General features: G+C 36.5%; 5 protein-coding genes across 10 annotated transcripts in view; 3 read left to right on the forward strand and 2 right to left on the reverse strand.

The window, feature by feature from the left end:
* Positions 1-2,977, forward strand: part of LOC311281738 (G protein-coupled receptor kinase 5-like) — a 7,019-nt gene extending 4,042 nt beyond the window's left edge. For both annotated transcript variants that reach the window (XM_084394952.1, XM_084394953.1), the window contains exon 6: positions 292-2,977. Coding sequence is in view for 1 of the 2 variants with exons in the window: in XM_084394953.1 (XP_084251079.1) it covers positions 292-336 (45 nt within the window). In the remaining variant the exon portion in view is untranslated. The remainder of the gene's footprint in view (positions 1-291) is intronic.
* A 1,878-nt stretch (positions 2,978-4,855) lies between these two features.
* LOC311281729 (sorting nexin-8-like) lies at positions 4,856-12,760 on the reverse strand. The gene is made up of 10 exons (XM_084394938.1): positions 12,616-12,760; positions 11,703-11,823; positions 11,470-11,606; positions 11,261-11,341; positions 8,153-8,313; positions 7,329-7,458; positions 7,060-7,128; positions 6,702-6,833; positions 5,390-5,539; positions 4,856-5,290 (listed from the first exon to the last, which is right to left on the reverse strand). Exons 1-10 carry the CDS (start codon positions 12,751-12,753, stop codon positions 5,153-5,155), a joined length of 1,257 nt encoding a protein of 418 aa, XP_084251064.1. The 5' UTR covers positions 12,754-12,760; the 3' UTR covers positions 4,856-5,152.
* Positions 12,761-14,285: 1,525 nt separating this feature from the next.
* LOC311281749 (G protein-coupled receptor kinase 5-like) lies at positions 14,286-21,304 on the forward strand. 2 transcript variants are annotated; one of them, XM_084394972.1, is made up of 6 exons: positions 14,286-14,483; positions 14,568-14,776; positions 16,072-16,209; positions 16,327-16,464; positions 17,067-17,247; positions 18,619-21,304. In XM_084394972.1, the coding sequence occupies exons 1-5, from the start codon at positions 14,480-14,482 to the stop codon at positions 17,244-17,246; spliced, it is 669 nt and encodes a 222-aa protein (XP_084251098.1). In that variant the 5' UTR covers positions 14,286-14,479; the 3' UTR covers position 17,247; positions 18,619-21,304. The 2 variants fall into 2 exon arrangements, with proteins under 2 accessions (XP_084251098.1, XP_084251099.1); XM_084394973.1 differs by having other exon boundaries at positions 17,067-17,198.
* A 1,878-nt stretch (positions 21,305-23,182) lies between these two features.
* LOC311281711 (sorting nexin-8-like) lies at positions 23,183-33,198 on the reverse strand. Of its 2 annotated transcripts, XM_084394908.1 has the most exons (13): positions 33,067-33,168; positions 32,916-32,955; positions 32,471-32,525; positions 30,943-31,091; positions 30,030-30,150; positions 29,797-29,933; positions 29,588-29,668; positions 26,480-26,640; positions 25,656-25,785; positions 25,387-25,455; positions 25,029-25,160; positions 23,717-23,866; positions 23,183-23,617 (listed from the first exon to the last, which is right to left on the reverse strand). In XM_084394908.1, the coding sequence occupies exons 4-13, from the start codon at positions 31,078-31,080 to the stop codon at positions 23,480-23,482; spliced, it is 1,257 nt and encodes a 418-aa protein (XP_084251034.1). In that variant the 5' UTR covers positions 31,081-31,091; positions 32,471-32,525; positions 32,916-32,955; positions 33,067-33,168; the 3' UTR covers positions 23,183-23,479. The 2 variants fall into 2 exon arrangements, with proteins under 2 accessions (XP_084251034.1, XP_084251033.1); XM_084394907.1 differs by lacking the exon at positions 32,916-32,955 and having other exon boundaries at positions 33,067-33,198.
* Positions 33,199-34,252: 1,054 nt separating this feature from the next.
* Positions 34,253-56,089, forward strand: iqce (IQ motif containing E). 3 transcript variants are annotated; one of them, XM_084397613.1, is made up of 22 exons: positions 34,253-34,787; positions 35,045-35,089; positions 38,447-38,492; positions 38,649-38,801; positions 39,833-39,958; positions 40,059-40,129; positions 40,555-40,668; positions 41,329-41,379; positions 46,355-46,425; positions 46,902-46,974; positions 47,075-47,115; positions 47,223-47,392; positions 47,693-47,748; positions 48,431-48,651; positions 48,945-49,052; positions 49,509-49,602; positions 49,712-49,834; positions 49,923-50,024; positions 52,229-52,332; positions 54,217-54,347; positions 54,577-54,663; positions 55,221-56,089. In XM_084397613.1, the coding sequence occupies exons 1-22, from the start codon at positions 34,737-34,739 to the stop codon at positions 55,370-55,372; spliced, it is 2,190 nt and encodes a 729-aa protein (XP_084253739.1). In that variant the 5' UTR covers positions 34,253-34,736; the 3' UTR covers positions 55,373-56,089. The 3 variants fall into 3 exon arrangements, with proteins under 3 accessions (XP_084253739.1, XP_084253741.1, XP_084253740.1); XM_084397615.1 differs by having other exon boundaries at positions 55,224-56,083; XM_084397614.1 differs by having other exon boundaries at positions 34,269-34,787; positions 38,450-38,492.
* The last annotated feature ends 15,837 nt before the right edge of the window (positions 56,090-71,926 follow it).

Genomic DNA, 71,926 nt, shown 5'->3' on the forward strand with positions numbered 1-71,926 from the left:
GTGAAATTCAGTCATTTCGATAGGAATCCACAGTTGCTTATGGGTGAAAGATTTCCCCACGCAGATTTCGCAATGGGTTCAAGTTGGTAATAAGTATAATGAGAAAGAGAAAGCTGCTTGATGTGAAAGTGACTTCAGTGTGAGCGGTGCGTCATGCATCCGTATACTGTTGGAAATAGACAATTCATCTTTTTTGACTGTGACCATCAGAAACACTAATGTTTGCCATGTTAGTGTGTTTAAGCTTCACTGCATTTGATATATTGTCACTGTGTTCTTCATCATTTACAGGTTTGTTTTAGGAGTGCTAGCAATGAGGAGGAGGAGCCATCTTGACTTAAAACCACTCCCACTTCCCATCAGCTGCCAATCAGAATGCTAAACGTATGAATGTTCAACTGTATTTATGAACTGTATTAAACTGTATCATAATTAAAGAAAAGGGTATGAGTTTAAAGAATTTTGTACATTTGTACTTGAATTATGTGTAGATGTATATTTTCACTAAAGGTTGTATTGTACAAAAAGCCATAGAAATACCACTTGAATGCATATATAATGTTTTTATTGTTATTATTTTTCATCTGTACTGAATATGAAATGTGTATTTCTTTTTAAGCACAATTTAAACACTCACTTTTATTTTTTAATGCTAACATCCTGTTAGCACAGCCTTTGTTTGTATGTTAGATGGCTGAACAGATTTGGTGCACTTGTTTTGCACAGTGGGGTAAGATAAACCAAGTTAAAAGAGCAGTACAAATTATCTATTCATCGTATCTTTTCTAGTGGTCAATGGAATGGGGGTTTTCTGATTGCCGATCTAGAAAGCAAGGTGGCTGATGGTCGAATGTAGATGTAGATGGTATAGCCTACGTATGGGGTCCAAAAGTCCGAGAACACCAAGTAACATACTTACATATTTCTAATTCAATTCAACTTTTTAATTTCAAATTATCATCTTAAAAGGGGCTATATGTAGAATTCAGAAACCTTTGTTATTAGCGACACCGGTGGCCATTAAGTGAACTGCAGCAAGCAACTTATTGCTTATTGTTGAAGCACTCAATCTGCATGAACTCCACATGTTTGTGTAAAACCTGATGATTTTAGAATGACGAGTCTCTTGTGCTTTAACAAGATATTTCATATCAGTTTTATGTAATAACTTTTCTTTGTTTTACATGTTTTTTTGCTAAGCAATGTTTCTTTTGTCTCCTCGGACTTTTGAATCCATTGTATTGTTTGTTTTTTTAAACACGAAATGGGCACAGATCTTGGACAAATCTGTCAATGGATTTTTACTGACACAAGGAATTAAAGGTATAGTGGAGGATCTTTCCGAATTTTAGGTAAGACCCGCCCTCTCCACTTTTTGAATAAGTTTGATTGATTCACCAGAATGATTGACAATTAGGAGGACCAATAGTATAGGTGATCCACCCGGAAGTAAAAAATCCTCCGCTATACCTTTAACATTTATGTTCATGATAAACAGTGTGCCAAATAGCTAGTGCCAATAGCCTCAAAATGACCAAATATTGGAGGATTAATTAGCCTGATCGTTATAAACATCAGTCAATCACTAGTCATGATAATTCCCCCATGCTATTCATTGAATTCATGCAGATGTTATGAACTGCATGAAACAAGTAATCATTTTGTATCTCTGTGCATCAGGTGATTAATTCCTGTTTTGGCCATGTGCATAAACAAGACATAAACCCACATTTTTTTCTTGTTTCTAAACTGCTCTGTGTATGTTAAATACTGTGACCTCCACATAGCTTTCAGACGACAGGGATACAGTTGGGCATGTTAAGCAATTTTCAACTGAAATGGGTTTTTCAGTCAGTGGCAGATAACTTGTGTCGATATCTGGAAAGCAGGGTGGCTGATGTAATGTGGATATATACATAAATGACTTAATGATGGCATATTACACTATATTTACTCAAAATCCACATACCATTGAAAATAGGAAATGTTTATTATTATGTTGTTAGAATTTGGACCTGAAACAAGGGAATGATAGCAAGTGGCTGGTACTGATAATCTCAAAATTAGCCAAATATTGACAGATTAATCAATTTTGTTTGACTGTTTGCGAATCTCCATTCAGTTCAGCTTTCTGCCTCCGTTCTCATTGTTACCTTTAGTGCCATCAGGTATCTTTACAGTGGTTTTAACCAGGCCAATGTAAAATACCTAAATAAGCTTCATCTTTAAATTTGCTCAAATGACGGCTCTTAAATGAGCTGTTGATTTTGCCTTAGGTGTCATAGGTTCAGTTAATATTCCAAAAGGAGTATTGATCGATCGGTTACTGATAATCATTTAATGTAACTAATGAGTGTGCACTATCAGAACTGTGCAATTTGTTTATCATACACGTGCACATGTCTTTGTTGCTCATTGTTTATTATTTAGTTGAACTTTTTGTATGCATATGGCATATATCACAATTCAGAGATGGGAATTAGTCACGAATACATTATACTTAAATATGTAGAGAAAAAGCCTTTATTCTTACTATTTCCCCCAAAATGTCTTTATATACGACATTGTATTTTGTGTCATTTTTTTTATCTTGAAAATATTTTCTCCTTCCCCATCTTAACATGCATACTCAGACAAAATAAACCATCCGTACGTTGATTCCGTATCTGGCACTGCTCTGATTGTTGGAGAATCCCAACCATGTCTCAACCAATAGCGTAAAGTCTTGGGCAGGGCTACAACATAATTCAGCACTGACAGTAAACCTCAAACAGGAACCATTGTTTTACCTTGCACCATTGCCCATATTTGTTTCTCTCTTTATGAGGATCTTTATGGTCCCTTTTGCAAAGCTGTGAACTTAAACTCTTAAACTTCTGTCATTCCCATATGTGTGCATGTTCTACTGATTTCACGAGAGGAAGAGCACTCACTTTAGTTGACAATAAAATTATGAGTTGACATATGGCCATTAAAATGTACTTTTCATTCTCTTGTAAAAACTTGTCTCTTGCAAACTCTTGTTATTAAAATGCAAGTTTGATTTAACTTGTGAAGATTACACTGCCTTTTCCCCCATGTGATAATTGATTACAATATTCTATATATATTATAATAATAATAATAATAATATTGAAAAATAATTCAATAAGAAATTAACTAAACATTTTGTGGCTGAACCAAACAGGCCAATTTCTGTGTATTTGATGTGTTTGGCACCCTGCTAAGTTTAGAGACTATAATGTGTGTCTAAAGAGTTTAATTTTTAGACAGGAGGTTCAAAATGTAAAGACTGAATCTAATGTACACACAAACATAACTGTAGAGACTGTTCAGATTAACACCACTGGTAAAAATGATGAACATGACATGATTTCATCTTAACCTGTTTCTTCTCATTATTTTTAGCAAATTCTCTTACACTGTTTTGTTTATCTCTTTTTGGTGGAGAGTAATCCAGTGCAATTGACTGGATTGACTTATATTTGAAATATTTTAGATATTTTTCAAAAATCATCAATTTATTCACTGATACCTTTTAGCATAAATGCTTTAGTTGACAAAGCATCTACTAGCTGCAAGCTTAAATTTCATGCTAACTGCCTGGTGTGAAAATGTCAGATCAAAACAATGACAATAGACTTCCTGTGCTGTACCATACCTGACATCTGGAATTATTAAATGATACTCTGCCATTTGTAAAAAAAAACGTATCGGTCTTGTCCTTTGTGTGTGATGGTCAGTGTTGGGGAAAGTTACTTTTAAAAGTAATGCGTTACAATATTGCATTACTCCCTAATAAAGTAACTAATTGCATTACTTAGTTACCTTTTGCATTACTTTTTCTCCACTGGGCTGGGCTTGCTTGTTTGAAATGAATATGCCTCAGGCTGAAGGATATGCAATTGAATGCCTGTACAGTAGAGATCAATAAATGGGAAAGCAAAGTAAATTGCGTTACATAATTGAAAATGTAACTTGTTTTGTTGTAAATGTAAAAGTAATGTGTTACTTGTTACCTTAAAAAGTAATCTGATTACATAACTGAAGTTATTTGTAATGCATTACCCCCCAACACTGCTGATGGCTGTGGGTCGTTTTTCGAGGACAGGTGCTTTCTCGACATTACATCAGCTGGTCTTGCTTAAAAAATATTTTTCCAGAATAACGTTAAGTCTTTCTTTGAATTTCTGCAAAGGGCAGTTTCTGATTAACCTTTTCATCCATACTCAAAATGTGGCCTTATCTTATGGACAACACATGTAATCTTTGAATATTATGTAAGTTCCTGCCTAAATGAAATATTATGTTGGGTTACCTGAAAAAAATATGAGATGAGCAGGTTTTGGAAGATGTGGGATTATTTATTTGAATGTGTAACCCCGTACTGCATCAAACATGTGGTTCAAGTATTAAAAGAAAAAGGGAAATTGGGAATTCAATGAAAAAGTCAAAAGTAAAGACATCATCTTAGTCTCAAAAAGTGTTTAAAAAAAAAAAATTCAATAAATATTTTCTATATTCTCTGATTATATAGTGGCCTCAAAAAGTATTTGGATACTTAAGGCGCAATTAAAAATGTTTGACATTCCTTCAGATAACAAAATTTCAAACCAAAAGTAAAACAAATTCACCAATTCAACTTAAAAACTTAAGTTCAGTTGCTGCCTTACATTTTTTAAGTATAAACAAATTTGTGCTTTCATTTCAACTTAAATTATATTTCCATAAAAAATAATTGAATCTCATAACTCTAAAAAAGTTGAAATTGCTTAAATTATTTTTATGATCTTAAGTAATGTAAAACCATATGTTGCCATGACCTAATGATCAATGATACTTTTTTTTTTTTTTTACAGTGAACATTATTATAAATGGTTAACAAAAATAAAGTTACTTTTGATAGCACATTTGGTTAGCAGACAGTTTTATATTTTGTCTCTAATGACAATTTATGTGACCTTAAGTGTTCAAATATGTTTTAGGGCCACTGTGTTTTCTGTATTTACATATTTGGAAAAGTAATGAAGATAAGTATTAAAGTATGTACAGTCAAGAGAAAGGAAACACGTTGCATGAAGCAGTATACTGAGTTCTTGGGTTTTTCGAGAAAAGGCTGGGAGTTTCCCTCATATTTACTGTCCTGGACTGGTTATGCAGGGCCAATGACAGCGCAGGTCTTCTGTCCTCTGGAGGTGTGTGTTTGAGAAGAGGAGCAAGACGAGGGTTCATTAGCGCTCTCTAACAGATCCTTCAGTTTCGGATGAAGTTCACCCCACACATCACCCATCTGAGGAATGAAAATGCACAGTTCACACAGTGTAAATAGTGTTGAACTGCTAAAATAATCAGTTGAAGTAATAGAGTTGTTGTGTCATTGGAAATGTACCTCTTTGTGCCCTTGTATTTGTGAGTGGACAAATGTCCCCAGTATTGAAGTTACAAGGGGCAGATGGGTGAAGACCATCTGGGTTTCTTGATGCAGACACAAAAGGGAGAAGTAGCTCCTCATCTCCATGGTGATAATCGTGTTTTCCTGCTGTAGGAAGACAGAATTATAGTGTTTAGTTCACCTGTCAGTGCTGTGGATTTTTTCTGCAGGTTACATTGTTATGCCACTAGGCAACAAAGTGAATCATTCACTCGTTTCGTTCAAACGATGATTCACTATGTGTGCTCGACGCTCAGTTGATCCTGCTTTGACTTTGTTTGATCTTTTTCCATTGGCAGAGCAAAAGTGGACAAAGCAATTGGAAGAATTTTGTGTAAAATTTAAGTTACTCAAGATTAATGTCATGTTTGTATAAAACTATTGTATAAAAGCAATATCACAATATCAGTTAAATTATAAGAAATAATTAGAAAATAAAACACAAACTAAAAAAGATTAAATATTTGACTTGTTTGTGCTGTTTTTGAGAAAGTTTTGAGAAAGAAAAAAAAATTTAAGATAAAAAGGAGGAGGATTAAGGAGAATCATCCTGCCATTTTGTAAATATTAAGTAATCATGTTGTCAATAACAAAGTTTTATGAGTATTTTGAAAAGTAATAATCTAATTACAAGTATTAAATTTTTGGTATCTGATTATGTAATCTAGATTACATATATTAACATTACCCAGGACTATATTGCGATGTAAATCCGAGAAAAACAGCTTCTTGAATAAGAAAAAAAAAGTAGAACGGGACTTGATTTTGTCCATTGCTCAAGGAGTTGTACTTTTTTTAAAACACATATTTATACCTTGCTTTTTTACATTCCACTCCGCAATTCCATTCCGCCTTTTTTGTTGTTGCAAAAAAGCAAAGTTTGTTGTGTGTGAATCACCCCTAATGAATCTTTTGGACTGACTCATGAGCCGTTTTGAGTGATTCATTCTAAAGAACCAACAAGGACCAAGAACAATTTGCTCACAAGTCAGACATCATTATGGATTGTGAGCAAGTTTTACTGTACCCTTATGTGCACATTAATATTTAAAATGGATATTTAATATAGAAATTTCAATTCCATTCTCCATGCCAGATTTTATTTTCTCCTAATATTCCCAGGCTGTAAATGTGTGAACCCTGCTGAATTACTGTAATGTTTTTGTTGTGAACAATGTAATTTTACTATGGCAATAGGAGACCTGTATACCTCAGTTTGGTTAAGTAGTTTGTACTGTATATGTTGGTGGTGCAATACTGTATGTGTTACCTGTGCGAGTCGAGACTCTGGCTGCTCAGTGTTGCTCTGGTATTTTAAGTGTGTAGCCACAGGCCCGCTGCGCTTTTCTAACGCTCTCTGATGCTCTAATAACACACCGCTGTCATGCCGATCACACAAGTCCTATACACACACACACATACACATGTAAATATATTAACATCGGAATGTCGTTACAGTTGAATTGTAAAATGACCATCCATTCACAGATATTGATTTAAATTTAAATTGATTTAACAGATATTGATTTAACAAACTCCATCTTATACTAGCTGCATATGCCCCTTTAACATCCATACTATTTTGTGGCACAAATTGATATGAAAAGTTTTCTACAGACAGAACTCACTTTATACGACCGCAGCTGTTCGAGGAGAAGGTTCAGTTTCTCCACCACTTCATCCTCTTCTCTGCTGCCCTGGAGTATTAAAAGGGGTTGGAAATATTCAGTTTAATTTCTGTTCAACCAAAGCAAACTGAAGAAACTGTAGCGAGAGTCATAATATCGTGGGTGTATATTATAATAACACTTTTGTTCAGTGCAGATCAGTGATCTGCGTCATTTTTGTAGTGGTGTTTGTGATTAGACTAATGCTCAATAATGATCTGTTTTAATACCTGGTGAGCAGCTTTGTCTGCGAGAAGACCAAATTCTCCTGACAGCTCTACGAGTGACTTCCTCTGTGTTTTCCATGCTTTGCTCATTGTAGCGTTCACTGGCAGGTCTGGTGTGTCCGAGCCCAGTTCACTGTTGAAGAATCAAGTAATAACCTCTGACTTGTCCACACAGACTTTCATATTTTCAATATTACTTATCAGGGTTATTATCGTTAAATAAAACTAAAACCATTAATGACGTTTCCGTTACTTTAAATAAAATAACCATTCATTGAAATAAAATAAACTATAAACATTTTACACTTTTTTTTTTATTTAAAACTAGTTGCCAAGGCAAAATTACTTATTTTCATTTGATTTAACTTGAAGTACTAAAATAACTAAAAATTAATAAAAACTACATCAAATTACTTTACAAAATGACATAAAAATCACTTTAACTTATTAAAATAAAAAAAATTAATCAAAATATTAACTATAATATGACTGTATATTAATACAATAATATGATATTAATGATACTAAAATAACATCATAATCATTTACTATTTATCATTCTATAAGTGTTAGAAACCAAACCATGCACTTGGTTTAAAGGAACACTTTTAAATATTAAATAATTAATAATTTAATGTTAACATTAATATCAAGTTGTACAATTGCACAATTTAGCTACATACAGATTTTAGATATTTTATGATATTATATTTTATATTCTATCACATACATTCATTATCTTGATTATAAACTTCTTTTTTTTTTATATATATTTCTATTAAAATTAGAAATATGGATGGATGATGGATAATGATGAATTGGTTTACCTCAGGTCTTTTCCAAACATGAGCAGATCCGTTGAGTTTTCTCTTGAGCGCTGAGCCATCCGCTCAGCTACATCTCTGAGTTTATTGAAACTGCTGTGGATACTTGCAATGACCTCTCGATTAGCAGCAGCCTGGCTCTGCATGTCCTCAGGTAGGTTCACCTTAAAAATGACAATATTTATTTTGTGTGTTAATTTCTCTTTCAAGAAGTACTGTGATACGTACAGTGTTCTTTGATACCAATGTCCCAGACATCAACATAGTGTCGGCCCAGATCCGGCCCACTATGGCAAGCCGTTTTAAAGGGACTGTGTGTAGGAATTTCTCCCATCTAGTGGTGAAATTGTATTTTGCATTCAAACGAATAATGCTATCCAGCGCCTCACTTTTTCAAATGCGCGTTGCATCTACGGTTGCCGTTATGTACCAAAAAGCTATGACAGGATGTCTTATAATAGCACTTCGAGTTTTTCTTCGGGTGAACAGGTTTGTTATTTAAAACAAACTGAAACTTGAAACAATGAAAAAAAGAATGTTACAGTATGAATTACTGACTGTGAAAAACATTAACTATGGTAATTAGTAGTAATGCCTTCTTTACTCGTTATATTTTTTGAAGTACGTGCATTGTTAGATATCATCATCATCAGAGCCTTCTCTAACGTTACTTTACTCAATAGCTGCTATTCGAGCCTGTTTAACTTTTAACTATAAATGTTCTACTGTCTATATAATAAAGTACACAACCAAGCAATGAAAAAAAAGCTTGTAATTAAGACCGTAACATTGACTTACCTGTCGAGAAGAAAGCAGGCAACTTCAGGGTCTCTTTTGAAAGCTTTCTCCTGCATTAGCAATCCCGACATTAACCCTTGTTTTTGTAATCTCCGGTCACGTTTCCTTTTACGGTCTATTTTGGACTTTTTCGACGACGAGGACTCATCCTGTGACTCAGCATATGTATGAATGAACGGTGTATAAATAACCGTGCAGTGCATCCTTTTAAACTTTCCGCGGCAGTGACAAGCGCCTCTCACTGCTCTGCTCCTCCGCTTCTGCTGGCTTCAGTCACGTGACGCTGGTTCTGAACGAAAACGCGTTGTGGAAACGCGTTGGCCTATTACTTTTTGTCCCTCTCTGCTATTATAGTTTTTCAAGATGGCGGAACTACATGGAAGCCTCCGTGGACCTACCCGTCCCATGTATATAAAGATAATAAATTCTTCGTTTACGAGGATTAGTCTGTGCATTGGCGTAGGTATTTGTACACCATTGAGGGCATATTTATTAATAAAAATATTGATTTTAGATAATAAAATACCTAAAAAGCTACACATAGTCCCTTTAACTTAAATTGTACCCAGCGTACAATTACTCGTCGTAATTGCATTTTTACTAGTAAGAATTCAAGAGCTCTACAATTCAATTCTTACTAGTAGCAATTACAATTAGAGAGCTCTCTTATTCAATTATTACTAGTAAAAATTACAATTAGAAAGCTCTACAAATGAATTTTTACTAGTCATATGTCTCCATTGACTTCCATTCATTTTTAATTACGGAGCTCTACAATTGAATTGTTACTGGTAAGAATTCCAGTTAGAGAGCTCTACAATTGAATTGTTACTAGTAAGAATTACAATTAGAGAGCTCTCTAATTCAATTATTATTAGTAACTGTTGGAGCTACATTAGTTTGCTTTCAGTAGTGGTAATTTTGTTAATTAATTTGTTTACTATTATGATTTTGCTTACATTAGTAATATATATTTTGGTAATTTTTTTTTGTTTGTTTGTTTATATGTTTAGTTTTTATTTTTGGTTAGTTTAATAATTATAATTATAATGTTTGATTTAGACACCTGAGGGCAGTAGTGGGCACAGGTAAAGGTAAATATAGGTAGGAAGTAGGAGGTGGCCTGTAGCACCTGGGTGATGGGCATATGGTTTTTTACCAGCGCGAGAGATGCTGTATTGTTTGCTCAGTTGGAAAAAATAAACCAGCCACAACTCTGAATCAGCCTGGAATTGGACTCATTTCTTGCCTGCGTACATCACCTGCCCAGGGTGCTATAGAAGTTGTCGTTTGAAGTTTGATTTAAGTATAATTTTCTTTTGTTTGTTGACAAACGGCCACTACAACAAGTAAAAAACCTGTCCACTGATTAAAGAAAGAAGAAGAACTTTCCTTGGAATTCGCTTCGGATATTATTGGGATACCCGATGGAAAATCAGCATGGATTGTTTTATTCACCATTCATGGATTATCTGCTGGCATGAGACAGAGGCCTGGCCCGAGCTAAAACGGCTTGCCATATAATGCTGGGTACAATTTAAGCTAAAACGGCTTGCCATAGCCCACATCTGGTACACGTTGAATCCACATGTGCCAGATGTGGCCCAGATCGTCAATACCGGACAAATTAACTGAGGAAACTCTTTGCACGACACCGTTTTCAACTAAAAATGGTAAACTTTTTATGCGTTTTGTCGTTTATAGGATAACAGAGTTTTGGGTGACTAAAAACGCAAACTTTTGAAAATGGGTTTCAAAGTGCAAGAAGTTTAAACAACAAAAACGCATATCTCTGAAAACAATGACGTCATGCACATACATACATACTATTACATGTTCAGTCTATAGTGTTCAGTCAACAGAACAGTTGTGTAGGATTCATTAACAACAAGGGCACACAGGCAAACCAGAACAGAGAAAACAGAACATAGCCTACATGTTACTGATGTAATTGCATTAAATATTGTATAGACAATTCTGTATAAAACAATTTAACATCAAAATGTAAAGTCTAATGTTAAAATGTATGTTCCCCCCTTTAAATACTTTGGTAAGTTCAAGAATAATTTATGCAATTTTATATTATTTATTTGAAAGAATTAGAACTGGTTGAGGTTGAAATGGGATTTAGAAAGTAATAAGTAATACAATACTTTTTAGAGAGAGTCTTCTAAATACACCTTTGAAGATGCTAGTTAGTAGCAAGCAATTCATTACTTTTTAGAGTAACTTACCCAACACTGTATACCAAAACCATGATATTTACATGGAATATAAAAATTTTTTTTCATGTCTTTGTTATTTTTTACCCACCTTGCCATGCAACGCTATTTGGGAGGTCAGAAACTCGTCCCCTGTCTTTTTATATGCATCACGCATCTTGTTTAGAACATCCTGTAACATAAAGAAGGATGAAACCTGATAAACAAGTTTTTATTAAACTTTTGGAACAAATGTTTGATCAAACTATTCCTCCTAAGATGAATTAGTTTGACTGCCATCTGGTGGTTTGCAGGACTTACTGCGCTGCTTACTGACAGAAAGATGTTGACCAACTCATCTCCTGCTAGGACTGGATGTCTGATCACCAAAGTCATGAACCTTTGTAGACCACGGCGGCGACTATCGTTAAACTCTCGGTCTGATACTGAGTTCAAAACTGAGAATTAATAGGAGAGACAGAAATTTTTTTGAGTTTTAGTGGCATTATAGGTAGGAGCACACTCAATTGAGGACAATTAGTTGAAAATCTCACCTCCTTTAAGGATACGCTTTGGGGGCAGAGACGGGACCATCCTGTAGATGAACTTTTGCAGCAGCAGACCGTGGAACACCTCAAAATCACTGTATCTGCGTTGAACCGGGATCTGGAAACACTAAAAGAGATGGAATAGTTTAATATTGTTTAGGGATAGGCCATATGTGTGTGTTATGCTGCATGATAAATTGTTTAAACACCCACATGATCTTATTCCTGAAGAGTCAGAGGTCACTCTTCGGCCGGAACATAGTTTATAAAGTTATAAATAAGGATTTTTCTAACAAAAAACACAACGCGCTTCAGAAGGCCTTTATTAACCCATTGGAGCCGTGTGGATTACTTTTATGATGGACGGATGTGCATTTTTGGGCTTTAAAATCTAAGTTACCATTCACTCCCATTATCAAGCTTGGAAGAAGCAGGATATTTTTTAATATAGGTGAATTAACCCTTTAAAGTTTCACATAAAGTTTGTATCAATTACATTGTAACACCAGTAGGTGGCGACAAGTGACTGTTAAAACATTTATTTGTCATTGAATTATTCAATCGAGAGATTTGTTCAAAAAATGCTGATTCATCCAGTAATGAAACAAGTGAAGTCTGTATGAGTGAGTCATTGAATCATTGAATCAAACCGATTTTTTTTAAATAAATAATTGATTAATTCAAATTAATTAAATATTTTTAGATAGACTGCAGCAATTAACATTTTGTTTTTACATTAACATTTAGAACTCCTAGTAAATTGCATGTTATTTTGTTTAGTTGTCTATTCAGAATCGTGGGAGAATTGTGATCTCTTAAAAAAAAAAAAAAAAATTGTGACTGATTTTATCCAGAATTGTGCAGCTCTAGTGTGTGTGTGTGTGTGTGTGTCTAGGCCTATATAGAAAATTGAGTTTACCTTGCTAACAATACGGTACTCCACATGTTTGAGGAAGGGAAGTCCTTTCCTTCGGGGCTCTATCTCCACCAGCACACTGTCCCCCAGCTCTTTTAGTGACAGCCCATCCACCAGGGCGCTTTGTTGACCCAGATGCATTTTCTTTGCACCTGACAACAAATGCATAAAAGGTCCAATTAACAGTGTGCAAATTATTTAGTGACTTCCAGGAGGGTCAAATTGTTGAAAAGCTCTGTAGAAAATTTGAATGGCATAATTTCTTGAGGTTCATATTGTTCAACCCAGATTGCCTTTTTTTGCATGCTTTTTTAGCCCAACGTTAACTTACGCAAAACACTAATGCTTTTTGTTTTTATGTTTGTTTTATTGCCATTCAGCATATTTTAACAAGATTTCCCCTATTTTAATATGAATATTTCTGTGTTTCAACACAGGTATCTTAAATATAAATACAATCTCCTAATGTAATGTAATGTTGCTGTTTGAGCATTAAAAAGATCTGCAAGGTTACAAAGCTCAAAGATATTTTATTTAACAGAATCTACTTTCCAAGAAGTACAACGAATGGCTACAACACTATTTTTCCGGATCTTATGAAGTCACAATGTTCCTCATTTAAATAATATTACCATGGAAAACGCGAAAAAAGGGACGAGGCCTGCATTAGAGAAGACTGTCAAAGAGACACTGTTTTTTCCACCACATTTTCCAAATTTATTTGTTTGACCTTCCTGAGGCTGACGAACTTAGGGTGATTAAAATTTATTTTAAACACTGTTCCTGAACTTTAAAACCCAAACGTTTATCTGTGTGCGGCACATTTGATTGAGAACAGTTTGTTTTCTGTTGCTTCTATAATCTCTCGCTTTTGCAAGACGTTCACCGATCCTTAAGAAAATTTACCTTAGTTTTCCGACAAATATCACAATTCAATAGTGGATAACATCGTATCTATAATGTATAAGAAAATAACAAAAAACATACCACTCTGAAACGTCCTGTAAAATCTGTGCTTGCAAAGTCTGGACATGAAATCCGTTCTGCACAGTCCTCTTGTTCGTTAACATTGTCAGGGTCTGAATCTGGCTCAGATTGGTTTGAAATTGACGCCATCATTAATATTTACACTTGAGAAGAACTCGCCGTTATGGAGGGGCGGGACATTACATCTCGAGTGTTCGAGCCAGACTGGAGATAGAGGTGCTGTAATAATGTAAAATATGTGAAAAATAATGTGTTTTTTTTAACGATCGAGCATGAAATCATATTCTAGAACACTTCAAAAACTAAATCAAGACTTGGTAAAAGGCCGTAATAGGACCCCTTTAAGGTCTGTTTTTGTTATGTTTTTTTTCTCCTGTTTATCTTCCCTTGAGGGTAGTCTCTTTAAACATTTGCCACCCAGAACGCCCTAGCAACCACATAGCAATGTCTTGCCATTCTCCCAGAACACTCTTGCATTCTGGTGACGCATTTTGCACAAACACTACTTGCGTTTTCTTCAGAAAATGTAAAAACCTCGTTTTTCTTGTTAAGCTTCTTTAATTAGAGTATTTACCTCTAAGGAGAACATTGTTTTTACCTGTAGCCGTTTTGAAGCATGTCATGTTTGGGCATGATAGGAATGAAAAAACTGCAGGACTTATAAAGCCCTTTCACAAACTCCATTTGGAGTGGACTTTGTGCTTTGCAGACCTTTGAGCAACATTACACACCAAAGAAAGTTGAAAATGTAAAAAAGTATAATAGGTAATCTTTAACGAGATGCTGTTCTTCAGGGCACATCCGTATTTCTGATCTGGGACTGGCCGTGCAAATTCCAGAGGGTGAGACGATACGAGGGCGTGTTGGCACGGTGGGATACATGGGTAAGAGCCAAACGCATTCCGGATCTCTTCATCGGTGCTTGTCATAGAGTGTTTGACCTCATTCTTCTCCGTATGTGTTTTTAGCACCAGAGGTCATTCAGAATGAGAGCTACACCTTCTGTCCCGACTGGTGGGGTTTGGGATGCCTAATATACGAAATGATTCAGGGTCAGTCTCCTTTCCGTCGCCGCAAAGAGCGAGTGAAGAGAGAGGAGGTGGACCGTCGTGTATGTGAGGACCAGGAAGAATACACTGAAAAGTTCGCTGAAGAAGCTAAAGACATTTGCCGACAGGTGAACACTTAATGCTCTTTAGGTTTTTTTGGTGCTGTTGCTGCGTTAAAGTCATATTAGAATGATCATAGTCATGAGATGGGAACAAATGAACAAAGCCACAGTAAGTTGGGAGCGTGTCAACTAAACCATTGTCAACATAAATTGGTATTGGGGTCAATGACATGATCATATTTTGTACGAATGTATTAGTTTATAGAAATATACATAAAAATGCAATGCACAAATGCATCTCTTCTGATTAAAATGTTTTTAATTTATTTCTGTTTATTTATTTCTTTATTCATATTTTTTGTATTTTTTTACTTATTATTTCATTTTATTTTATTTATTAATTTATTTTTATTATTATTTATTTATCAGTAATAAGTAGTTATGTTAAAATATATTAGTAGTATTTTTTTTTACTTTTTTGAAAATAATGATTGAGAAGTATACGTTCACATGTATTGGTGCAAGGGAAATGTTATTTTGCTTGACTACACCACATCAGTGTAATTTTTGTATTATTTATATAGCCTACTATTATAGTATTTATTATGAATTGTTTTAGTTTTTTTTATATATCAGTTTTTATTTTAGTTTAGGTTCTTTTGTCATTTTAATTTTTTAATATATCTATTTAGCTATCATTTATTTTTATTTCAGGTTTAATCATTTTAGTACTTCAACTTATTTTATTTCAGTTAGTTGCCAAGTTAGATTTTTTTTCATCTAATATTTTTATTTTTATTCTATTTCATCTTTTTTTCAATTAACATGTTTTAGAGCAAAATAGAGCAAATCACCTTTTTAAAGTAAGATGGCGCTTCAAATAACGATTGTATCGATTACATCATTTTCAGTAGGTGGCGACAAGTGACCGTTAAAAATGTATTTGTCAGTGAATCATTTATTCAAGAGATTTGTTCAAAAACGCTGATTCATCCAGTACCTAATGAAACAAGTGAAGTATTTATGAGCGAGTCATTAAATCATTCATTCAAACCAATTATTTTAAATAATTCATTCAGATTCATTAAACATTTAAAATAGAATACAGCAATTATAATTTTGCCAGAACCTCTAGTACATTACATGTTATTTTGTTTTAGTTGTCAAAGAGTTCATGCGTAGTAGTGGAGGAGTGAGTGTTGTTTAGTCCTCTCTCACGGTGTCATGGAAGACTGTGACCTCAAGGTCAGTTTTACTTCCACTGGGATTTCTCCTCTTCTGTGTCAGCCTTACTTCTTTCCCTCCCTGACTCAGTTCCTGTTTCTGACAGCACTTTCCCTCTCTTTTCCTGGGCTCCACAGTTGTTATGTAAAGATCCAAAGGAGCGGTTGGGGTGTCGAGGTAATGGAGCGGCCGAAGTCAAACTGCATCCCATTTTCCGCAACATCAATTTCAAGCGATTGGAAGCCAACATGCTAGACCCACCGTTCTGTCCTGATGTGAGTTATTGATTGGCTGTTTTCATGTTTTTATCTGCTTGACTCATGAGTACCTATTAGACTAAACATATAGGATTTCCAGGTGAATGTTTGTCACATCTGCTAATTTTTTTTTAGCCACGTGCGGTGTACTGCAAGGATGTTCTGGACATAGAGCAGTTTTCTACTGTCAAAGGTGTAAATCTGGACCCTACAGATGATGACTTCTACCACAAGTTTGTAACAGGAAGTGTCTCCATCCCATGGCAAAATGAGGTACAGCACTCTGGTCAATGTTGAATTTTTTTTATAATGCTTATTTTATAAAAAAAAAAAAAAAAAAAAAAGTAACTTGGTGAAATTAAATGATCTATTTTAATGTATTTAATGTAATTTATTCCTGTGATGGCAAAACTGAATTTTCAGCATCATTACTCCAGTCTTCAGTGTCACATGATCCTTCAGAAATCATTTTCTAAAATGCTGATTTGGTGCTCAAGAAACATTTCTTATTGTTATCAGTGTTGAAAAATATCTTTGTGGAATCCGTGATACATTTTTTGTATCTTTTATTCTTTGATGAATAGAAAGTTCAAAAGAACAGCATAAGAACAGTATGTAGTTAATTGTGTCATTTCTTTCATGTCTTCTTAGGATATTTAGGCGAAACATCTGATATAAAGTTAAATGAGACAACTCCATTAAGTCAATAAAAAAGTAACTTCTGAGCAATAAAATTTCCTTCGAGAAATTCAAGATAGACCATTGAATTATTGAAAATCCTAGATGGAAACGCAGCCAGGATGTGAAATAGAGGACTGGCGTGGAACGTTTTAAGTGTGTACAGTAGTACGAGTGTGTGTGTGTCCATGTTTCAGATGATTGAGATGGAATGCTTTAAGGAGATTAATGTGTTCGAGATGGATGGAGCACTGTGTTCTGATCTGGATGTAAACAGGCCAAATCCACCGCCCAAGCGAGGATTCTTCTACCGGTTATTCCGACGAGAGGCAAGTTCTAGCGTGCCGCCCGCTGTGGTCAGAGGGGGTGGGGCTTGAGGTATTTTCTGGCTCTTTCCAAACAGACTTTCCCACCTTCATCTTTAGTTTTTTTGCTAAAACATTTTTGTTTGACACTTATGATCTTGAATAGTAAAACCATCTCTGCAGGGCCAAACTTCTCATTTCTGTCTCTATGTTCATACTACAGGGCTGAATGTATTTATTTTGGTTTACATGTTGTACTTTGTGTGTATATATATATATATATACACACAGTACAACATGTAATATTATATATGTATAATATATACATATAATACATGTATATATATTGATTTCATGTTGACTTTAAGCCCTGCAATATGAAATTCCAGACTATCTGTGTGTGTTTACTCTGACTAACTCTAACCAGAGTAATGCAAACCTCAAAGTAAATGACTAGAAATTTGAATTTATGTGGTTTACCACTTATAGCAAAGTTTTGTTGGTTAAATAACAGATGAATCCAGTTCAAACTTTTAACTGTGTAGTGAGTTGAAAAAACGATCATTGGTTACAAATAATTTGCTCTCCAGTAATAAAATATATCAGAAAAACAATATAAATCATTTGTGGTCTTCTAAAATACATTTAACAAAAAGTTAAAATACAAAGTAAGAGATGTTATGACATGATTACACACTCAATGCAAATGACAAACTAATGAAACCTGAAAGCAATCTAGTGATTACAACTGCACTTTTTGCATTAGATGGCAAGACATTTCTAAAGTGATTCAAAATTGGTCTGAAATTAAAATTCATAATGGAGAGAAATTACATAATAAGGCTGATATAAGATTAACGCATTGATTCTTGGTTAATTTGGGTAATATGTTGCTAAATTTATACAAAAAATCTTCAAAAGTGGCCAAGAAGTATGCAAGTAATCACATGTAATAAGTAATTTATCAGTACATGTAGGTTGTTTTGGTAAATTATTTCAATAAAAACTATATTTGGTCCCCCAAACATAAATTTTTGGTTCATCATTATGTTTAGCCTTATTATGTCAGTCACTTTGCAGATTAACACATTTCATACATAATAATGGTGTGGGTTTGTGATCAGATTTACCGTTGTGCAGCAAATTTTCACAGGTGAAATTCAGTCATTTCGATAGGAATCCACAGTTGCTTATGGGTGAAAGATTTCCCCACGCAGATTTCGCAATGGGTTCAAGTTGGTAATAAGTATAATGAGAAAGAGAAAGCTGCTTGATGTGAAAGTGACTTCAGTGTGAGCGGTGCGTCATGCATCCGTATACTGTTGGAAATAGACAATTCATCTTTTTTGACTGTGACCATCAGAAACACTAATGTTTGCCATGTTAGTGTGTTTAAGCTTCACTGCATTTGATATATTGTCACTGTGTTCTTCATCATTTACAGGTTTGTTTTAGGAGTGCTAGCAATGAGGAGGAGGAGCCATCTTGACTTAAAACCACTCCCACTTCCCATCAGCTGCCAATCAGAATGCTAAACGTATGAATGTTCAACTGTATTTATGAACTGTATTAAACTGTATCATAATTAAAGAAAAGGGTATGAGTTTAAAGAATTTTGTACATTTGTACTTGAATTATGTGTAGATGTATATTTTCACTAAAGGTTGTATTGTACAAAAAGCCATAGAAATACCACTTGAATGCATATATAATGTTTTTATTGTTATTATTTTTCATCTGTACTGAATATGAAATGTGTATTTCTTTTTAAGCACAATTTAAACACTCACTTTTATTTTTTAATGCTAACATCCTGTTAGCACAGCCTTTGTTTGTATGTTAGATGGCTGAACAGATTTGGTGCACTTGTTTTGCACAGTGGGGTAAGATAAACCAAGTTAAAAGAGCAGTACAAATTATCTATTCATCGTATCTTTTCTAGTGGTCAATGGAATGGGGGTTTTCTGATTGCCGATCTAGAAAGCAAGGTGGCTGATGGTCGAATGTAGATGTAGATGGTATAGCCTACGTATGGGGTCCAAAAGTCCGAGAACACCAAGTAACATACTTACATATTTCTAATTCAATTCAACTTTTTAATTTCAAATTATCATCTTAAAAGGGGCTATATGTAGAATTCAGAAACCTTTGTTATTAGCGACACCGGTGGCCATTAAGTGAACTGCAGCAAGCAACTTATTGCTTATTGTTGAAGCACTCAATCTGCATGAACTCCACATGTTTGTGTAAAACCTGATGATTTTAGAATGACGAGTCTCTTGTGCTTTAACAAGATATTTCATATCAGTTTTATGTAATAACTTTTCTTTGTTTTACATGTTTTTTTGCTAAGCAATGTTTCTTTTGTCTCCTCGGACTTTTGAATCCATTGTATTGTTTGTTTTTTTAAACACGAAATGGGCACAGATCTTGGACAAATCTGTCAATGGATTTTTACTGACACAAGGAATTAAAGGTATAGTGGAGGATCTTTCCGAATTTTAGGTAAGACCCGCCCTCTCCACTTTTTGAATAAGTTTGATTGATTCACCAGAATGATTGACAATTAGGAGGACCAATAGTATAGGTGATCCACCCGGAAGTAAAAAATCCTCCGCTATACCTTTAACATTTATGTTCATGATAAACAGTGTGCCAAATAGCTAGTGCCAATAGCCTCAAAATGACCAAATATTGGAGGATTAATTAGCCTGATCGTTATAAACATCAGTCAATCACTAGTCATGATAATTCCCCCATGCTATTCATTGAATTCATGCAGATGTTATGAACTGCATGAAACAAGTAATCATTTTGTATCTCTGTGCATCAGGTGATTAATTCCTGTTTTGGCCATGTGCATAAACAAGACATAAACCCACATTTTTTTCTTGTTTCTAAACTGCTCTGTGTATGTTAAATACTGTGACCTCCACATAGCTTTCAGACGACAGGGATACAGTTGGGCATGTTAAGCAATTTTCAACTGAAATGGGTTTTTCAGTCAGTGGCAGATAACTTGTGTCGATATCTGGAAAGCAGGGTGGCTGATGTAATGTGGATATATACATAAATGACTTAATGATGGCATATTACACTATATTTACTCAAAATCCACATACCATTGAAAATAGGAAATGTTTATTATTATGTTGTTAGAATTTGGACCTGAAACAAGGGAATGATAGCAAGTGGCTGGTACTGATAATCTCAAAATTAGCCAAATATTGACAGATTAATCAATTTTGTTTGACTGTTTGCGAATCTCCATTCAGTTCAGCTTTCTGCCTCCGTTCTCATTGTTACCTTTAGTGCCATCAGGTATCTTTACAGTGGTTTTAACCAGGCCAATGTAAAATACCTAAATAAGCTTCATCTTTAAATTTGCTCAAATGACGGCTCTTAAATGAGCTGTTGATTTTGCCTTAGGTGTCATAGGTTCAGTTAATATTCCAAAAGGAGTATTGATCGATCGGTTACTGATAATCATTTAATGTAACTAATGAGTGTGCACTATCAGAACTGTGCAATTTGTTTATCATACACGTGCACATGTCTTTGTTGCTCATTGTTTATTATTTAGTTGAACTTTTTGTATGCATATGGCATATATCACAATTCAGAGATGGGAATTAGTCACGAATACATTATACTTAAATATGTAGAGAAAAAGCCTTTATTCTTACTATTTCCCCCAAAATGTCTTTATATACGACATTGTATTTTGTGTCATTTTTTTTATCTTGAAAATATTTTCTCCTTCCCCATCTTAACATGCATACTCAGACAAAATAAACCATCCGTACGTTGATTCCGTATCTGGCACTGCTCTGATTGTTGGAGAATCCCAACCATGTCTCAACCAATAGCGTAAAGTCTTGGGCAGGGCTACAACATAATTCAGCACTGACAGTAAACCTCAAACAGGAACCATTGTTTTACCTTGCACCATTGCCCATATTTGTTTCTCTCTTTATGAGGATCTTTATGGTCCCTTTTGCAAAGCTGTGAACTTAAACTCTTAAACTTCTGTCATTCCCATATGTGTGCATGTTCTACTGATTTCACGAGAGGAAGAGCACTCACTTTAGTTGACAATAAAATTATGAGTTGACATATGGCCATTAAAATGTACTTTTCATTCTCTTGTAAAAACTTGTCTCTTGCAAACTCTTGTTATTAAAATGCAAGTTTGATTTAACTTGTGAAGATTACACTGCCTTTTCCCCCATGTGATAATTGATTACAATATTCTATATATATTATAATAATAATAATAATAATATTGAAAAATAATTCAATAAGAAATTAACTAAACATTTTGTGGCTGAACCAAACAGGCCAATTTCTGTGTATTTGATGTGTTTGGCACCCTGCTAAGTTTAGAGACTATAATGTGTGTCTAAAGAGTTTAATTTTTAGACAGGAGGTTCAAAATGTAAAGACTGAATCTAATGTACACACAAACATAACTGTAGAGACTGTTCAGATTAACACCACTGGTAAAAATGATGAACATGACATGATTTCATCTTAACCTGTTTCTTCTCATTATTTTTAGCAAATTCTCTTACACTGTTTTGTTTATCTCTTTTTGGTGGAGAGTAATCCAGTGCAATTGACTGGATTGACTTATATTTGAAATATTTTAGATATTTTTCAAAAATCATCAATTTATTCACTGATACCTTTTAGCATAAATGCTTTAGTTGACAAAGCATCTACTAGCTGCAAGCTTAAATTTCATGCTAACTGCCTGGTGTGAAAATGTCAGATCAAAACAATGACAATAGACTTCCTGTGCTGTACCATACCTGACATCTGGAATTATTAAATGATACTCTGCCATTTGTAAAAAAAAACGTATCGGTCTTGTCCTTTGTGTGTGATGGTCAGTGTTGGGGAAAGTTACTTTTAAAAGTAATGCGTTACAATATTGCATTACTCCCTAATAAAGTAACTAATTGCATTACTTAGTTACCTTTTGCATTACTTTTTCTCCACTGGGCTGGGCTTGCTTGTTTGAAATGAATATGCCTCAGGCTGAAGGATATGCAATTGAATGCCTGTACAGTAGAGATCAATAAATGGGAAAGCAAAGTAAATTGCGTTACATAATTGAAAATGTAACTTGTTTTGTTGTAAATGTAAAAGTAATGTGTTACTTGTTACCTTAAAAAGTAATCTGATTACATAACTGAAGTTATTTGTAATGCATTACCCCCCAACACTGCTGATGGCTGTGGGTCGTTTTTCGAGGACAGGTGCTTTCTCGACATTACATCAGCTGGTCTTGCTTAAAAAATATTTTTCCAGAATAACGTTAAGTCTTTCTTTGAATTTCTGCAAAGGGCAGTTTCTGATTAACCTTTTCATCCATACTCAAAATGTGGCCTTATCTTATGGACAACACATGTAATCTTTGAATATTATGTAAGTTCCTGCCTAAATGAAATATTATGTTGGGTTACCTGAAAAAAATATGAGATGAGCAGGTTTTGGAAGATGTGGGATTATTTATTTGAATGTGTAACCCCGTACTGCATCAAACATGTGGTTCAAGTATTAAAAGAAAAAGGGAAATTGGGAATTCAATGAAAAAGTCAAAAGTAAAGACATCATCTTAGTCTCAAAAAGTGTTTAAAAAAAAAAAATTCAATAAATATTTTCTATATTCTCTGATTATATAGTGGCCTCAAAAAGTATTTGGATACTTAAGGCGCAATTAAAAATGTTTGACATTCCTTCAGATAACAAAATTTCAAACCAAAAGTAAAACAAATTCACCAATTCAACTTAAAAACTTAAGTTCAGTTGCTGCCTTACATTTTTTAAGTATAAACAAATTTGTGCTTTCATTTCAACTTAAATTATATTTCCATAAAAAATAATTGAATCTCATAACTCTAAAAAAGTTGAAATTGCTTAAATTATTTTTATGATCTTAAGTAATGTAAAACCATATGTTGCCATGACCTAATGATCAATGATACTTTTTTTTTTTTTTTACAGTGAACATTATTATAAATGGTTAACAAAAATAAAGTTACTTTTGATAGCACATTTGGTTAGCAGACAGTTTTATATTTTGTCTCTAATGACAATTTATGTGACCTTAAGTGTTCAAATATGTTTTAGGGCCACTGTGTTTTCTGTATTTACATATTTGGAAAAGTAATGAAGATAAGTATTAAAGTATGTACAGTCAAGAGAAAGGAAACACGTTGCATGAAGCAGTATACTGAGTTCTTGGGTTTTTCGAGAAAAGGCTGGGAGTTTCCCTCATATTTACTGTCCTGGACTGGTTATGCAGGGCCAATGACAGCGCAGGTCTTCTGTCCTCTGGAGGTGTGTGTTTGAGAAGAGGAGCAAGACGAGGGTTCATTAGCGCTCTCTAACAGATCCTTCAGTTTCGGATGAAGTTCACCCCACACATCACCCATCTGAGGAATGAAAATGCACAGTTCACACAGTGTAAATAGTGTTGAACTGCTAAAATAATCAGTTGAAGTAATAGAGTTGTTGTGTCATTGGAAATGTACCTCTTTGTGCCCTTGTATTTGTGAGTGGACAAATGTCCCCAGTATTGAAGTTACAAGGGGCAGATGGGTGAAGACCATCTGGGTTTCTTGATGCAGACACAAAAGGGAGAAGTAGCTCCTCATCTCCATGGTGATAATCGTGTTTTCCTGCTGTAGGAAGACAGAATTATAGTGTTTAGTTCACCTGTCAGTGCTGTGGATTTTTTCTGCAGGTTACATTGTTATGCCACTAGGCAACAAAGTGAATCATTCACTCGTTTCGTTCAAACGATGATTCACTATGTGTGCTCGACGCTCAGTTGATCCTGCTTTGACTTTGTTTGATCTTTTTCCATTGGCAGAGCAAAAGTGGACAAAGCAATTGGAAGAATTTTGTGTAAAATTTAAGTTACTCAAGATTAATGTCATGTTTGTATAAAACTATTGTATAAAAGCAATATCACAATATCAGTTAAATTATAAGAAATAATTAGAAAATAAAACACAAACTAAAAAAGATTAAATATTTGACTTGTTTGTGCTGTTTTTGAGAAAGTTTTGAGAAAGAAAAAAAAATTTAAGATAAAAAGGAGGAGGATTAAGGAGAATCATCCTGCCATTTTGTAAATATTAAGTAATCATGTTGTCAATAACAAAGTTTTATGAGTATTTTGAAAAGTAATAATCTAATTACAAGTATTAAATTTTTGGTATCTGATTATGTAATCTAGATTACATATATTAACATTACCCAGGACTATATTGCGATGTAAATCCGAGAAAAACAGCTTCTTGAATAAGAAAAAAAAAGTAGAACGGGACTTGATTTTGTCCATTGCTCAAGGAGTTGTACTTTTTTTAAAACACATATTTATACCTTGCTTTTTTACATTCCACTCCGCAATTCCATTCCGCCTTTTTTGTTGTTGCAAAAAAGCAAAGTTTGTTGTGTGTGAATCACCCCTAATGAATCTTTTGGACTGACTCATGAGCCGTTTTGAGTGATTCATTCTAAAGAACCAACAAGGACCAAGAACAATTTGCTCACAAGTCAGACATCATTATGGATTGTGAGCAAGTTTTACTGTACCCTTATGTGCACATTAATATTTAAAATGGATATTTAATATAGAAATTTCAATTCCATTCTCCATGCCAGATTTTATTTTCTCCTAATATTCCCAGGCTGTAAATGTGTGAACCCTGCTGAATTACTGTAATGTTTTTGTTGTGAACAATGTAATTTTACTATGGCAATAGGAGACCTGTATACCTCAGTTTGGTTAAGTAGTTTGTACTGTATATGTTGGTGGTGCAATACTGTATGTGTTACCTGTGCGAGTCGAGACTCTGGCTGCTCAGTGTTGCTCTGGTATTTTAAGTGTGTAGCCACAGGCCCGCTGCGCTTTTCTAACGCTCTCTGATGCTCTAATAACACACCGCTGTCATGCCGATCACACAAGTCCTATACACACACACACATACACATGTAAATATATTAACATCGGAATGTCGTTACAGTTGAATTGTAAAATGACCATCCATTCACAGATATTGATTTAAATTTAAATTGATTTAACAGATATTGATTTAACAAACTCCATCTTATACTAGCTGCATATGCCCCTTTAACATCCATACTATTTTGTGGCACAAATTGATATGAAAAGTTTTCTACAGACAGAACTCACTTTATACGACCGCAGCTGTTCGAGGAGAAGGTTCAGTTTCTCCACCACTTCATCCTCTTCTCTGCTGCCCTGGAGTATTAAAAGGGGTTGGAAATATTCAGTTTAATTTCTGTTCAACCAAAGCAAACTGAAGAAACTGTAGCGAGAGTCATAATATCGTGGGTGTATATTATAATAACACTTTTGTTCAGTGCAGATCAGTGATCTGCGTCATTTTTGTAGTGGTGTTTGTGATTAGACTAATGCTCAATAATGATCTGTTTTAATACCTGGTGAGCAGCTTTGTCTGCGAGAAGACCAAATTCTCCTGACAGCTCTACGAGTGACTTCCTCTGTGTTTTCCATGCTTTGCTCATTGTAGCGTTCACTGGCAGGTCTGGTGTGTCCGAGCCCAGTTCACTGTTGAAGAATCAAGTAATAACCTCTGACTTGTCCACACAGACTTTCATATTTTCAATATTACTTATCAGGGTTATTATCGTTAAATAAAACTAAAACCATTAATGACGTTTCCGTTACTTTAAATAAAATAACCATTCATTGAAATAAAATAAACTATAAACATTTTACACTTTTTTTTTTATTTAAAACTAGTTGCCAAGGCAAAATTACTTATTTTCATTTGATTTAACTTGAAGTACTAAAATAACTAAAAATTAATAAAAACTACATCAAATTACTTTACAAAATGACATAAAAATCACTTTAACTTATTAAAATAAAAAAAATTAATCAAAATATTAACTATAATATGACTGTATATTAATACAATAATATGATATTAATGATACTAAAATAACATCATAATCATTTACTATTTATCATTCTATAAGTGTTAGAAACCAAACCATGCACTTGGTTTAAAGGAACACTTTTAAATATTAAATAATTAATAATTTAATGTTAACATTAATATCAAGTTGTACAATTGCACAATTTAGCTACATACAGATTTTAGATATTTTATGATATTATATTTTATATTCTATCACATACATTCATTATCTTGATTATAAACTTCTTTTTTTTTTATATATATTTCTATTAAAATTAGAAATATGGATGGATGATGGATAATGATGAATTGGTTTACCTCAGGTCTTTTCCAAACATGAGCAGATCCGTTGAGTTTTCTCTTGAGCGCTGAGCCATCCGCTCAGCTACATCTCTGAGTTTATTGAAACTGCTGTGGATACTTGCAATGACCTCTCGATTAGCAGCAGCCTGGCTCTGCATGTCCTCAGGTAGGTTCACCTTAAAAATGACAATATTTATTTTGTGTGTTAATTTCTCTTTCAAGAAGTACTGTGATACGTACAGTGTTCTTTGATACCAATGTCCCAGACATCAACATAGTGTCGGCCCAGATCCGGCCCACTATGGCAAGCCGTTTTAAAGGGACTGTGTGTAGGAATTTCTCCCATCTAGTGGTGAAATTGTATTTTGCATTCAAACGAATAATGCTATCCAGCGCCTCACTTTTTCAAATGCGCGTTGCATCTACGGTTGCCGTTATGTACCAAAAAGCTATGACAGGATGTCTTATAATAGCACTTCGAGTTTTTCTTCGGGTGAACAGGTTTGTTATTTAAAACAAACTGAAACTTGAAACAATGAAAAAAAGAATGTTACAGTATGAATTACTGACTGTGAAAAACATTAACTATGGTAATTAGTAGTAATGCCTTCTTTACTCGTTATATTTTTTGAAGTACGTGCATTGTTAGATATCATCATCATCAGAGCCTTCTCTAACGTTACTTTACTCAATAGCTGCTATTCGAGCCTGTTTAACTTTTAACTATAAATGTTCTACTGTCTATATAATAAAGTACACAACCAAGCAATGAAAAAAAAGCTTGTAATTAAGACCGTAACATTGACTTACCTGTCGAGAAGAAAGCAGGCAACTTCAGGGTCTCTTTTGAAAGCTTTCTCCTGCATTAGCAATCCCGACATTAACCCTTGTTTTTGTAATCTCCGGTCACGTTTCCTTTTACGGTCTATTTTGGACTTTTTCGACGACGAGGACTCATCCTGTGACTCAGCATATGTATGAATGAACGGTGTATAAATAACCGTGCAGTGCATCCTTTTAAACTTTCCGCGGCAGTGACAAGCGCCTCTCACTGCTCTGCTCCTCCGCTTCTGCTGGCTTCAGTCACGTGACGCTGGTTCTGAACGAAAACGCGTTGTGGAAACGCGTTGGCCTATTACTTTTTGTCCCTCTCTGCTATTATAGTTTTTCAAGATGGCGGAACTACATGGAAGCCTCCGTGGACCTACCCGTCCCATGTATATAAAGATAATAAATTCTTCGTTTACGAGGATTAGTCTGTGCATTGGCGTAGGTATTTGTACACCATTGAGGGCATATTTATTAATAAAAATATTGATTTTAGATAATAAAATACCTAAAAAGCTACACATAGTCCCTTTAACTTAAATTGTACCCAGCGTACAATTACTCGTCGTAATTGCATTTTTACTAGTAAGAATTCAAGAGCTCTACAATTCAATTCTTACTAGTAGCAATTACAATTAGAGAGCTCTCTTATTCAATTATTACTAGTAAAAATTACAATTAGAAAGCTCTACAAATGAATTTTTACTAGTCATATGTCTCCATTGACTTCCATTCATTTTTAATTACGGAGCTCTACAATTGAATTGTTACTGGTAAGAATTCCAGTTAGAGAGCTCTACAATTGAATTGTTACTAGTAAGAATTACAATTAGAGAGCTCTCTAATTCAATTATTATTAGTAACTGTTGGAGCTACATTAGTTTGCTTTCAGTAGTGGTAATTTTGTTAATTAATTTGTTTACTATTATGATTTTGCTTACATTAGTAATATATATTTTGGTAATTTTTTTTTGTTTGTTTGTTTATATGTTTAGTTTTTATTTTTGGTTAGTTTAATAATTATAATTATAATGTTTGATTTAGACACCTGAGGGCAGTAGTGGGCACAGGTAAAGGTAAATATAGGTAGGAAGTAGGAGGTGGCCTGTAGCACCTGGGTGATGGGCATATGGTTTTTTACCAGCGCGAGAGATGCTGTATTGTTTGCTCAGTTGGAAAAAATAAACCAGCCACAACTCTGAATCAGCCTGGAATTGGACTCATTTCTTGCCTGCGTACATCACCTGCCCAGGGTGCTATAGAAGTTGTCGTTTGAAGTTTGATTTAAGTATAATTTTCTTTTGTTTGTTGACAAACGGCCACTACAACAAGTAAAAAACCTGTCCACTGATTAAAGAAAGAAGAAGAACTTTCCTTGGAATTCGCTTCGGATATTATTGGGATACCCGATGGAAAATCAGCATGGATTGTTTTATTCACCATTCATGGATTATCTGCTGGCATGAGACAGAGGCCTGGCCCGAGCTAAAACGGCTTGCCATATAATGCTGGGTACAATTTAAGCTAAAACGGCTTGCCATAGCCCACATCTGGTACACGTTGAATCCACATGTGCCAGATGTGGCCCAGATCGTCAATACCGGACAAATTAACTGAGGAAACTCTTTGCACGACACCGTTTTCAACTAAAAATGGTAAACTTTTTATGCGTTTTGTCGTTTATAGGATAACAGAGTTTTGGGTGACTAAAAACGCAAACTTTTGAAAATGGGTTTCAAAGTGCAAGAAGTTTAAACAACAAAAACGCATATCTCTGAAAACAATGACGTCATGCACATACATACATACTATTACATGTTCAGTCTATAGTGTTCAGTCAACAGAACAGTTGTGTAGGATTCATTAACAACAAGGGCACACAGGCAAACCAGAACAGAGAAAACAGAACATAGCCTACATGTTACTGATGTAATTGCATTAAATATTGTATAGACAATTCTGTATAAAACAATTTAACATCAAAATGTAAAGTCTAATGTTAAAATGTATGTTCCCCCCTTTAAATACTTTGGTAAGTTCAAGAATAATTTATGCAATTTTATATTATTTATTTGAAAGAATTAGAACTGGTTGAGGTTGAAATGGGATTTAGAAAGTAATAAGTAATACAATACTTTTTAGAGAGAGTCTTCTAAATACACCTTTGAAGATGCTAGTTAGTAGCAAGCAATTCATTACTTTTTAGAGTAACTTACCCAACACTGTATACCAAAACCATGATATTTACATGGAATATAAAATTTTTTTTTCATGTCTTTGTTATTTTTTACCCACCTTGCCATGCAACGCTATTTGGGAGGTCAGAAACTCGTCCCCTGTCTTTTTATATGCATCACGCATCTTGTTTAGAACATCCTGTAACATAAAGAAGGATGAAACCTGATAAACAAGTTTTTATTAAACTTTTGGAACAAATGTTTGATCAAACTATTCCTCCTAAGATGAATTAGTTTGACTGCCATCTGGTGGTTTGCAGGACTTACTGCGCTGCTTACTGACAGAAAGATGTTGACCAACTCATCTCCTGCTAGGACTGGATGTCTGATCACCAAAGTCATGAACCTTTGTAGACCACGGCGGCGACTATCGTTAAACTCTCGGTCTGATACTGAGTTCAAAACTGAGAATTAATAGGAGAGACAGAAATTTTTTTGAGTTTTAGTGGCATTATAGGTAGGAGCACACTCAATTGAGGACAATTAGTTGAAAATCTCACCTCCTTTAAGGATACGCTTTGGGGGCAGAGACGGGACCATCCTGTAGATGAACTTTTGCAGCAGCAGACCGTGGAACACCTCAAAATCACTGTATCTGCGTTGAACCGGGATCTGGAAACACTAAAAGAGATGGAATAGTTTAATATTGTTTAGGGATAGGCCATATGTGTGTGTTATGCTGCATGATAAATTGTTTAAACACCCACATGATCTTATTCCTGAAGAGTCAGAGGTCACTCTTCGGCCGGAACATAGTTTATAAAGTTATAAATAAGGATTTTTCTAACAAAAAACACAACGCGCTTCAGAAGGCCTTTATTAACCCATTGGAGCCGTGTGGATTACTTTTATGATGGACGGATGTGCATTTTTGGGCTTTAAAATCTAAGTTACCATTCACTCCCATTATCAAGCTTGGAAGAAGCAGGATATTTTTTAATATAGGTGAATTAACCCTTTAAAGTTTCACATAAAGTTTGTATCAATTACATTGTAACACCAGTAGGTGGCGACAAGTGACTGTTAAAACATTTATTTGTCATTGAATTATTCAATCGAGAGATTTGTTCAAAAAATGCTGATTCATCCAGTAATGAAACAAGTGAAGTCTGTATGAGTGAGTCATTGAATCATTGAATCAAACCGATTTTTTTTAAATAAATAATTGATTAATTCAAATTAATTAAATATTTTTAGATAGACTGCAGCAATTAACATTTTGTTTTTACATTAACATTTAGAACTCCTAGTAAATTGCATGTTATTTTGTTTAGTTGTCTATTCAGAATCGTGGGAGAATTGTGATCTCTTAAAAAAAAAAAAAAAAATTGTGACTGATTTTATCCAGAATTGTGCAGCTCTAGTGTGTGTGTGTGTGTGTGTGTCTAGGCCTATATAGAAAATTGAGTTTACCTTGCTAACAATACGGTACTCCACATGTTTGAGGAAGGGAAGTCCTTTCCTTCGGGGCTCTATCTCCACCAGCACACTGTCCCCCAGCTCTTTTAGTGACAGCCCATCCACCAGGGCGCTTTGTTGACCCAGATGCATTTTCTTTGCACCTGACAACAAATGCATAAAAGGTCCAATTAACAGTGTGCAAATTATTTAGTGACTTCCAGGAGGGTCAAATTGTTGAAAAGCTCTGTAGAAAATTTGAATGGCATAATTTCTTGAGGTTCATATTGTTCAACCCAGATTGCCTTTTTTTGCATGCTTTTTTAGCCCAACGTTAACTTACGCAAAACACTAATGCTTTTTGTTTTTATGTTTGTTTTATTTAAATTGTTTTATTATACCATTCAAAATCTACCTTTCAAAATTTGGGGTCAGTACAAGTTTTTTTCTGTTATTTAAATGAATACTTTTATTCATTTAAGTGACAGTGAAGACAGTTATAATATTACAAAAGATTGCTATTTCAGTCACACTTTACAATAAGGTTTCATTTGTTAACATCATTTAACAACATTAGTTAACATGAACTAACAAATGAACAATACATTTCAACATTTACTAATACGTATTTAAATTCAAAACTTGAATCTGTTAACATTATTATGCAGTGAACCAACATGAACAAAGGTTAATAAATGTGGTAAAAGTGTAATACTCATTAGTTCATCTTAGAACATTAACTAATGTTAACAAATTAAATTTCAAATAAATGCTGTTCTTTTGAACTTTATTCATCAAAAAATCCTGAAATAAAATGTATCATGCTTTCCACAAAAATATTAAGCAGCAATAATAACAAATGTTGCACCAAATCGTCATATTAGAATGACTTCTGAAGGATCATGTGACACTGAAAACTGAAGTAATGGTGCTGAAAATTCAGCTTTGCCATCACAGGAATAATTTACATTAAATTAAAACAGAAATGATTTAGCCTATTTTAACAATATGTCACCATGTTGATGTTTGTTATTTTGTCAGTTATTTTTACTCTGTAGATAAGGATGATTTCGCATTTGAAATAATTGTGGTTGATTAATTGAAAATTCAATATCCATTTTGTATTATATAATACAAATTACTAAAAACAGGGAATATTGTGATGGATTTAGATTCATCCCCACCCAATATGGTTTAAGTGAAGCGTTTTAATCTTCTGTAGAACAAAGTGACCTATTTCACATCAGATAACACAAGCTATGCTTCAAACGAGTATCCATGACTATTTTTCGTGTAAATAACTGTGGGGTGGTTTATATTTATGGTGCATAAGGTTTGCTGAGGCTCATGTAAATGCATGAGTTGTGGTTTTGCCATTCAGCATATTTTAACAAGATTTCCCCTATTTTAATATGAATATTTCTGTGTTTCAACACAGGTATCTTAAATATAAATACAATCTCCTAATGCTGTCTGTCCGTCTCCCGTCTCAATGTGTACTTAGGTCTATATATAAGCTCTTTGTGAAAATAGGATTTGTTACCTTAACACTGGGGCAATAGGTGATTTCAGGTGATCCTGGAGAGCAATGCACTGGCCTTCGAAATAAAGACGAGAACTTGCTATTATAATTCCCATATAGCTACATGACTTATATGACAAAACACATTTACATTGTTTTAAACACTGTCATATAATACAAAAAGACAGGCTATGTCACTTCTCTTGAACATTCACAGCAATGAAATCAATATATGCCTTGAACTATATTCTGATTTAAAAAGTGTATCCAATGAAACAGTAATTTTAAGAAGCAATATAATTTAAAATACATTTCTAATACTTTATCTTTAGTAGTTTTTGTAGACATGAATGCACAATTTTCTTTATCAAATGCACAAGCTCTCATGAAAATATTATGTTTCGTTTTTTTGAGTGAAATTGTTTTAAATGAATAGTTCACTTAAATTCTGTCATCATTTACTCACCCTCAAGTTGTTTCAAACGTTTATGAGTTTCTTTCTTCCGCTGAACACAAAAGAAGAAAGAAACTCATAAACGTTTGAAACAACTTGAGGGTGAGTAAATGATCATTTTTAAGTGACCTATTCCTTTAAGATTGTTTCTTCATATCCTTACCAGATTGCTGATGTGTATGAAGTTGGCTTCGCTTTGCAATCCCCAAGAGACCTTCGTTCGCACCTCGACTGCCCTCTTCACGCTTAATGCCTGACTGTGACTGTATATAGACCAACAACACCAACAGATCAGATAACAGTCCCCCCCCCCCCCCTCCCTCCCTCTCTCTCTCTCTCTCTCTCTCTCTCTCTCGCTTTGCTCTTTCCCTCCCCTTCTCTTTGCATCCCTCAACACATACATATGACCATTAATCATCTTAAGAGGATAGGAGCTCTTTAAAAAAAACATCACAGCCTCTTGGCAGGCAATCTGGAATTAAAGCTTGTGTAACTGGGTTATAATAATGAGAGTGGCAGGCAAAAGATTTAGGTTTTTTGTAAAGCTTTGCAACAGAGATGCTTGATAACTATAGAGACAAGCAGAGAGGTTGTCTCATACCCCTGTTTCCATTTCATTGAAAGAATGACCTCTTATTTTAATAAATAGTCATAGTTTTAGATGAATTATTAGAGAGTAACAGGTGGCTTTTTACACACACATGTAATCCCCAAACCAAATCCATCTATGAGATGTCTATCATCACGTGTGGGTAATGTGATGTGGTAGTACTAAATTACCAATGCAAGGTCATAACTGTTTTTACCCCACAGTTAAATATCAAATGATAGAAGCAGAGCAGAATTATGTTCCTTATAGCGCTGCTCTGTTCACTGTTTACGGTTTCTGTAACATTATTTTAATGACTGTCATCTTCAAGCATCTCACTTTCTATTTGATAAACTATGTTATATATGTTATATGTATAGTTTTCAAGCTACATTTTGACATTAGTGACACATAAAGCCCAGCATGTTTCTACTTCTAATAAAAGCAATTACATATTTAAATATAAACACATACAACCCTAACCTTACATATATACATACATAATAGCCTACATACATACATACATACATAGGCGGTATACAAATACATAGGCTACATGTATGCATACATAGGCTACATACATACACACATAGGCTATATACGTAGATACATACATACATACATACATACATACATACATACATAAAGAGTGATTGGGTGAATAACAAAAAAGAAGGGATTATGGAAAGAACAAAATGGTGCTTTAAGAAATCACATATTTTAAGGAAAACTACACATGATTTTAATGAAGCTGTATTTCATACAGGCGACCGCTCACAGCGTGCGCAGGTATTGCGCAGTGCTGACGCACATGAACACGTTTGGTTTGATGTTTATTGTCATGTTAAACATTTTCAGTTGCTAGACGACAGTAATGCACATTACATCCGTACAACGAAGAGAGACGCGAAACGACGCTGTGCAACATTATTGCGTTACATCTGTAGCTTTCACTCACAATATCGACGTAGGATCTGTTGCTTTTCCTAACGGCGACATCAGGAAACAGCTGCATCTTGGGAACTTCTTAACAGCCCCTAAACACTTCAATGCTCGTTTATGCTGGTTTATATTAGGATTTGACGTTACATATCTTTGAAATTAGAAAAATTTCCCGCTGCATCATAAAACTCGGACATTACAGGTCGTACCTCCATAGATCATACTCTATGAGGAAGGATTATGGTCCTGTTGTTTGTAAAAGGTGATGATGAAATAAACACAGGCCATCATCACAGGCTATAATGTCTGTGGTAGCTGGAGAACTTGTCACAGAAGAGGAGGTGGAGGATCTGGTAAGTACAGTTAACGTTAGTTCATGATGCTTATTCGTATAACGTTAGATCTCCTGGACTGTAACACTAGCAAAAAGTATCGTGCAATACCATGTGTTTTGGAGATGCACTATGGTAAAAATACATTGCTACCACGCTATAAAAAAGCGTGTCATGGTAGTGTATCAATAGTAGGCTATGTATATGAATGTTTCATATAAATATATATATTTTTATTATGTTTCATGCATGTGTGACTTATGTTGTTTGTTTTCAAGGCAGAGGACAGTCTCTGTAGCAGCTATGTGTCTGACACTGAAAAGGTGAGATAGACTTTTCTTCCCTATTGTGATGTATGTTTGAGTGACACGGCTTCTCGAACAAGAAAGGATTTAGGACGGGACTTGATTTTGTCCATCGGGAATTGATTGGATCATTGTGGTTTGCTATTGGTCGATCTCATATGAGTGACAGTTTGCCCCGCCCTCGCGCCTGTAAACACGTCATCAGAGCAAGTACACCTGGCTGCAGCCTGCAGATCGGGGCGGGGCTGCACCTGCAGCCCCGCCCATAACGCTTCTCATTGGTTAGGGGCAAAGTGATGACGTCGATCGAGGCGGGGCCGCACCTGGTTCTCATTGGTTAGTGGCACAGTAATGACGTCGACGCCACGGTAAACAGGAAATGCGGTTGAAAACTCGTGCCATATCGCGCTGACAGCCAGGCGTTGTATTTGCGTTAAGTGGTGACATCACGCGTCTTAAAAACGCTTGCGCAAATTTGAAATAATACTTTAATAAAATGATAAAGTATTAAAACAATTCTAAAGTAATAATGAAAGCAGCAAAAAGTAGTTGAGGATATATCCATAGTTTTAACTATGTCTGATCTAAGGTAAACATAAGGAATTAGAGTTTTTTTTTTACATTCTGTAAATTACAAAATTACTGTAAACATTAATGGCACCTTATATATTTTTTATTTTAATCATTCCTCTGTAATAGTTCTTGTTTATTTTTGTGTATTAGGTTATTATAAAACATTTTGCCAATAAAGTAGTTTTAAGTTAAACTAACTACATATAGTACATTGTCAATCTCTGTCTGTATCCCATATTATGCATGCCAACTCCAAAAAAAAAAACTCAAACCAGTGATAACTTTTATTTCAAAACAAAAATAATTGTGTAAAAGAGATATGCACACATACAGATAATCACATACATCAACCGTACACACACACGCGTACGTACGTACACACACACACACACACACACACACTTGTACGTACGTACACACACGCATACGTATACACAGACAGACGTGTACGTACACACACACGCGTACACACACATGTATGTGCGTACACACACATGCGCACGTACACACACACACACACGTACACACAACACACACACACACACACACGTACGTACACTCACACACGTACGTACACTCACTCACTCAAACGTACACACACACGTACGTACGTACACTCACTCACTCACACTCTCACACACACACACACGTACACACGTACGTACACTCACACACACGTACGTACACTCACTCACTCACACTCTCACACACACACGTACGTACACTCACTCACTCACACTCTCACACACACACACTCGTACACTCACACACACACGTACGTACACACACGTACGTACACTCACACACACGTGCGTACACTCACACACGTACGTACACTCACACACACACACCTACGTACGTACGTACACTCACACACACACACGTACGTACGTGCGTGAGTGTGCGTACGTACGCGTCTGTCTGTGTGTATACGTATGCGTACGTACGCGCGCGCGTGTGTGTGTGTGTGTGTGTGTACGTACGTACATGTGTGTGTATGTGTGTGTGTACGTACGCGTGTGTGTGTACGGTTGATGTACGTGATTATCTGTATGTGTGCACATACACACACACGTACGTACACTCACACACGTACGTACACACACACACGTACGTACACTCACACACGTACGTACACTCACACACGTACGTACACTCACACACGTACGTACACTCACACACGTACGTACACTCACACACGTACGTACACTCACACACGTACGTACACACAAACACGTACGTACACTCACACACGTACGTACACTCAAACACGTACGTACACTCACACACGTACACTCACACACGTACGTACACTCACACACGTACGTGCACTCACACACGTACGTGCACTCACACACGTACGTGCACTCACACACACTCACACACGTACGTACACTTACACACACTCACACACAATCTACTCAGCCTGAAAAAAAAAAAACAGTCAACCGAGCAATAGCCCTCAGCCTCCTTCTCAGAATAAAGTCCCCGCAGGACTCCCGTTCGGCCATCACCCACAGACCCAGGTGGGCAGTGCTTGTATACTTCAGTGCAGTGCAAGCACAGGGTCAGCGAGTAGGGCACCCGGAACTCTTGCCTATATTTTCTGGAAAATGCACTCCAGTTCACAACACCTAATTTAGATAAAATACAGAACAAACAATATGGAATCATTTTAAAGAGAGGCATTAACATAGTACAGAGTCATACAAGGAATTTATTTGTTATATATTTTAAACATATTATAGGAAAATGTTAGACAAGATATGCTTGAGTGTTATTGGCTTTGTCTGTAAAATACCTAAGAGACTTGGTTTATGAACAACAAACTAGTTAAAAAAGTTTGTCAACACAAACTTTAATTTGGCTTGAGAAAGCCTATCGTAAAAGTTTGAAATAGTTTTAAAGCTTGAAGGTTTTCATAACCTTATATTTATATATATATTTATATATATTAATAACAATAATATCAAAATACATTTAATCAATGTATTCATAGAAAAAAATATCCTACAATATATCTTTGTATATTACTATTAACTCTTAAATCCTATATTTCTTCTCCTGGTTTAGTTTTGCCACTGTATTTCTTTTTAAGGGCCTCTGTTTTAACCTATGGTTTTAACACTATATCCTAATCCCACCAAAACCACAGACACCACGCAAACGCGCGCGCGCACACACACACACACGCACGCACGCACGCACACACAGACCTACGCTGTCCTAGTTATTTGTGTGATATGATGAGTAAAGTTAGCACTACACGATCTCATTTTTACACCAATTAACATCACACTAAACGCCACTTCAGAATTAAAAATTGTAAAATAAAATGTAAATAAAATTAGAACAAAAAAAGAGTAGCTTGCCTGTAATGTACTCACCATGCAGCGATGAACATCGGAATGAAAACATGTTAGAATCACGTCATGACTTCACGCCACTAACTAACCAATGAGAAGAGATGTTGGCGGGAAGAGACGTGCAGCCCCGCCCCAGGTGCACCCCCGCCCAGATCTGCAGGCTGCAGCCAGGTGCTTCACCATCAGAGAAGAGATGTTGCTGAAAGAGGGAGGGGAAGTTATTTTGATTAAAGATTAGGAGGGCATGGATAAATAATTGATAATAAATACAGAAATATTACATTAAAAAACAAGAATTGTCAATTTTGATTACATGTTGACTTTAAGATTTTAGGCTAATCGGTTTCCTTAGTTCAACTGTTGCTCTTTCATTCTTGGATCTTTGCGCCTATATGGTATCACATTTATGTGTCTTGATTGTTGGATTTCTTTTCAGAAGTCAAGAAAAAAGAAAGTTTCAGGCAGACCACCTCCTTCTCCTAGTAAGTTTAAGCCACACAAATGCCACCACCTTTTCTGCACATTATATCAACACAGTATTGTAAAAATGTGAAATTTGCTTGTTTCATTGTGTTTACTTAATGCAGCTACACTGCAAATATACCTTTAAAATAATACATATTTTTATTTAAATAAAGAGTCACCGTACCTGAACAGTGCAAACTTGCATTTGAAGAAAACTCCAGTAACATCATGGAGGACAGTGAAAGGGACACTGCTCCAAAACTGTAAAACCCCTCCGGCTGGTACACCTAGGGACGTCTGGCTGCACTTACAGAATGATGGACAGGGTCTGTTACTATTTTTAAATAACTCTGCATGTAATGTTTGGTAACACTTTATTTTACAATGTCATTGTTACATATATTACATGTAGTTACTGTAGTAATAACTATAAATTATGCATAATTACATGCAACTAACCCTAAACCAAACCAAACCCTAATCCTCCTTACCCTATAGTAAGTACATGTAGTTACTTAATATTTCTCAGCACTTAAATGTATAATTACAGTGTAACAAAGACACCTTAAAATAAAGTGTAACCTTATGTGTCTTCTACCAATTTTTTTTATTTTTCAGACACGTTTACATTCTAAGAACCAACCAAAGTTCAGATCTGCACCTCATAAAAATGCAATTTTGCTTCTCAGATAGATGTAACTTGTTTTAAAGATGTTCAAACATTTTCTGGAAAACTAGACAAAAACAGATCATCATCACAGAAATCACATTCATAGCAAACTGTGTGCTCTATCATAGCTATGCATTTGAAAGACATGCAAATATATTTAACTCTATAAACCATATTGTTTACATTTATTTCTAAGGCCTCTAAATTAACATGAATAAAATTTTGCTAAAATTACAACATGCTTTCTGCCCTCTGATTGATAGCGTATACTTTTTTTTTAGCAAGTAAAAGTCCTTTTAGTATAATTCTAAAAATGTCCACCTTCAGGTTGTGGTGCACATGTCTTTTTGCTGTAAAATAGTTGCTGATTTGTTTAAAGTCATTTTAAATATATATATATATATTTTTCAAGATCAACATTTACTGGACTGAAGCAAGCAACTTAGGCTTACTTAATTGTCCATACATCATGTTTTTTTTTTTCAGGAAAATCATGTTAAAATGCTTTTAAAGGAACATTTATTTGTACATCTTCATTGTATTGTAATATGTGCTTTATGAGTACTAGTAAACAGCCAATATCCTAGTAATATGCATGCTAATAAAAAACTAATTAATATTGAGAATTGGACCCTAAACTAAAGTGTTACCGTCAGGCTTTACAGGGTTACATTTTGTTTATTTCAGGGAAGTCTCCAAAAGGAGCAGATTACAGTGTCACACAAACCAGCATCTCCATGACCAGCACACCTGAATACTTGAAGGAGGCCTTAGAAATGAAAAAAACTAAATATTCCCGGTCTCCATCTAACGGTGAGATAAAACTAAATATATCAAACTTAAGTTGATCATATAACAGGTTTTATTTTTCTAATTTTGTCACCATGTTATTTTTTTTACAATTCTTTATCAGGTTATGTTCCAGGGACCCCAGTCTACAAAGAAAAGGAAGAAATGTATAATGAAATAATTGATCTAAAAAAGGTGATGCTCACCTCTCGCACACTCACTCGCTGACGTAATACTGCAAGTGTTTTTCAGGATGTGTATTTAGAATTTTGATTACATCAGATAGCATGTTTTCAACGAATTTGGATTTATGTAAACTCTCAATACTGTCAGTCCTATATGTATATCAGGGATTAGTAGTTAGGATTAGTGTGTCCCAAATCATAGTTTGTTAAAAAATAGCATGCCAAATGTTCCTGGATGGTGTATTATTTTCACTGGATTTCAGGAAATATCAATGCGAAATTCAAGGAAATGGTTTTTTGAGATTTATTTCTGTACTGCGTAATTTTGTCCTGCGTAAAAGATTTCCTATCACCAGCCTAGAATGTTGCTATCTATGAACTAGAAGTATGCATACTGAAATTGCATGTACACATATTTTCTCACCCTTTTCTCAGACCATCCAATCCCTAAAGGCTGAATCTGACAAGATGAAAGCCAAGCTGCGTCGTCTTGAAGAAGACAACACAAAGAAAGACAGACAAATCGAACAACTGCTGGATCCAGCGAAGGTGATGGGCAATTGTCAGTAAATCCAGCAGTAGAGATGAGCTTGAATAGTTTATATGAGTGTTAACATCCCTTTTATTGTGTAAATTTGTAGCTTAGTGTGTGGCCTGTTTTACACCACATGTGTAACTGCAACTGCCATTATTCTTTCAAACTGTTCAAACTGAAAAGAATATGATTTATATTTTATTGAATATTTGATTGTCATGAAAGCTAAAAAAACCCCATTATTTACAGGGCAGATAACTGTCAGACATACAGTACACTACCATGCACATGTTTGGGATCAGATTTTTTGAATACTAAATTTTTTTTATTTAATTTTCAGAAATTAATACTTTATTAATCAAAAATGCATTTAATTGATCAAAAGTTACAGTAAAGACTTTTACATTGTTCCAAAAAAAAAAAAATCAGTTTAAAGTAAATGCTGTTCATCAAAGAATCCTGAAAAAAGTTTTTTTTAGTTTTAAAAAAGTTTAAGAATTGTTACTTGAGCAGCAAATTTCATATTAGAATGATTTCTGAAGGATCATTTGACAATGAAGACTGAAGTAATGATGCTGAAAAGTCAGCTTTGACATCACAGGAATAAATTACATTTTAATATATTTATAATATATCATAATTTTTAAATAATTATTTTTGCGTTGATCATATAGGACCCAGATTATGCAAGGGGTTTAGTGGACAGAAAGACCGATCCTAGATCAGTGAGTATACTATTATAAAAACGTCTCAGGTTACGACTGTAACCCTAGTTCCCTGAGAAGGGAACGAGATGATGCGTCGATGACGCTTTGGGAACGCCTCCGCGTGATTACGTCTGAAGCACGTATGTCAACTAGTCCAATGGAAAGAATGAGCGTCACGGGCGGGTGACGTCATGACCAGGAAGAGATAAAAGCACATCCGGTGCAACTCGCGTTAGCTTGTAAAGCCGAAGCAAAGTCGATCACTGGGATGCAGGAAGTATGGCAGTGCGACGCATCGTCTCGTTCCCTTCTCAGGGAACTAGGGTTACAGTCGTAACCTGAGACATTCCCTTTCGAGGGAACTCACGATGCGTCGATGACGCTTTGGAAACGAGAATACCCAATACGCCAGACTTACAAAATGCCAGATGACAAACTGTCGGCAAACTAAGTAAGAAGCACCTGGGAACCTGGGGCAGCTTCCAAGTCCAGGCTATAAAACCTCACAAATGTGAGAGGCGAAGACCATCCCGCCGCATCACAAATCTCCTGAAGGGAAACCCCCGATAAAAAGGCTTTAGAGGCCGCCATACTCCTAGTAGAATGAGCTCTAACCACCAAAGGGCACGGCTGGCCAGAGGACTCGTATGCAAGAGAGATAGCCTCGACTATCCACTTGCTAATAGTCTGTTTAGAAGCTTGAAGACCTTTCTTAGGTGAACCAAAGCAGACAAACAACTGATCTGATCTTCTCCACTGGGCAGCTCTGTGGACATAAATATCCAATGCTCGCACTGGACACAAGAGATTCAGTTTTTCCTGGTCCGAAGATGCAAATGGAGGAGGATAGAAGGCCTGCAGTACAATAGGCCTCAGAATATTGGTTGGCACCTTAGGGACGTATCCCTGTTTAGGGTATAAGAATGCCTTGACCATCCCAGGTGCAAACTCAAGACAGGTGGGAGAAACTGACAGGGCCTGAAGGTCTCCGACTCTTTTTAGGGACGAAATAGCTAGAAGAAAAATGGTCTTGAATGTCAGAAAATTCTCTGAAACCGACTCTAGGAGCTCGAAGGGAGCCCCTGAAAGGCCTTCCAAAACTATTGCCAGATCTCAAGCCGGCACCCTAGTACGTGTTGCAGGCCTCAGCCTCAAGGTGTCACGAAGGAAACGTATAATCAGGGGGTCTTGACCCAAAGACGTACTACCCACCGGGGCGTGGAAAGCCGCAATGGCCGCCACATAGACCTTTAAGGTAGAAGGACATGAACCTGATGAAAAGCGATACTGGAGAAACTCAAGTACTGTATTAACTGAACAGTTGACTGGATCCCGCTGATGCTGGTGACACCAAGACGTGAAAACTCTCCACTTAAGTGCATATAATTTCCTCGTAGCTGGAGCTCTGGAGCTAAGAATGGTCTCAACAACCTCAGTTGAGAGACCACTCTCTATAAGTTGGGCCCCCTCAGAGGTCAAACCCATAGTTTACAAATCTCCGGCCGGGGGTGAAATATTGTGCCCCCTGCCTGAGACAGAAGGTCTCTCCTGATTGGGATCTCCAAGGGAGGGCCGTCGAGGAGATGAATTAGGTCCGCAAACCAGATTCGACTCGGCCAACGTGGTGCTACTAGCAATAGACTTATTCCGTTCTGGCGGACTCTCTCCAGAACTCCTGGGAGCAGAGCAACAGGGGGAAACGCGTACAGACATAGCCTCGGCCACGTCTGCACCATAGTGTCCAGCCCCTGGCTGAGTGAAGGAAAACCAAAGTGGACAGTGCGTCGTATGCTGAGACGCAAACAGATCCACTTCTGCTTGGCCGTAGAAGTCCCATATGAGCTCCACCACCTCGGGGTGGAGTCTCCAGTCCCCTGGCCCCTGTTTCCTCCATATAACCAAGGCACGGAGACACCGCCGTGTGATCTTGATCATACAAAGTGGGTTTCCCCTCGGGGAGAACCCTCTGGTTCTGAGCCACCACTGCAAGGGTCTCATGTACAGTAGGCCAAAGGGGATCACATTGGACGCTGCTGCCATGAGACCCAACAGTCTCTCGAACTGTCTCACAGTGCGTGACTGGCATAGCTTCAACTCTTTCGTGGCTACGAGGATAGCAGCTACACGAACGGGCGATAGCGTGGCCCGCATCGTGACTGAATCCCATACCACACCAAGGAAAGTGGTTCTCTGTAATGGAGACAGCACACTCTTCTTGGTATTGAGTCTCAACCCCAATTTCTTCATGTGAGCGAGGACGACATCTCGATGCCAAACCGCTAACTGCTCTGATTCCGCCAGAATAAGCCAGTCGTCGATGTAGTTCAGAATGCGTATCCCCTGCAGCCTGAGCGGTGCCAGAGCTGCATCTACGCATTTCGTGAACGTGCGGGGTGATAGAGCTAGGCCGAATGGAAGCACCCGATATTGGTATTCTTTGCCCCCGAAAGAAAACCTCCGGAACTTCCTGTGTTGAGGGAGGATGGAGACATGGAAGTAAGCGTCCTTTAAATCTATCGTGACAAACCAGTCCTCGGATCTGATTTGAGTCACAATCTGTTTGAGTGTGAGCATCTTGAACTTGAGTTTCATGACTGCACGATTCAACTGACAAAGATCTAAAATGGGACGCAACCCCCCATCCTTTTTTGGAACAATGAAGTATCGGCTGTAAAACCGAGATTCTCTGTCGGGCGAGTACACCTGCTCTATAGCTCCTTTCGCTAAAAGAGATTCTACTTCTTGCTCCATTACCAGAGCCTGCCCGGGGTGTACTAACGTGAGTAACACCCCGTTGTAACGAGGCGGAGGAGAACCAAACTGGATTCTGTAACCTTTCTCTATTGTGTGCAGGACCCATGGAGATATATTTGTCAGATTCTTCCACTCTGTCAGAAAATCTACTAAGGGTACCAGTCTCTCGAGACTGGCCTCTGGTATTAAAGGAACAGCCACCTCGGCGACCTGAAGCATACTGGCAGGAAACAACCGAACTGACTGTTTTTGAACCCCCCTCAGAGGGCGCGAGTCTGACGCAATGTCGAGTTGACACTGAGCCGTGAGCTCGCTGGAAACCATTGCGCCCCGAGGCACCAAGGGTGGCGGGGTTGGCAAAACGGTCCCCTGAGGACCCCGAAGTGGAACGGGAACCGTATAATGAGGTGAACACCGCTCCACCTCGGCTGGGGCTGTCCTCAACGGTCTGACGGCCGAAGCGTCAGGACCTTTTTTGAGCCGAAGCCTTCTTCGCCATAAGAACGGTCCTCAGATCCGGCTTTGACTTAGAAGACTTCGGCTGAGAGTGTTGGCTCGGCCCCCATGATTTAGTAGGAGGAGCGCGAGACGCAACACTCATTTTCTGTACCACACGGTGTGAGGAGCTTGGCTGGGATGCCTTTAAAGGAATTTTTTAAAAGCCTCTGATTGTTTCTTTGTTTCTTGAAACCTCTCAACAACTGTGTTCACTGAGTCACCGAAAAGACCAGAGGGAGAAATAGGGGCATCCAACAGAAAAGCCAGATCTTTTTCTTTTATTTCAGCTAAGTTTAGCCAAAGGTGTCTCTCAGTAGCTACGAGGGCTGCCATAGACCGCCCAATAGCACGAGCGGTCTCCTTCGTAGCCCTGAGAGAAAGATCAGTGGCCCGACGAAGTTCTCGAATTTCATCGGGACTAACTCCCTCACTCCTATCAATATCCTCCAACAGGTCTGCCTGATAAGCTTGGAGCACTGCCATCGTGTGCAGACAGGCTCCAGCTTGACCTGCTGCCGTATAAGCCTTACCCACTAAATTAGATGTAATTTTTAGGGGTTTATTAGGCAACACGGGCGCTTTCAGGGACGATGCTGACCCAGGAGACAGATAGCTCGCGAGCATCTGTTCCGCCGGGGGCATCGACCCATAACCATATTCCTTCAGCCCCCTTATATCTGAATATGTATGTACTTGGGGACTGAAGAGACGTGATGAATAGGGTTTGTCCCATGAGCTACATAGCTCACTATGTAGATCAGGAAAAAATGGAAGGGCCCGTGATGAAGATGATATATTAGATGATAAAAAGCGCTCGTCTAATTTGCTTTTAAGACGAGCATCTTTTTTCTCTGCTGGCCAGTCAATATTAAATTTTTCAACCAAATTTAAAGTTATCACCTCGACAAGCTCCTCATATGCAGGGGAAAGGGATGGCGAATCCTCTCCCCTAATTGTGTTTGTGTCACTCTCACCAACACTCAGTACTTCTACCTCCTCAGAGCTAGAGCACCGAAGCATCGGGCTCTCTTCCCGGGCGGAAGAAGCCACAGCGCGGGCTTCCGACACCGGCAAGAGAGCAATGGATCCCTCGGGTAAAGGAGGAGATAAGGCCGGGCCCGTCTCCAACCCTGCCGAGAGATCCATTTGCGAACCCCAGGTGAGCCTTCTCTGTGCTGCCTCGGCAGCAGCGGGTCCAGCGCCCTGAGGCTCGCGAGCCTGTCCATCATCCTCGAATGTGGACAAGCGGGAACGGAGCGTGCGTAGCGGGAGACGCTCACATTGCTGACAGTCAGCCCCCTCGAAGGCTGACATAGCATGCTCCACTCCCAAACAAAGCTCATGTGTATCCCCACCCGTGAGATAACGAGGGCAAGGCGAAGCACAAGCTCTGAATAATTGTTTCGCCATTGATATATATATATATGAGAGACAGACAACAGTAAATATTCACAGACAGTTTGAGCGCTTTGCTGAGGCACAAAAGCTAACGCGAGTTGCACCGGATGTGCTTTTATCTCTTCCTGGTCATGACGTCACCCGCCCGTGACGCTCATTCTTTCCATTGGACTAGTTGACATATGTGCTTCAGACGTAATCACGCGGAGGCGTTCCCAAAGCGTCAACGACACATCGCGAGTTCCCTCGAAAGGGAACAATCTCGTTTCTTCAGAACAAGGTTTCTTAATTTGATGAATGATATAAAATAAAAACTGTATTTCTCTCTTTTTAAACACACCAGATCATTAATGGACTGAAACAGAGGATTCTACGATTGGAACAGCAGTGCAAAGAAAAAGAGAATGCCTTGAGGTCTGATGCCAAATCATTTATATTATACAGTCATGCAATTAATCAGGTCATGGTGAATCAAAACAGTATGAATGAACTTAACAGAACTTTAACATGAGAGTTGTAGGCTAAGTGGAGTAAAAAAAAAAAAAAATTGTAGTTTACATGGAGACAATAACAGTATCGTTTTCAAAAACTTGCACTTTGATACCCGGTATCTAAAAGTTCTAAAATGCAGTTGTTGTGTAAATGCGGCAAAACCGCATGAAAGGTTTTCAGTTTTTAGTTGAAAACAATGTCGTGTAAACACCCCCTTAGACAGTAATAATAATATGATAAGACTATAGGCATAAAGATGTTCTGAAACTCTTGAATTTTCCATTGAAATTTTCACTCAGTATTTAAAATATTATGTTGACATAAACTAGAGACTCCAATGTATTGGACCCCAATGTATGTTGTACCTAAACTGATGAATTGTGTATTTGCCATTGCAGTCACCTTCAGGGTGACCTCAAAACTACCAACATGCAGGAAATGAAGATCACTGTAGAAACCTACTTTGAGGAGGTAGCTTATATTATTTTATATAAACTGAATGTATTTCACAATATATACCTTCTGGTTTTTTTTTTTTTTTACTAATACGTTCTTTATTTTTCATGCTTAGGTACAAAGATTGCGAACACTGTTGGAGTCAGCTGAGAGAAGGTACAAGCATTGTTAATTTTGTTAATTTTACTCATAGTTTGATGGTTCCTCTTGATTCCATGTGATTTGTATCAGTCTTTCTCTCACTCTTTTTTTACTCTCTTCAGTAATAAGATGGAGAGCAAAGACATCAGGCGTCAGAACAAGACCCTTAGTGCGACAGTTCTGAAACTCACAAAGACTGTTCAACAACTGGAGGATGAGAACCAAGAACTCAAAAAAGAATTGACACAGGAAGAGATGAGCATGATGGACAGCCCTGTGTGCCGCGCCAAGGGTACTTACATTTACAAAGGCGCATCTTAACTTAGATTCACAGTAGAACTGGAAACACTATTATACCAAACATTGTTTTCTATGAACTAACACACTGGCTTAAGCCAGCCTAAGATGCTTAGCTGGTCTTAGCTGGTCTGTTGACTTGGCCAATTTGGTGTTTAACTGGTTTAGTTGAATGGCCAGCTGTTCTCCTAGCATGACAAGCTGAAATGTGCAGAAAAAATATTTTGTATTTAAAATGATTCCCACACCCAGGCTGAATTCAGTCAAATGATGCATCATATTTTAATATTTACAGGTTATATGGATTGGAGTAAACAGAGACTTGTGCGACGAATCCTGGAACTTGAAAAGGTATATATACAAAGTTCTGTCATGAAACTCTAGATGGCACAGGCTAATAGGTCCTTAACTCAAACTGCTTGCGATCATATCATTCTCTATAGAGCACAGCTGATTGTTTTCTGTTGTATCAGTAGCCAATGAGCTTGTGTGCTAAACCTTAAAATACTTGATTAGCTTTTGCCTTTAGCAGTGCAGTGTTCTTTCAGATACCCTCCACCTTCCCCAGCTCCGCCTATATAGATCTGCTACGGGTAATTCATGTACGCTATATTGTACAGCAGCAACATGTCTTACTTGCTCACAGCAGCGTGTTGTGTATGTATTGGCAGTAGCAAGTCCTGTACTAATAACCAACAGCAGCAGCAGCGTAGCAGATCTATCTAATATATTGCCATATATACAGTATATATGTATAGAAACTGTATATGTATTTATGTGTGTGTATATATTTGGTCTTGGCGGAATAGATCTGTTACGCTGCTGCTGCTGTTATTGCTGCTGTTGGTTATTGTTGCATTACTTGTAGAAAGTAATGATCATGTCCATCATCAAATACATAAAGTATGTATTTGATGTTTTTTGTTTATTTTTCTGTACAGCACTTTGGTCCACTTTGGTTGTTTTAAAGTGCTTTATAAATAAAGTTTGATTTGATGTGATCATGTGAATGTTGTTTGTCTAATTTTTTCAGAGAGTTGAGCAGATGAAGAATCTTCATATTACTAAAGCATTAGACTCACAGAAGAACTCAGAGGAGAAAGCCACTGAGCCAGAATCGGCCAATCAGAGTGATTCTGTCAACACAGAGATGGAGCCGTCTGAGATTACCGAGAATGATGTGCATTTGAGGGGAGCATTTAAGAAACTGGCAGAAGAGAAAAAGAAACTACAGGAAAAACTATCCCAGAGAGAGTGAGTGTTCTCAGAGCATACACACTAGCATTAGATTTTTTAAATGTTACAATTTTAAATATATTTTGAAAAGTCATTACCGAAAAAAAAAAGACATTACTCCAGTCTTCAGTGACGCATGATCCTTCAAAAATCATTCTAATATGCTGATTTGGTGCTCTAGTAATATTTTATATTATTATCAATGTTAAAAACAGTGGAAACATGTCCCATTTATTATATTTCTATTTCTGAAATGTTTAACGTTTTTGAGAGTAATTCTGATTATTTGCGTATTTGTCTTGTCTTATCAGTGAAGAGATAAAGCAGTTGTCTGCTGAGAAGGATGACGGTCTGAAAGAGGTAGAAAACGCGTTGAAGGAGCGAATTAGAGAGCATGAGAGACTCATGCAAACACACAGGTTTGTAATATAAACATAATGAAGGAATCAAGAATTAAAACTATATTTTGGTGGTGTTTTGGAAGACGCTGAATTCTCACAAGATTGAATCATATGTGATTTTACTGTTATGTGAGACAAACTTATTAAAGCCTGATTTATATTTCCAGTGCTCTAAACAGGTTTTTTTTTTCATATTGAAAGCATTTGTGCTCCTTTAGAGATGTTTAGAGAAATGATTGTGATGATTGAAATGATTATTGTTGGAATATTGTCACATTTCTGTGACATTTTTCTGAGTGAAACACCTTGGTTACGTATGCAGAAAGAAAAGTCATAAAAGTCGTATAGGAAGTTATTACATTTCTATGATTTTTTTTTTTTTTCTGTAGAATAACAAGCATTGAATCATGAGCAAGGAAATTTATTAAGAAAGTATGTAATGTCAGTTTAGATTTCATGGTATTTTATTTACAGGCAGGAGATGGGTGCACTGACTGTAGAAATCAACTGTTTAAAAGAGAAATTAGATGAGGAGAGAAAACTCAGATTAGTACAAGATCCAAATCAGGTAATACTTTCAAAATACTTATTAGCTACACACAGTTAACTCAAGACAGTGAAGATGGCAACTCATAGAAATGAAACTGTCACAGTCTATATAATTTGTCATCTCACAGGTTCGGGACGGTTCTTTATCATTAACACTCACAGAACCATTGTCGTCATCAGCGGTTGCGTCAATAGAGAAGAACAAAGCAGCTAAGATCATCCAGACACACTGGCTCTCACACCGAACACGGGTTGGTACAACACATCGACATGAACTGTACTCCCACAGTGAATGCAGATTATTCATCTCTTCCTTTATTCTTCTGCTCCTTTGCTTAGGATCTAGTTCTCTTGCAATCCTGTCTCAGAGGGCATCTAATCAGGCAGAGGCAGATAGATGGACCTAGGCAAGCAGACCCAACAACTGTCCTTGTTGCCATGGTAATTCTTTTGATGGGATTTTTTATTATACACAGTTTGTTTACAGATATATATAGTTCAGTCATGAAACTCTAGAGGGTATAGACTGATAGGTCCTTTACATGCAATCTGCTAGTCAAGTCAAGTCACCTTCATTTATTTAGCGCTTTTAACAATATGAATAGTTTCAAAGCAGCTTTACAGTGATAATAGGAAATTACAGTTACAGAGATTGTTTGGCTTTACAGCAGCTCTAGGATAAAGTTATTGTCCAGCTAAAGTTAGTTTTGATTGATTGATTCACTTCCGTTGCGAAGATCATTAGTTATTAACTTAGGGGCTGCTAACACGACAACGTTCTAACAGAAAACCCTCAACACTCTCCGGCCGCCCATCCGCACGAAACAGATGAGAATGGTGGATCAAGAACGCACTCCCGGAAATAGGTTCCAAGGTGCAAACTGCAAGGTGCTAGCAATCACATCCAGGTGGCCAGGTGGCACACACTAGCCATTTTTTCCACTGTCGGGCCAGTGCGAGCCAGGGCTAACAGTGTGTTGGGTGAGGCCTATAGCCTCGGACATCAAGCCATGAGGCCAAAATCAAGCTGTGTTTCCACTGTGGGGCCAGTTTCCCCACAGCGCTACCCTTACAAACCCTCCCTAAAAAAACGTCACACAACCCTACCATTTCACCAGCTGACTGAAAACTAGCTGGATTGCAAAATGAGCATGACAGAAGCGAACATTTGTTCTTTACTTAACTCTTAAAGACCGATACGGCCGCCCGCGGCATAAAATAACTATCGTTCTAAAATGTTTAATAACTTTTGAGTCGCTAATCCAATCTGTATGCTTTAAAATGCACCGTAAAGATGAGATTCACAGCTTTCCCGTGTTATCACGGTTGTCTCTATTGGTCATTCATAGGCTGCGTAGTGCCGGTGATTGCGTCATCAAAATCTGCAGCAGTGATTCGTCAATGAAACACATGTGGTTTCTTTCTCTGAGCCAAACAGGAACGATTGTTGATGCTTAGTCCCACCCCCATGCCCAGATTCGTCCAAACGGTCATCAACTCAACCAACAAACATAGTGATTGGTGATTTTAACAACCAATCACGTTTCTTTATACATTTTTAACAAACGCAATGCATTGAAAACTACGCATGAAAACTAACGGATGCAAAGTTTTTGACCATAGCGCAAAACACGAAAGAGCGCAAAACATGAAAGAGCATAAAACATGAAAGAGCATGAGTATGTAAAAAAAACCAGAAGTACAAATCGGAGGATGTGTTAGAATTGATTTTTTTAAACGAGTCGTTAGACCTGGTGGAACCTTCTGATTCACAAGATTGTTTGAATCATTTGCACTGTTTATTCATCTATTTGTATTTAGTTTTTAAAGTTTATAAAGATTATTTGCACTATTTGTTCATTAGCACTCAGTATATTACCCTCAATGAACCATTTCTTCATTTGCACTGTTTATTTCTTTTTGTATTTAGTTTGTGAAGATTATTTGAACCATTTGTTCATTTACACTCTGTATATTGTATTGTTAGTATTTATATTGCACAGTTGTCACTACTTGTTATATTGTTTGCATTTGTTGTTCATGTTCAAATTATAATATAATTTTCTGAAGAAAAATGTTTGCTTCAGTGTTCTGTTGTAATATAACAACTTTTCTATTTACTTTACTTCCTGAACTTATTTGGACACATCTACATTGTCAGTAAATGTAATACACCTGTTTTTACTCAAAAACGCCTAGAATAATATTATAATAAATGGCTATAACTTGCTGAGGGATTGTTACATGTAGACAAAATTTCATCTGGAAGTCTAAAACAACCAAGTCTAACTTTCTAAAAGAAAAAAACAAAACTTCAGGAAGTTCTGTTTGAGTTCACACTGAAAACACCACATTTTTTGCTGCCGTGTTTCTTAAAATCCTGTTAATTTCATAAATTCTCTGACAAAAGAAATGTAAAACTGGGACTTTAAATGAGCTAGCTGGAAACTTTAGGTTCTCCTGTTTAAAATGATATATGGCACTTGATGCTTGCTGCTAGAATGGGTTAGAAAAACAAAGAAAAGTACAGGTGAGTCAGGCGCCCCAAAAATGTTCTAGGTCTTTAAGGGTTAAAGACTTAAGATTCCAGCATCGATATATGACCACTGATATACAATTTTAAACTCCTTGACCATATATTTCAGAGCCAATCTGGTATTAACACTCAGGCTGTACAGGAAGAGGAAGTGACTCTGCTGCAGGCTGTCTTTAGGGCTCATCTCAAACGCAGCACTCTGAGGATGGACAGGTGAATTAGATACATAGTGTATACACTAAATGACTACTCCACTACACTGAAATACTACACACAGTCAAACCAAAAATTATTCAGACACCAGATATAATTTTTTATATTTTTTTACTATTGGGTGCAGGACACTATAGTTCATTCATTGTGAGGATAGCAAAATAAAGTAAACTTTGACATATTATGCCAAATATTCTTCATACAGTGGACTACCAGTAAAATGTATACAAATTTGGGACCATGTTTTGCTTAAGTGTTTTTTCTTTAATTGCAAATGCGACCTTTTTATACCACAGATTGAACAAAATTAAGCATTGCTTGGTAATTAGTTGACCTAAATTGGTATTATCTAACTGTGTACTTAAATTTAACAGCTGACAGCTATTCAACCTAACTCATTTTGGATGGCCAAAACTAGTGAAATATCAACTGATTTGATAACTCTGAGTTCTTGTCATACTTTATTACCATTTTCTAAACTACAGCGAATAAACTATGATAATGTGAAAAATGTTGAAGGTGTCTGAATAAATTTCGGCTTGACTGTATACTACACAGTTTTTGCATATTTCCATATTTATGCATATTTGCAAATTTTTTTTTTTTTTTTTTGTACTTACATTTTTATTGTCTTGTTGGATAACAATATCAAAGAGGTATTGTGACAATACAGAGATACATAGCAATACATTCACCATTCATAACTATTAGTGTAGCACAGTCAGTGTTATAGAACAGTCCACTTAGTGCCTTTCTAGTAAAATGTCCTGAACTCTGGCAATTCCATTGCTCCATGTTTGTATAGTCCGAGGTGTAGCGCCGTTGATCTTGGCAGAAGAAAGTTCAAGAAAAAGAATCTCTAAAAAAGTACTCAGCCAATGCTTATGGGCTAAGTTGTGGGGTGGAACCCAAACTTGAACAATGATTTTCTTGGCTGCTGTAAGACCAGCTAGCCAAATTTTTCTAGATCTTTCATTCATGTCTTCAAGTTTAGAGTCATCATTGAGAAGGTTTAAAACAGGGTCCATAGGGAGCTGAATATCAATCAGATCAGACAATGATTGTAACACCTTGTTCCAAAAATCACAAATCTTAGGGCAGTCCCACATTATATGCATAAAAGTTCCCAAAGCATTTTGTGAGCACAAAGTACAGAATGGATGAGGAGCATGACCAATTAAGTGTCTGATTCTAGGAGTAAGATACGCCCTATGAGATATCTTCATATGAATAAACTGATGATTTGGATTATGAGAGGAGCTACATATATTATCCCAGCTTGTGTTCCAGTCTATTTCTCTACTTCTGAGTGCCATTGAGCGATCCCAAGCTAACGTACTAGGTTTAGGAGATAAATATGATAGAAACTTGGCATACAGAAAAGAGACGACACTTTTTGGGGCGACCTGTATCCAGCCGACTACTGGATGTTCCTTTATCTCTGAGCCCCATACAACTTTGTGTGCTTTGAGAGCTGACCTAAGTCTGAAGTAAAAGAATAAGGAATGTCTAGGGATACCATAAAGTGAAACCAAGTCATTAAAGCTTAGTAAAGAGTCTTCACCATTCAAGTCTCCAATGACCCATATACCTTTCTCTGCCCATACATCATGAATGAATGGCTTGTTTCCAGATAATAACTTGTTATTACGCCATACAGGGGATGATTTATGCCATTTTGATGTAAGACCCACTAATCTCTCAGCTTGTCTAGCATATTTGCAAATTTATACTATATAAATTCCATTAAAAAATAAACCTTGCACAGATGATGTGCTGGGTAGAGAATGCAAGAATGCAGTCACAACAGTTGGTTTGAGTGAATATGATTGCATGCATGGCCAGGTGATCTCCTGACAGACATACGTTGACTTGACTTTGCAGGGCGTCTACGGTGAATCTACGGCCACAGTCTGAATCTTTCATTCATCAGAAAAAGCGGTATCTCTCCACCCCTCCACTGCTGCCCACAGCATCCCCACAGGCCATGTTTACCAACAAAACGCAAACCTCAGGTGATTATTCATCTTTAATAATGTGCTTTGTTCTCACTGAAGAGATTGATATGACTTCATGTTAGTATTCTTCTTTGTTCAATCTAAGATCAATAAGACGTTTAATGAACCATAAATAAGTTTTGTAATCAAAGATATAAACCTGGCCATCCTTAAATCTCTTATACTGACCTCTCTTTAAAACCACTGTAACTTGTATTGGATGTTTTTTTTTATTATATTCTTCTAGGTGTAACTCAGAATAATAGCGAGGAGACTGAAGAGAAACTAAATCCTGCTTATAATGATGAGCTACGTGACAAGAGATCAATACCAGGTCTGAAAATATAACTCATTCCTATTACACTCAAAAGTTTGGGTCAGTAAGATTTTTTTAAAAGAAATTAATACTTTTATTCAGCAAGGATGCAATAAATTGTTCAAAAGTGACACCAAAGGCATTTAATAATGTTACAAAATATTTCTGTTTCAAATAAATGCTGTTCTATTCAGCAAAAGATTCCTGAAAAAATGTTTTATGATTTCTTTAAAAATAATAATAAAAGACACTAAATAAGATCATATGAAATATTTCTTAAGCATATTCGAATGATTTCTGAAGGATCATGTAACACTGAAGACTGGAGTAATGATGCTGAAAATTCAGCTTTGTCATCACAAGAATAAATTACATTTTCAAATATTTTCAAATACAAAAGTGGTATTCTACATTTGAATAATATTTCACAATATTACTCTTTTTGCTGTAAATAAATGCTGCCTTGACTTACTGACCTCAAACTTTTGAATGGTAGTGTATGTCGGAAAACACCAGTATAGCTTTGAATCTATTTAATGTAATGACATTTACGATTTTGTTTTGTTGGTATTAAGAAGAGCTGAAGATCCACCAACAGCAACCAGCCACTGCGATTCCAAAGACCACTGATTCAGACGACTCTGATGACATCATTGTGTCTCCTTCAAGGCCACTGAGAAAAAGAGAAAAATGCTTAAGTCCGTTCAATGCTAATGACTTGATTTAGCTCTTTGTTGTTGTTTTTTTACAGTTTGGACCTCAAAGGGTATCATTAATAATCTCTTAATTTGGAACACACATTATTACATGAACAATTTAAAAGGGAATTAAAACAAACAAACTGTCATTTATATGGGCAATAATAACTGTACATAGAAGAACACAGATCATGGATGATAGATCATTATGGCTTTGTGATTTTACACTTTATTATTTTGCTACGGTCACATTCTTTTGACTTCTAGGAACTGAACCTTCAAATAAGGTAGACATTTCAGAAGTCGTGTCTTCAACTCCAAAAGTGCCTTGTGTTGGAAGATCATCTTTAAACGAGGATCAGGGATTTAATATGCTTCATATACTTTTCATTTCAGATAAATATACACATGACACTAAGCAACCTATCTTATAAAGTATATTTAAGCCATTGTGTGCATTTAAGGTACACCTCTGATTTATACAAAAGTACTGTGAATCTCCACAAACACATTGCTGTATAAGAGAACTTCAAGTTCAGATTGGGGAAAAATGTCAGTAAATGCTGTTAATGCAGTTAAATGCTGTCAGTGTGTTTCATGTTATTATAGACGAATCTGTATTGATCCAGTAATGGCACTGAAAAAATGTGAAGCTGTTTTCTCGTTTCGATGTCTTTTTAAGACATTTTTGTGCCATTGTGTTTAAATTTGTGTTCGATTTTTCTTTATTAAAGATTTGATTTCCTAAACGTTTGTCATTTGTGCTAAGAGTGTAAAAATACAATTTCCTCATTATTTAGTCTAACTTTCTATCTAGCAATGGCTACCTGATTGTTAAATTTCAGAAATTAACATAAATACAGTACAATTATGTGATCTATTATGTTTTTTTAATACATTGGAGGCACAAACACCAGTAGGCTATATCATATATCAGTGGTTTTCAACATTTGTCCCCAACAAGATTTGAATGTCTGATATTCCTAATTTCTTTGAATTCAATTTCAGGACTCCTGAAACTTTAAGAGCTGAATGTTCCTCAAGCATCCCAATCTTTTTAAACAATGATTCTTTCCCAGTTGTGGTGTACTGGATAAGGTTTAAGTATAATGATTTTTAAAACTAATTTTTATTCAAAATGACAGAAAATTGATTGCCACTGCTATCAGTGGTTGTAGGTTGGAGAAGTTTTTATTGAAGTGTTTGTAAAGCTTTAACATACTTAAGATTTATTGTGAAATCTCAACTCTCATTTATTTTTTGACCAGTGAGCATCTATTAGAAATGCATATTAGTGTTAAGTGTGCTATTATTGTACAATGAATAGGCCTACTACAATTGTACTGTAAAAATAATCTTACTTAGAATGAGCCATTTCTACAGCTGTTACTGTAAAATTACAGTAGATATATGTATGTTTACTATAAATATGTGACTGAAATTACATGTCCTTATTAAACATTTTACAGTAAATTAGAGCCTTTCCTGTGAAATTCAATTAAAAAATAATTACAGGTGAGATTTTTCAGTGCTGTGATATAGTAGATTTGTATAAACCTTCTTTTGCTGTAAATTCAGGTGTCACATACTGCATTAGTCTTTCCCTTTGTTAATTGGGTTGGAGTAATCGATTTGACAGCACTAAATATAGGCCTAACCTAAAAGTAGCTAATTGTTTATGGTGTAGTTGTCACAACGAGCTAGAATGGTTGACATGGATCAGCTAAATCTCGAACCTCCGTGAATCACCTGGACAGAGGCCAAGAGAACGCGACAGAGCTCGTAATAAAACATCGACATTGGCTTGGCTTTTCGGAGATAGCTAGAATGGAGGGATTTGAAATGTAAAAGCGATGGCGGCTGTTTTAACTCTCAACAGGTAAGGTATTTTATTGAACAGATAAATCCTCTAATGTAGCTCTATAACAGAGCTCACTGTAAAACATCAGGCTATCTATCTATTGTGAAGGGTCATATTCCGCACAGTTATGCAGAGCCGATCGCACAACCAAACAATGTTCTTCTGCAAAATACATGCAGTTTTGTCTTTTAACCGCTAGATGGCCAAAAGTTACATGTACAGGAGTGCACATGAATAAAAAAATACTTCAATATTAGCCTACATTAAAATATAAATTGTCCATTTTGATTTCATGGTGACTGAGGGGTTGCAACAAAAAATAAAACTCATATAAATAAAACAAAATATTTTGTTAGACCTCCTGGACATTTTGTTAACCTTTTGTTGAAAAGACACAAAATAATAATACATCGTGCTATTTGGAAGATAATTTTGTACATGACTTTGGCTTTGCCCAATAAAATATGTTAAAAAGACCAATCATAAATTAATTCAGTATGCAAATAATTGCTAGAAGCTGCACCCAATTGGATCTTGGATCAACTGATAATGCAAATTTAGAATGCATCATTGTAGTCGGGGACATTTTCAGACTATAACATAATATAGCCTAACGTATTTGTATAACGTTTATCGGCCTACTTATAAAGTTTATAATACTTATAACGTTTATAATACTTTTATAATAGGGGGAGACAAGGGACAATTGTAACAGGGGACGGTTGTAACACTTTGAATTCCACCAATCAGAAACAACCTACAGTGATGTCACTCACTGTGCTCATGCTCCATTAGTTTCCCTCCATTCTTGCTAAAAGGGAGCCACATCTGAAACTTCTAGATGGAGTTATATAAAAAAGGTTGATTTGAGGTAAAAAAATTACTTTTTTTTCTGATGTACTTTTTTGGATGCTGTTATAGGATCAAATGTCTATGAATTCAAACAAGTATTATTAGAATCACTAAAACAGTGAGCTACAAATAGAAATGGCTAACAAGTGTCAAACTAGCAGTCAAGCTAGCTCACATGAGATGAAAACATGGTTGGTGATACTGGGGCGTTACAACCGTCCCAGTATCACCAACCAAGTTTCATTTATATTGTAAAAACTAATCAAGCTAAAAAAAACTGCATAGTTTAGCTTTAATGTGCAAATTAAAATGTTTGAGGTCATGTTTAAACTTTTTTGAGGTGTTCTACCCATTAAATACATTTCTTGTATTATAATTTGACAGTTTCACCTCTTTTTTGTCATGTAGTATGAAAAAAAGGTAATCATTCCTTAAAAACATTAAATGAATAGTCACAATAACATGACTGATAAATAATATTTTCCATTTTGAGTATATGATTGATTAATTATGTATATTTTAGACATGTTACAACCGTCCCTGACGTGTTACAACCGGTTGTAACAGAGAGACTGTATTAAAATCAATTTTGCAACCTGTACATATTTCATAAAACCACTTAAATACATTGTTTCAGAAGTTGACAGATTGAAGTTTATAATATAACAAATTGGTTATTCCAGTATAAATGGTTTTTGATGTATTGCTAAAATGGCAAAAAGTGTTACAACTGTCCCTGGTCTCCCCAAGTTTCAGACGTAACGTGCAGCTAACGTATTTAGACGTTTTTAATACTTATGTAGCATAATTAGCATTAGCATAATTAGCATTTGTATAACCTTTGAATTAAGAAAAACTAATTGTTAAAAATCAGTAAAATGGCTGAAAATTGTGGATGAGAACAATAAAAAGCAGACTTAATACAGTATTGCCAAGTGATATCCTTCTGAGACCCAGAACATTTTGTTTAGAGCATAAGAAACAAATGGTAAAAAAAAAAAACATGTTTGAAAAATGATATTGTATTCATGTTAGCCTATGCTATGTCCTCTATAGTGGACACCAGGACTCAGTTGATTAAAAAATAAAATGACATGAAATGATATGTGTCTAGGCAAAACCAAGGCCATTTTTCTTTTCAATCACCAATAAATTTTGGGGTTTCAGGATTTTTTGTAACCAAAATGTGTAAAAAGATGATTCTCAAGGCAACTATGTTATGAAAGATATAACGGAATGAATAGATTCACCATTTTACTTTATGCAATATGTGGGTAAAATGGCCATAAATTAATATTCCCATTCAATACAATGTATACACTGTATCTACACTGTATCTGCATCTGCACACTAATGTGTTCTTGGAGCAACATTTCATGAAAAAAGTGTAATAATTGGAGTAATAATTAATTAGCAACATTTTAATAATAATATCTAATATTTCATAGGAATATTGATGTATAATTTATTTCCATATTCACTGTGTCTCCCAAAATGCCTGATAAACATGATTTAAGTCTTGATGTCCTCTACAGTGGACATGTATGAAATCAATGCCCTGTTCTGTAACAGAAGTCATTTTTTGATTTGAAACCCCATAACATTTTCCTGAGATGTTGGTTTATGAAATACATTTTGAAAAGTAATCCGATTTAAATTATAATTACAATATATCATATTTCCATAAGAGTGCTACATTTGATCACTAAATTAATGTCAGACATTTTTAAAGACCAAGGAGAAGTTGTTTTCATGGTGAAACCTCCAAACATTTGGTATCTCTGAAAAGTCCTGAATGTGCTCTTTACAGGACACCCAGGTTGTGACTTAATGACTACAGACCTGTCGCTCTCACGTCTGTGGTCATGAAGTCGTTTGAAAGACTGGTGTTGACCTATCTGAAGGACATCACTGGACCCCTGATGGATCCCCTTCAGTTTGCTTACAGAGCAAACAGGTCTGTGGATGATGCAGTCAACATGGGACTGCACTATATCCTGCAACATCTTGACAGACCTGGGACTTATGCACGGATCTTATTTGTGGACTTCAGTTCGGCCTTCAATACCATCATCCCTGATCTTCTCACAGCCAAACTGACTCAGCTCTCCATGCCATCCACAATCTGTCAGTGGATCTCCAGCTTCCTGACGGACCGGCAGCAGCTAGTGAGACTGGGGAAACTCACATCCAGGACCCTCACCATCAGCACTGGCGCCCCCCAAGGGTGCGTTCTCTCCCCACTGCTCTTCTCCCTGTACACTAATGACTGCACTTCTAAAGACCCCTCTGTCAAGCTCCTGAAATTTGCAGACGACACCACTGTCATCGGTCTCATCCAAAATGGTGACGAGTCTGCTTACAGACTGGGGGTTGAACAGCTGGCTGTCTGGTGCAGTTATAACAACCTTGAGCTGAACACGCTCAAAACAGTGGAGATGATCGTGGACTTCAGGAGAAACACCCCAGCACTCCCCCTCTCACCATCATGAACAGCACTGTGGAAGCAGTGGAGTCATTCAGGTTCCTGGGCTCTACCATCTCCCAGGACCTGAAGTGGGCAAATCACATTGACTCCATTGTGAAAAAGGCCCAGCAGAGACTGTACTTCCTTCGCCAGCTGAAGAAGTTCAATCTGCCACAGGAGCTGCTGATCCAGTTCTACTCAGCCGTCATTGAGTCTGTTTTAAGCACTTCCATCACTGTCTGGTTTGGTTCAGCTACCAAATCGGACATCAGGAGACTACAACGGACAGTCCGGACTGCAGAGAGGATTATTGGTGCCCCCCTGCCAACCCTCCAGGACCTGTACTCTTCCAGAGTGAGGAAGAGAGCAGGTAAAATCATCACGGACTCCACTCACCCTGGACACCCCCTGTTTGAACTGTTACCGTCAGGACGGCGACACAGATCACTGGCCACAAGAACATCCAGGCACAGGAACAGTTTCTTCCCACAGGCCATTTCCCTTCTGAACACTTAACATGCCCCCCCAAAGCATATGCCTGTAAGTGCAATACTCCCACTGTCTAGTGCAATAAACTCAGGTGATATTTATATCTATATTATTCATACTACTCAAAATACTGTAAATATGTTTATAATCTGTAACATGCGCTAGACTCCCACTGTCTAGTGTAATATTCTCTAATTCAGGTGATATTTATATTTATATTATTCATACTACTCAAAATACTGTAAATATGTTCATAATCTGTAAATGTTTATTCAGACTAAACCCAACTGTGACCCTACTTTTTTACTTTTATACTATTTTTATTTATTTTTTATATATTTTTATTCTTAGAATTTGTATTACTATGTTCTTGTTGTATTTGTATTTGTATATGTGCACTGGAAGCTTCAGTACCAAGAAAAATTCCTTGTGGGTGCAAGCACACTTGGCAATAAAGCTCTTTCTGATTCTGATTCTGACATGTGACAAATGGTGTCCGAGAAATTCACTAAAATCTAATGTCCACTACTTTGGACAAAAGTCTATTCCTGGATCCCAGGAGGATGTGATTTGAATTTGCGTAATTTGGCCACCAGAGGTCTGTAAGCACACTAATCCATTTGAGGATTGAAATGGATGGACGTTGATGATTGACATTAACGCCCGTTTGTAGTCTTCCCACAAATCACTAGTTCATCCTCGTAATGCGTGATATTATCGCGTATTTTATACATCTCAATTTTAACGCAACAGAAATGCACAGGCGCTAAACACAGGCGTCTACTGGAAGAAAGCAGTGCGGGACAACCTTAAAACAAAAGCGCATTGCACATGAAAGGCGTTTAAAGCTCTGGCTTCAGTTCCTGTGAGCGTATCGCTGGATAACATGCAGACAGCAGTGACGCAGGGCAGCGTTCGTTCGGTTCATGCTGACTGACTGCTGAGTTCAGATAAACCTGCTTTTGTTGCTTTTCGCTCAAAACATCGAAGGACAGGAGCCATTTGTCTGTTGTTGAGATCATCGTAGTTTTTTTTTTTTTTTTTTTTTTGCTGAAACTATGGTTTAGGCTGATAACGGGTAAGAATGGATTCCCGATAACAAAAGCCTGTCTGAGCAAATTGCGGTTTAAATCCTAGTATATAAACAATGTATGTTAATTATTACATTTAAGAACAAATCTGTATTATCTAGGTAAGAACAATTGGGGTGAGTGTTAATCACAAAATTCTTGGGAAATCTAGCCATTTGTTTGCTTGGTTGTCTTTGGTGCAGATTTTAACCCCTGCTTAACTTCAGGTATGTTAGCGTGTAAAGAGACACTTTAAATGCATTTGATGCAATGCGACGTGATGAAACAGTCGAAGTCTAGAGTCGGCTGCTGAATGCATCGTGTCTTTTACAGTCAGAGATCTGGATGAACGCTATGGCTGCAGTGATGAATTATTCTCCGCCGTGGTGGGTTAACCTTTTCCATCGCCTTCCACACCTAAACCTAGAGTTTCAGCTGACCAGCAGCGATTTCCGCCCGGAGGACACGGAATATCAAAAGGTAGGTCGAGTTCAAGTGCTAACGTACATGATTTGGAAGTATGAGACAACATCAAGATCGATGTGTGCGTGCGAGCGGCAACATCTAAGGCTGTTCTCAAGCATGACGTCACCCTCTGAAGGCTTTTACTGCATTGTGCCAACTAGTTTTGAGGTACTAGATTGTGTTGTGCCATTCAGAGTGTCACATATTTGACAGCTAGTTATAAATAATAAACACTAAATGTGCGATTCATACGTAATTGTGCTAAAACATCAAAGAGTTGTCCAAGAATAGACATTGATAATGCAGTAAGACAATACGTTTCTATTTAAAACAGTACAAATACTTTATTTAAATAATGCACTCCGGCTGATGCCTTAACAGGCTCAATATCTTTGGTCAACCAGTCTTTTTTTATACTGGTTAGTAGCATGGCTTTGTTGATTAGGTAGCTTGATCAGTACTAACCAGTTTAAACTACAATGAAAATTCCTGCTGGTCAAGCTGGGACGTCTTTTACGCCTAAAGAGTGGCATTGATTTGTAATCGGTTTGAATGACTTCATCTTTACTGAGCTTCTCATGTTGCACATGAGAACAGACTGTCCAATCACTGAGCAGTTACTGTTCAGAAATGATGTTATGCTTAAGAGCTGTGTGGAGATAGTCAGTGTTTGTCTATTTACCCAGCCACAGAAATAGATATCAACACCCAGTAGGAGACATTATGAGGATGTGCATAGAATATATTATGCATTTCTATGTGCATATGCAACATTTTATCATATGTATAATGTAGAGGCATTTAAGATTACTGTATCTCAGTCACAGCAATATTAAGGGAATGCTGCCAACAAATGGTATAAACAGTACAACTGTGCATCATTTCCCTTTCAGATGCAAAATTTATAAGAGGAGTGTATTTAAATGAATCATGCAAGGTGATTTACTAAGGTTTGCACTCGGCATTATTTACAGCCCCCAAAAAGCAAGTTTTAAACCAGATGCTAATTTGCGCTGCTCTTGGTAGATTGCGTTGGTCATCATGGAAATGATCCGGCTGAGTCTCTCTGTTTTTTATTTTGCGTGTTGTGAATAGATAATGTGCAGAACTTTCCAGCTTTTATGGTATTGCGCTTTCACGCTAATTTACAGTTTAGTAAATCTGGCCTATTCTTTCAGACAGAGATGAAGGTCACAGACACAGTCATGAAGGTTTGTTTACTGTCCACTTCATAAAATGACGTTATTTTGTCAAAGCAGCCATTCTAGGAGACCAGTAGGAAATAGCATCCAGCTGCGTGAAATTGCAGCCATGGTTGCCTTTGCTCACCAGCTATAGCTGTCAGTGACCACATTCAGAGCACTCCAAAGCTGTATGGTAAAATGGCCAACAACAGTCACTTGTTCCCAAAAAGAAATATCTGCAATTAAAAAGATACTCAGGGCTGCAGTAATAGAAATTGATATCTCAGGTTCAAACGTTGTTTGGAGAAATCGGATGAATGCAATACAGTGCTGCCATGTACCATCAACTATCGTTTAAGAGAAGTGGGCTCACTTATCACTGCAAATTCAGTTGAATACAAATACATTTTCTGCTGTGAATAATTTTTCAAGGTCAAGACATATTATATGTGATTACATTCAACTCAGTGCTGAAAGACGAGTGAAACTTGTATGTGCTTGAATGTGAAGGTACTAACATTGTGGAAAACATCAATAAGGCCTGGTTTTCCTGGGATGTTTGTAGATGAGATTGGCCTAGTTGGTTGGCTTGGTAGGTACGAGGTCACAGGAAAGCCACGGGGTATGTGGGGGTAAATCTGTATGAGATGAGGTCATGACAAGCCCTTGGGTCTGTCTGGCCTGGCAAGAGCAGAAGGGAAGAGAGCGAGGGAGGGAGGGAGGGAGAGGAGAGGAGAGGAGAGGAGAGGAGAGGAGAGGAGAGGAGAGGAGAGGAGAGGAAGAGGCAGAGGAAGGGGGGTTGGGGGTTGTTATTCTCTTTTTTTTATAAAAGATGAATGCACCCCTTTCTGTGGGCTTCTGTGAAAATGGGGTTTAATCCCTAATGTATCCCAGAGTGCTTTGCTGGCATCCTTTTGTCAAATGGACACATAGTCTTTATGCCAGTACCCCTTCGCTCTCATTCTCACACTCTTACACATGCATGCTGGGACATATGGTGGTCTGCACTCGTTCACACCGACACATAGGGAGAGCAAGCAAACTACTTGATTTGAAGATCACATGCCAGTACAACAGTTCTAAATGGAGAAATATTGCCTGGAAGTTGATACATAAAATGAATTCATAGTTTTAATATATTAATATATAATTAAATAATACTATAATGAAATTGAATAGAATACATCAATAATAATTAATGTATATTATAATAAACATTATACATTAAACATTATACAATAAACATTTAAATAGTCTATTATGTTGAACAAGGCTGCACTTATTTGATAAAAAAAATGCAGGAAAATTAGTTATATTATTTTAAATGTAATGTAATTTATTCCTGTGATGGCAAAGCTGAATTTTCAGCATCATTACTCTAGTCTTCAGGGTCAAATCGATCTAAAAAGCTGTTTTAGTGCTCAAGAAACATTTATTCTAATTAAACAGTTGTGCTCCTTTTTTTCTTTTTCTTTTTTTCAGGATTCTTTGATGAATAGAAAATTCAAGAGAACAGCATTTATTTGAAAAAGAGGTGTATCGTTTCTGTACCCAAAGGTACATTTGCCACAAAACTGCTAATTTATTTACCTATTTGCAGTTCACATAAATAGTCCTGAATTGTGAAATAGTAATTTTAAAAGTACAAATATTCTACATAGTCTTTCATAGTTATTAATATGAGGTCATAACTGAATGTCATACAACTATATAGTATATAGTAATTTTTTTAATACATTTTAAAAAAAGTTTTAGGTGGAATATAGCATTTGTTTTTTAAAAATACACCTTTCTAAACCATTTTTTTCAACAGACCTAACTTCCTTTTAAATGGGAAAGGGACAAAGAGGCCACATATGCACCCAAATGAACTCGAACACACACATAGCCAGTGCCATTTCAACATTATTCAGCCCCCAAGGCCTCCCTTCAACCACCTTTAAAGCTGTGCTTACAACCTGGCACTGAGAAGAAGACATATATTTGCACTTTTGGATTGAAACCATCTATGTGGCGCAGGGTTTGCTTGGATCTCAGGGCACTCAGTACAATTGTTTGTCTGGGTCTGGCCCGCCAGTAGCTGCCAAAACGTGTCAGCACTTTGTCCTCCTCTTTTCTCGGTACTTTAATGCCACATGGACCTTATCCACAACCAACACTGGGTTTTCTTATGTCTTTCTATTCAAAAGATCATCGTGATTGTCCGATTCGCTAATGAATCATTAATTTGAATCAGTTCTTTGTAATGATTTGGTCAGATCTATTCACAAAGTGCCTGTAGTTCACTTGACTTCATGAGTTTTTTACAATCTGTGTAACTTTATTGAGAATGAATATAAACACTAGCATTTTAATACATATTTAGGAGTTTCACAACAACACAAAAACATAACCACACAGGGACTTCTGGGAATGCTGTTAAAGGGCTAATTCACCCAAAACAAAAATTTACTCGCTCTCATGTCACTCTAAACGTGTTTGATACTTTATGGTCTGTGAGGATATTTTCCAAGAATTGTTTTTGTTCATTCAATGAAAGATAATGGGATCAAACACTGGTCTTCACTGACTGTCATTTGTATTTACAATTTTTTTATTTATTTTTTATCTTTTATAGACCTTTTTCACAATATTTTATATATATATATTCAGTTGAATATATATATATATATATATATATATATATATATATATATATATATATATATATTGAGGGTGAGTAAATAATGACAGAATTTTCATTTTTGGGAGAAGTAGCTAAATTAAATATGTACATTTTCCTGTATTTTACCTGTACTATTTGTGTCCTAAACAAACTCCCTTTGTCCACCTTGGGCTAGCTGTCTACTTCCTGTAAATGGGAATAGCAGATGCTGTACATATGTTTTAGTTGGTATCAGGCTTCTCAGCGCTACTGTAATAAAGGTTTAAGCGCTACTCGGCATAACTTTTGTATGTTCCGTGTCCAAATTGAGAGGTTTTTACGACTCTTTCTAACTGCAATAGTTTGAGAGGATTTCTGTTTGCTTGAGACGGCTCGTACAGCTGTGTTGCTATTTCTCGTTTGACATGTGGAAAAAAGCACTAGGGTTTTTTCTCAGCAGGGAATGCTGGGATAATTAAAAGCATATTGGGCAGGAAAGGGGCCCAGCTGGCAGGAAGTCACGAGTAGTGCCGATGAAACGATTTACACCAGAACACTGAGCTGTACACACAAAAACACACGTACTAATGACACAAACACTGAGCTGAGAGGTAAATGTCATTGTGCTTAAATGACTGTGATTACTGTTTTAGCTTAACCATTATTCTCTTAGCACAGATTGAGGTAATATGGTGATTTACGTGCTCTGTGGTTTTGCCAATAGCAGTGTGTGCTACAGTATGTATTACTGAGTAAAATTGTGCTGTCATAGACCAGATCCTAAAGATCTGTCCTGTAATTTACAAGCACATGTATTAAATGATCTGGGTTTACCTTCTGATTCAATTGAAAACACTGAGCTGCACAATTAATCGTTAAAAGATTGCAATCTCGCAAAAACCCTTGTGATCTTACTCCAAAATGACAACGATTTGGCTATGTCTATTAAAACTTTGACAAGTACAATCACAGCAGAACATTAAAATCTGACTTTATGCTATCGCTGGGATAAACGTTTATAGTTTGGATATAAATGCTAGCATTCAAAATAGAGTAAGCCACCATTTTAAAGTAACCTGACTCAACTTTCTCTCAATAACACTGATTCATCCAGTAACAAATTGAGTCTTTATGAGTGAGTCATTGACTCATTCATTCAAACCGATTAAATAAAATATTTTAAAATTAATTAAATGGTTTTTAAATAAAAAATTAACATTTTGTCAGAGCCTCTAGTAAATTACATATTATTTTGTTTAGTTGTCTATTTAGAATTGTGGGAGAATTCTGATCTCTATTTAAAAAAATCTTTTTTATTTTTTAGTTTTTTATTATTTGTATAAACAAATATTTTTATTTTATGCTTTGCACTATTAGTTTACAAAATATTTACTGTAAATTCACATTTGAGTTATGTTTTCCTATTTTACACTATTTTAGACCGTATACACTTAATTCACTTTTAATTAAACATTGTGAACAAAAATAAAAGCAAATAATACAATTTAACAAATAAAATATTTTTGTTATACATTTATCCAAACTATTAGTCTCAAGAAAGGAAATGCTAAATGCTAATTGGTAAATATAAGCGGATATGCAATATTAACAGCACTGTCAGAAATTATACATTTGTTCCTTTAGCAGCTAAAGGAACAAATGTATAATTTCTGACAGTGCTGTTAATATTGCATATCCGCTTATATTTACCAATTCTGGTGCTGCATAATGATTATAGAAGACATTTGGCTTTAAAAACATTGGATTCCTGCATGCACATTCATTAACTATTTGGGTTTGGTTTTCAGGCATTCCTGTAATTAGATAGTGCCAACTTCCTGCCATCCTGCTCTTTATTACTACTGAGTCTCCCAATACAAACTAAAGTTCAGTCTCTCCCTCCCTGTATGTGTCTCTGAGGGCTGCTAATAAGATAATTACATTTGAGAGTTTTACACTCCCTCCCCCACTCTCATCTTCTGCTGGATTATTTATAGTCTCTTCTCTTTGGTCTTGATCACTGGTTATAGTCTCATTTTGTGATCACATTTTCTGTTGCCTAAACTTCATCACTTTTCTAAGAAATCTCAGCTTCATAAACTTGGGTTTGAGTTAGTGTTAGGTTATAGTAATTATAATAAGCTTTATATAAAAACAATAAAAGTATATGATATATCCTCATTTAGATTAGCTATGTGTGTGTGTGTGTGTGTGTGTGTGTGAGGGGGGGTGGGGAGAGAGCTGATAATTAATTCTCTCTAATCTCTTTACGAATGCTGTCAGTGGTGACTGACTCAAATGAGCTTTGACACATCAACAGATAGAAGCTGACATCAACTCGCTCATAGGTCCCTCAGTCTCACAGATGACCAGGATCGAATATTAATGTTTTAAATATCTCATGACACCAGCTCTAAGCCATAGCACTAACAATAAAGCATTTAAATGTAACTTTAAGGGTGTAAATGACAGCATTGCGTCAGCACTGTTTCAATGACACTGGTGATCCTGCGTCTGATGAGCGTCTGCACTGGGCCGGATCTGACTAGGTCACTCTGGGCATTTGAGGAGAAATTAGTGATCCTGCTATATTTTGCAAACCTGGGCTTGTGATTATCAACTGTTTGGAGATCTTGCTTTTTACTTTTATTCCCTGAACTGTCTTTTAAGGTTTTTAGAGCAGAGGTTATCAACCTTTTTGACTCGAAGGCCCCTGACTGTCCAACACAATATTAGTGTCCCTTTATTAATATTATAATATTGTGTTTCTATGTATGAGCTATATCATATTATTTACAGAAACTATTGGTATTGGTAAATTAACCCACAATTTATTTTGTTGCAAGAACTGTATGTATACTATATCAATAAAAAAAGGGATTTTAGTTGATTTCAATTTACATCTTGATTGTATGGTTTTTTTAAAAAAAATTGCATTTTAATCAAGTTTTTAATAATATAAGATTTTAATAATACAATTATTAATTATATTAGTACTAATAATTCATTAAAATAAATTTAAGTCATCATGCGGCCACCTTGGATGGTTTCAGTCGTTTGTCACCTGGTTGAGATCCACTGTTTTAAAATATATACTTTTTGTAATTAGTGGTTGAAGAAACTCAGGGATGGGATGTTGACTTCAGTCAGTAAGCTCCTGCCTACAGTAGCAACCTCTTAAACACCCTAGCAACCACTTAGCAACTATTGCAATGCCCGCAACCACCCTAACATGTTTGCATGAGCAAGCACCTCTCGATTTGACTTAAAAAAAATAAGAACTATAGTAAGAATAGTATTGACATGAAGATTATACTGCGAGAATAATAATTAAAAAAAGAAATCCCCATTGTATTCCATTAAACAAATTATCCTATTTGTATTCCACTGTTGGAATGCTGGAAAACACAACAAAAGATATATTATGATGGAAAACACAAAGAAAAAGTCTGAAGCCAAACCCTTGTTGGCTATATTTTTTTAAATGATTTACCCTAGTAGGACATGCTTCTGGATCAGCATCGTTGTTAGTGCTGGATGAACATTCAGAAGATCATTTCTCTGTGATTTTAAATTATGGTTGGTAATACCTTTCGGACTGTGATTTTGATAGGAACGTTGTGCCAGGACTAACAAGGGATGTTGATTCAGTATCATGTCCTAGAAGAACTTGGCAGCATGTTGTGTGTGTGTGTGTGTGTGTGTGTGGTTATGCAGACGTGTATACAGTAGAACTTCTGAGCTCTTACGTCACAGCTCTGAGACCAAAAGAAGTCTCCCGTGTTCAGCCTGACCTACATTTGCTGCATATGGAGATTTTCATGGTACACGGTAGCCATGGATTTAAAAAAACGACACTTCTGGTGCAGTGGAAGAGCCTGTGGATGTAGATCTGGATTAAAAATGCACGACTCCTTCTGAAAAGGACTTCTAGAAGCATATCACACAATCATTCAATAAATAAATAAAATATTCTTAAAACGATGTTACTCCAGATTTCAATAAACGAAAACGTGATACCGTACAATAACAAAAGATTGTGATTGGAAGACCCAGCCTTCAATGGCCTCATTGTATTCTTTATTGTTGTTATCATTTACGGTCTAAATCTCTCTCTCTCTCTCTCTCTCTCTCTCTCTCTCTCTCTCTCTCTCTCTCTCTCTCTCTCTCTCTCTCTCTCTCTCTCTCTCTCTCTCTCTCTCTCTCTCTCTCTCTCTCTCTCTCTCTCTCTCTGCAGTCTGTGTTGTTGCTAGGTGCAGCTGCATTGGTGTGTTTGGCACTGGACCTCCTCTTCCTCCTTTTCTACTCTTTTTGGCTGTGCTGCCGTCGCAGGAAGAACCAGGACTCTCCCAATGCGGACTGCTGCTGCACCGCTTGGTGTGTGATCATCGCCACGCTCGTGTGCAGGTCTGGGAGTTGCACTCTTATACACTTCAACACAAAACACTCGTCACCTCATAATGTGGCAATACACGTCATACATTCAAGTTAATCGGGCATCACGATTGAACTTCCACACAAATAAAACTGATTGCAATCCATTCATCTGGGTCTGTTCCAAACAGCTCCCTTGCCGTCTGCTGTCAAAATAGGCAGCAAACTGAAATGGAAGCTCGTAGTTGGCTAATCTTAAAAGCTCTTCAAGTGCACGAGAGACTAAGTGCGTGTTCACACTTTGCAGGTTTGGTTTGATGATTAAAATTAACTCTGGTGTGATTGCCCTGCCCTGTTAGTGCGGTTAATCTGATTAAGTGTGAACGCTGCCATCCGAACTCTGGTGCGCACCAAACAAGCAGACAGAGACCCCTGAACACGAACTCTGGTGCGGTTCGACTGAAATATGAACGCAATGTGATATCACAAGATGCAACCCTAAAAAGGACATAATGCTCAAGCATACCTGTTTTTCTCGTCATATGAGCTACGTTGCTCATTACAGTTCGGTGCAGGCATTGGAAACGCGTCTCCTGGCAGCAGATCTTCGTTTGTGTGTAATAGAGGAATTCCTGATGCTATTTTGACTCCTTTACACATTTTAAAAGCTCTTTGTGAGTTCTCAGCTGGTAAAAATACCATCATATGTACGCACATACAATGAGCGCATTTAGCCCAGAACACAGCATTGGTTTAAATGTTTGGTAAGTTTCGTTGCAAAATATACGTCATAAAAGTAAAAGAATATTTAAAAAAAATATTTTTTCATGTTTGGTATTAAAAATGACAGTGTGAACGTAAAGTGACCCAGGACAAAATGTTTTCTTTTCTTTTTTGGTCTGGACCAAAAGAAGCAAGAGAACCAAATTACAAGTGTGAACACACTGTCAAAGGGTTAGTTCACCAAAAATGAAAATTGCTGTTCCACAGAAGAAAGTCATATAGGTTTGTAATGACATGAGGAAATTTTGGGTACGTTTACACGACAACGATGTGCTAAAAACAGAAAAGTTTTGTCTTTGTACAGATAACAACGTTATCAAAACGATCCCCGTTCACACGGATCTGCAAAAACGACTAATAACGCTGTATTATGCATGCCAGACAAGTAGTTGAA

Source organism: Rutilus rutilus, assembly GCF_951802725.1.
Source record: "Rutilus rutilus genome assembly, chromosome: 2".
Taxonomy (NCBI): Eukaryota; Metazoa; Chordata; class Actinopteri; order Cypriniformes; family Leuciscidae; genus Rutilus; species Rutilus rutilus.

What these genes read in the sequence shown, in the direction of transcription:
- LOC311281729 (XM_084394938.1), bottom strand. Translation starts at nt 12,753, where the DNA reads ATGCATCTGGGTCAACAAAGCGCCCTGGTGGATGGGCTGTCACTAAAA. An exon ending in CAGACAAAGCTGCTCACCAG is followed by an intron (nt 7,129 to 7,328) that starts GTATTAAAACAG and finishes TTAATACTCCAG; the next exon opens with GGCAGCAGAGAAGAGGATGA. An exon ending in AACAGCTGCGGTCGTATAAA is followed by an intron (nt 6,834 to 7,059) that starts GTGAGTTCTGTC and finishes GTGTGTGTATAG; the next exon opens with GACTTGTGTGATCGGCATGA.
- iqce (XM_084397613.1), top strand. Translation starts at nt 34,737, where the DNA reads ATGTCTGTGGTAGCTGGAGAACTTGTCACAGAAGAGGAGGTGGAGGAT. An exon ending in ATGTGTCTGACACTGAAAAG is followed by an intron (nt 35,090 to 38,446) that starts GTGAGATAGACT and finishes ATTTCTTTTCAG; the next exon opens with AAGTCAAGAAAAAAGAAAGT. An exon ending in CCCTGTGTGCCGCGCCAAGG is followed by an intron (nt 47,393 to 47,692) that starts GTACTTACATTT and finishes TAATATTTACAG; the next exon opens with GTTATATGGATTGGAGTAAA.
- LOC311281711 (XM_084394907.1), bottom strand. Translation starts at nt 31,080, where the DNA reads ATGCATCTGGGTCAACAAAGCGCCCTGGTGGATGGGCTGTCACTAAAA. An exon ending in AAAGCGTATCCTTAAAGGAG is followed by an intron (nt 29,934 to 30,029) that starts GTGAGATTTTCA and finishes ATTAATTCTCAG; the next exon opens with TTTTGAACTCAGTATCAGAC. An exon ending in ATGTTTGGAAAAGACCTGAG is followed by an intron (nt 25,786 to 26,479) that starts GTAAACCAATTC and finishes ATTCTTCAACAG; the next exon opens with TGAACTGGGCTCGGACACAC.
- LOC311281749 (XM_084394972.1), top strand. An exon ending in ACCCACCGTTCTGTCCTGAT is followed by an intron (nt 16,210 to 16,326) that starts GTGAGTTATTGA and finishes ATTTTTTTTTAG; the next exon opens with CCACGTGCGGTGTACTGCAA. An exon ending in CCATCCCATGGCAAAATGAG is followed by an intron (nt 16,465 to 17,066) that starts GTACAGCACTCT and finishes TCCATGTTTCAG; the next exon opens with ATGATTGAGATGGAATGCTT.